Genomic DNA, 63,947 nt, shown 5'->3' with positions numbered 1-63,947 from the left:
GTTAGCTGGGCATGGTGGTGGGCACTTGTAATCCCAGCTACTCAGGAGGCTGAGGCAGGAGAATCGCTTGAACCTGAGAGGCAGAGGTTGCAATGAGCCAAGATCGTGCCATTGCACTCCAGCCTGGGGGACAGAGCAAGACTCTCTCAAAATAAAAAAAAAAAATAAAAGTAATTTCCAAAACCTCATCTCATGGAAAGATCACAGGATGAAGGAAAGCTAGACTCAACTCTGTGAATAGAAGTTGCTATACTGTAAGTAAAGCAACAATTCAGAATACTGAATGAGTTTACATTGTTTTATATAGCACCCTTTTGGGCTAGGGTTAATTACTAGATCTGACTTGGATAATTTGACATTTTGGGAAATGAACTCTGTCCTTGAGACTTATTCAGTGTATTTTAAACATCCGAGGAAGAAAACTTAATTATGCACCTATTTATACCTATTCTTTCTTTAGGTCAACATTTAACACCCATTGCACACAGTAACTTGTCCTTGTCTGCTCACTGCAGCAATTTAGACCTTAACAGTCACAAGAGATGTTCTTCTGTTAGAAAGCCTTAGTAAATTAAGGCAGTTTTGATTATATTCTAGGTCCACCTATGTCTGAAGCTAAATTCAGTACCCAACTGAAATTCTAACGGCTAATGAACAAGTTTCCAAAATACTGTAAACAATTAGTCAATTTAAGTAAATACAAACATGATGAGAAATTAATTTGCTATTTGGCCTGGCAAATGGAACAGTAAAATTCTGCTTTACTCTTCTCTAGTCTCCTTGGCAGTTTTGAGGTATGATTTTCAAGGAATTTTTTAGTATTAATATCTCCCTCTGAGAACTATGTATCTAAGGTTATGCATACAACTAGTCAATTCTGCTTTTATTACTGTAACTATGTATAAACAGTAAGTCATTTAAAAGAATCACTTGGCTGGGTTTTTTCCCCTTTGTGCCACATTGATTCACCCTGACCCAAGAACTCCACGGAAAATTCTTTAATGTCAACTGGGCAACTCATTAACCTCTGTAACACATCAAGGTCTTAAAAAAAAAAAATGGTCAGCCACAGGAATAACAAAAACCTGGAATTTATCTTTCAGGTTTTGCTTTCTCTCTCACTTTGTTTAAAAGTATCTCTCACTTTGTTTAAAAGTATCTCGTACTCACAGTTCACAAATCTATTAACCTTCACTATGTCTTTTTCACATTAAGAGCTTACGCTTAAAGCATGTCCCCCTTTTCTAACTTGCTGGTTCACCATAAACTCCCCTAAATAATAAAATTCCTAACCCAGTACTGAGTCCTCCTTCTCTGCCACTTGGGCATTATTTTACTAGTTTTTAAGCCATCATTGCACAAGAATCCAAAAACCCTTAAATTTTTTAACCACTGGCAAATATGTACAGCAAATTAGGTTAAGCATTTAATCTGGCTCATGCTCTATCATACTAAATATTCAGATTTATCATAAACTCCTTAAAAACCATCAATGGTCGGCCGGGTGCGGTGGCTCACGCCTGTAATCCCAGCACTTTGGGAGGCCAAGGTGGGCACATCACGAGGTCATGAGATCGAGACCATCCTGGCTAACACGGTGAAACCCCATCTTTACTCAAAAATATAAAAAATTAGCTGGGCGTGGTGGTGGATGCCTGTAATCCCAGCTACTCGGGAGGCTGAGGCAGAAGAATGGCGTGAACCCGGGAGGCGGAGCTTGCAGTGAGCCAAGATTGCACCACTGCACTCCAACCTGGGCGACAAAGTGAGACTCCATCTCAAAAAAAAAAACAAAAAAAAACAAAAAAAACCCATCAAAGGTCAACCAGAAACTGATAGCTTTTGAAAGGAGCAAGCAGGTAAGATCTTTGGAGTTTAAGCTTTTCTGAGATGTGTTGTGAAAAATCTAACTTGTGTTTATTGTATATTCAATGTAACAACCTGGAAAATCACAACTATATTTAAAGAGCCTCTGGAAAATGAGGCCAGTACAGTGTGACTACATGTTTAATTTTCAATGTAATTTATTCCAAATAAACTGGTTCATGCTGACCACTTGTATTCAACTAACAACCTGGTCAATTTTAAGAACTGTTGAATGTGAATGGGTTTGGCATTGTAAATGGGCTCTGCCCCGACTGCCTCCCCGAATCCCTTTCTGCCTAGTTGTGCACCAACTTGGTACGTTACTTCTGGGTATATTTTCTCAAAAAATGTGGCTCAGGTGTGGTGGCTCACACCTGTAACCCCAGCACTTCAGGAGGCCAAGGCAGGCGGATTGCTTGATTCCAGGAGTTTGAGACCAGCTTGGGCAACATGGCAAAACCCTCTCTACAAAAAATTAGCCAGGCGTGGTGGCACGTATTTGTGGTCCCAGCTACACAGAAGGCTGAGGTGGGAGGACTGCTTGAGCCTGGGAGACAGAGGTTGCAGTGAACCAAGATCACGCCACTGCACTCCAACCTGGGTGACAGAGACCCCGTCTCAAAAATATGTGGACGCCTACATCTAAAAATTGCAAAAATAGCGCACAAGTGCTTATCCATAGCAGACAAAGAAGACAAGAATTAAGTTTTCCCTGGAGAACTAGGCTCATTTATTATACCCAAGTTATTAAAAAAAAAATCACTGTTTAGCTACAACCAGTCTCTTATCTTATGAAGGTCAGACCCAGCATGCCAGTCCATTTCATGCTCAAAGAAATCTTATTTACTCCCACAGCAGCTACTACCCATAAGCTGATCCTCTCATGAGCATCTCCACCCCACTAGAGTATTGCCACTTGGAAATTTCTCCCACAAGCCTCACACTGTTTTGAAATCCTGTCAATACCTTCCCAAAATCTCTCTCTTCCAGTTCCACTGCTATTACTGAGTTCCTTGGCAATCCAGGAAACAGCTATATGCCATTGTTCTGGTAGTTTGAATACACTAGAGTACAAAAATTACATCCTTGTGAAGGTTACATCCTAGCAGAAAAAAGCACATCATCAATTCACAACAAATTGTAAATATTAAAATTACAAACGCTATGGACAAAAACAAGTGGAGAAGGGTAAAAAGACAGTAGGACAAGCTTAAGGAGCGGGTCTACTATTTTTAATAGGGTGGTCAAGGCAGGATTCACTGAAAAGACCTGAAGGTAAGTGAATTAGCCACACAGCTCAGCTGAGAGGATTCTAAAGGGAAAAAGACAACTTAAATGCTTAATGGCAGAGTGCTTGGCATCGAGGAATAGCCAGGTCAATTCCGCTATAGTGCAGAAGTCAGAAAAATTGAGTTAAAAACGGCTGCAGGTACAATGGGGAAGCTATTTTAAAAAGAAAAAAGGGAAAAAGAACCTGTTGCAGGATTTGAAGCAGTGCTATAATCCATTTCAAAATCAGTACTCCGGCTGATGCTGAAAATTGACAGGAGAGGAAGATGACCAGTTAAGACTGTCACAGTAATCCAGGTGAAATACACAGGTTTTTGTTTCATTTTCTACATTGTAAGAAATTTGTATCTAATGGACCCATATTTCCCAACCTTTCGGGGATGTGATCTTACTTCATGTTGATCCCATTCATCGCCTACAACCCCATCCCAGGTATTTCTGAGCAAATCCTAGATTTATGATTTCCTCCAAATTTCTTAAAAACCTAACCACATAGTCATCAAACAGCAAGACTCCTTAATGTATGTTCAATTAGTGTACTTGAATCCAGATCTAAGATGTATAGGGCATGGTGACCCATGCCTGTAGTTCCAGCCCTCTGGGAGGCCAGAGGAACACTTAAGGCCAGGAGTTCAAGACCAGCCTGGGAAATATGAGACCCCATCCATACTTTAAAAAAAAAAAAAAAAAAAAAGACATGATGGTTCCTGCCTGTAGTCCTAGCTACTAAGGAGGCTGAGGCAGGTAGGAGTATCGCTTGAGTCCAGGAGTTTGAAGTTACAGAGCTATGACTATGGCACTGTATTCCAGCCTGGGCAACTGAGTAAGACATTGTAAGATCCAAGATAACATATATGCCAACTGATTGCTATCTCTGTCCTTATATTTAATCTTTCTGATAAAGTACCGGACCATACCTTACAATGAAGGTCCTTAGCACGTTTTCCTGATGCATTTGATCAAGGATGAGTGTTAAATTTTGCCTTAGAAATCGTAGTTTCCATCAAATGAGATGTAGAATTCACGATGGTTTGGGGGTCACCATGTTGACCTAAGTTTAGTTATGGTGGCCTGGTACCGTATTTAAAGTATAATACATGGAATTAAGAGATTATGGAAGGGTTATCAATTTTTAAAAACAAGTTCTAGGGTATGGAAGTAAATGGCTGAGGTAAAGGACAAGATTATTGAGACCATGAACCAAACCAACTACACCTTCTAATTCTAACTGATGCTGTATCACTTTGTTCTACTCCGCAGCTGTTTTTCCAGGGGTGACTAAGACAACATTTGCCTTACCAAATATTCAAATTCATGCCTCAGCAAATTTAGACACTTTCAGGGTATTCCTAAAGTTCTATATGCAATGATGAACAGCCTCATGTTTGCCTGTCACTGGTACAATATTCCTCTTGCCTAAAATATATCCTTGCTATTCCTTCAAGAACCAGATTAAAGCTCCTTGTTCCACGAGGGAGAAAAACTAGCTAAAAAGGATAACCGGTTTAAGAAGAAGGTCCAAATTAATAGGTCTTTTATTGTATCATTTAAATATCACAAGTAGGTCTTTAGTGTCATCTGGCATCTTCTTTCTGTAGCCAGGTAACTGTAAAAAAAAAAAAAATCTGAAAATCCCCATCAATACACTTGCCCAGAAAAGTACTAATCTTTTTTCTGTACTATTCTAAATAATCTAAAACATACCTCAAGACTATGACTTACTGATTCATAGTGAACTATACATAGTAAAATGCATGCCAATTCCATCTTTTATTCTGTCAAATTTACTGTGTTCCAGAATGCTTAACTCTCCATTTTCTATTACTACAACTTCAGTTTAAGTCTTTTAGTAAATTAAGAGCTTCATTCAACGAAAGCAGTAATAAAACTTGTAAGAACTTACCTCTTAGATCTTATTCATCAGCCTGCTGAACAGTTCCTTTTTCAGAGACATAGATACCATCCAAAAATTTCCTGATATCCTTGTTTTTAACTGTTGTGGCTTGCTGAATCAAAGCCGCTAAGGAGTGAAGATAAAGCAATTAATATATCAGCCTAACCCATCTTAAAAAGAAAGTACTTCATTATATGCTCTACATAAAATTTCAGAATGTGACCTTTTTATTTTCACAATTTAAAAAGCTAACCAAATAAAAATTAGCAAAATACTGTATTTTAAACAACAAGATTTAGACAAAATCTTGTAGGCATTAGACATAGTAAACATACAAACCTGAATTTGAAACAAGCTCAATGTCATTTCCTTCAAGGATTAATTCATCTTTCTGGGCTTGAGATACTGAACAAGCAACACCTAAAAAGGGAGAGGGTATTTGCATAGCATTAACACAAAACCAGATCTGTGTAAAAAATATTTAAATTGCAGAGGCACTAATTTATTCCATGTAAAACTCCACGCACCAAAAGAACCTTTTCTTAAGATTTTGAGGTCGGGCGCAGTGGCTCATGCCTGTAATCCCAGCACTTTGGGAGGCTGAGGCGGGCTGATCATGAGTTCAAGAGATCGAGACCATCCTGGCTATCACTGTGAAACCCATCTCTAGTAAAAATACAAAAAATTAGGTGGGCGTGGTGATACATGCCTATACTCCCAGCTACTCAGGAGGCTGAGGCAGGAGAAGTGCTTGAAGCCAGGAGGCAGAGGTTTATTTTTTACATATGGGTTCTCATTAAATGTTGCTGACCATAGCTAGTATCAGAGTATTTTTGGAGAGCCATTATTTTGATACTAAGAATCTCCCTTCTTCCCACCCCTCCCCACCCCAATGGAATCAAAATGCATCAAGAGGCCGAGCCAGGTATGTTTTAAGAGGTCGAGGTGGAAGAACTGCTTGAGCCTGCAAGTTCAAGACCAGCCTGGACAACACAGCAAGACCTTGCCTCTACAAAAAATGTAAAGATTAGCTGGGGCCAGGCACCATAGCATTCCTTGAAATCAGCCTGGGCAACGTGGTGAAACAGTCTCTACAAAAAAATCAAAAATCAGCTGGATGTGGTGGCAGGCACCTGTAGTGCCAGCTAGTGGGGAGGCTGAGGTGGGAGAAACACCTGAGCACAAAGGTGGAGGCTGCAATGAGCTGAGATCATGCCACTGTACTCCAGCCTGGGCAGCAGAGCAAGACCCTACCTCAAATAAAAAGCACTAAGCTTTAAATTTTTTTAAAGCTACCGTGTTTACTATGTATTATGCATGCACTGTTGTTTTTCAACTTTAACTCATTTAATCAAAGACGTTTGCAATTTTAAGCTGCAGAGAGATGATATGCCCAAGGTGGACAGTGAGAGCTGAAACTTAAGCTAGGCTATTAACCACTACTCATGTAGTTTTCTCTTTAGATTTTAAAGGTTCTTACCACGAAGAAATAAATGGAGCGATGGATGTGTTTATTAGCCTGATCTGGTCATTCCACAGAATATGCATGTGTTGAAACATCACATTGTGCTCCATAAATACACACCATTATATACACCTTTTGTAAATTTAAAGTCTTTTTAAAAGATATCATTTGCCAAGTTAAATACAACCACCACTGCAACCTACTCCAATGTAACAACTTTCTGAAATTGTAATCAATATAATGATATAAACCCTTAAGTAGCACCAACAGTTGTAAGTGTAATCAAGAGATAATTCTAAAACAAATCTGGTTTTACTCAGCACAAACACAAAACAACAGCTAACTAAAGTATGGAAGTTGGGAGTGGAAAAGGAGGAAAAAAATATGAAGGAAAAATTTCTTAATTCTGTCTGAGGGTACGCACATACCTGGTCTCATCCGAACCCTGCGGATGTATTTTTCACCCAAGAAATTTCGGATTTCAACAAGAGACCCATTCTCCTGGATAACAACGTTGATGGGGAAGTGAGCATACACAGACCTCATCTTGTAACGGAAGCCCTATGTTAAATAAATAAGCAAGCTATTAGCAATGCTGAGGAATATTTTTAATAGTCTTAAAATTTTCTAAGATGCTTATACTTATTTTAAAATGTAACACTCACTGTCAAGATTTTCTAATAACTGTCACCTGAACCAAGCCTTATAAACATTGTTCTGTCTATTCAGTGGACTGTAAAGGCTCCTTGTGGAGGCTTTATTTCACTCTCTTATGCCCTCAATGAACAATGCTGCCTTCTTTTAATGAGAACTCCAAAGCCTTGATCTTAGACATTAGACTAACATTTACTGAGTTACTAAAGTACAGCACATGGCAGAATTGAGACCACCAAGCCAAAGGCAGGCCCCCTGCCTTCAAGGAACCTTATTAAGGCTAAGAGCAAGGGTAGATGGGGGAATCTTAACAGATTTATAATAGATGTACAGGGTGCCATTATCAGGTGCATTCTAGAAGGTATAATACAAAGAAAACCATTTCAGCATGAACTTTTTATCTTGAGGGGAGAGATGGTGGGTTGGAAAGAATACATACATTACGGCAGCAGACAGAAAACTCAGAAACTACATCTTTTTCTATCCCAACAAGGGGTCCTGATGGTGAGATTTGATTGGCAACTAGTACTGCAACTGTAGATTTCCTATCTTAAAAAAAGAAAATTCGGAAGGTGTGAAAATTCATCATTAGCCTACTTTTTAAAAGTTGCACCCATCTAGCCATGCATGGTGGCTCATGCCTGCAATCCCAGTACTATGGGAGGCCAATGTGGGAGGACTGCTTGAGCTCAGCCTGGACAAAATAGTGAGACCCCAGTCTTGATTAAAAAAAAAAAAAAAAAAAACCCAACAACAGAAAAAACAAACATGTTGTATCCATCTGGTCTTTACTCTCAGCTCTATCTCTTAAAGACCCAGAGATGCCTATTTTTACCAAGTTCTTGTGTATTACACCAAATAAAATACATAACCCATTCTCTGACAGAGACACTTATGCTGTATAAAGCACAGGTTTGAGAAACCTTCCTTTCCAAAACAAGGAAGTCTAATCCATCTGCTTACCAATGTAACACCCTTGATCATGTTCTGTACATGACTACAAATGGTCCGAACGGTAGCCAGTTCCTTTCTGTTACCCCACCATTTGTCAACCCGGAGCTGTAACAGAACAAAAAAATGTATTCTTTCCAGAAATATGCAGACTTAAAAGACAACAGACCACTTACCGAATTACTTTAAGACTCTAGAATTAACCCTAATCAAAGCACATGGTTTTCAACCGGAAAAATCCAACCACCTATAAAATCTCCCAATAGTTAAGCTTTGTACAAGTTGCAACAAACTTCCCTTCTGGAAAATTAAACCATCAGGTTTAAATGACCTACTGCCGGGTCCTAAGATTTTTACAAAGCGATCACTAGGAAAATAAACCAAACTTCTAACACCATTAAGACGTGTCACTAATGACCACTACTACATTTGAGCTTTATATATAATTGGCTGTGTTCAGAATCTGGTTTTTCAATTTCACCAAACAGGCTGGTATTCTGGACAGCAACATTTAAAGTTAAGCACTGAACCTCAATTCGAAAATTGTTAAAGCAACCAAATGTGATGCTGCTATAAACCACCTTCCAACGAGCAACTGAATTATCAGAAGAAAAACCCTCACCCTCTTTTTTTTCTTTCCAAGAAGACTGAGTTCTACATTGATGTGATTGAAGTCCCTCCGCAGGGTTCCTCTGGGACCCTTCACGATAACTGTGCGTCCCTTCAGAGTAATGTCGACTAGAAGAGAGAACACACTCGTCAGGCCACACAACGCTTGGAACGTGCAGTAAAGATGTAAGTAAAAGTGAAGTCTCATACCATTTTCTGGAATGTCGACAGTCTGATTGCTGAGAATGGTCTTCATTCTGAAACACAAACACTGGGGGTGAGGCCGACGCAAGGCCTGTTTTTCCACCAAACTACGCCGCACAGAACTCCACTTCTACCGGAGACTGCCAGGCGTAAGTTCCAGACAGGATGTCGGAGGACGGGAGACCGACAGCGGGCCCCAGTGTGTCCCAGGCTGGAAGGAGCAGCCCCAAAGCGAGAATTACGAGGCCCAGCAGTGGAACTCCCGCTCAGCCCAACCCTGGACGTCCTATGCGGGCGGTGCCATCCCGGCAAGACTGAGGGGCGGGAATAGGCCAAAAAGCCCAGAACACGATTCGCATCCGGCGCCGCCAGGCTCATATGGCGCTTGCCGAGCTGGGGGACAAACAGGAGAAGGTTCCGAGAGTAGGAGCCGCGCCGCAGCCTTTCCCAGAGCAGATGGCTTTAGATTCCCAGTACCCCCACGAGCACAGAAACATCCTTACCTCGCAGTAGACGCAGCAAAGAAAGAACGTCTGTCGTCATTACGCACTTGTATCTCGTAAGGGGGGGGCCTGCGTATTGCGTCATGAGTGCGCGACGCACGTAAGGCTAAAGCAGCCAATCGTGGAGCAGCTTGGCTGCTTTGTCATAAACGGAGCTACGTATTTTCCACCTGTCCTTTACCGGGAGTTAGCGATCCCTCAACCCCTGCCCTGCGCTAGTGCTAAAGAGAAAATGTCTCTACGCTGCGGGGATGCAGCCCGCACCCTGGGGCCCCGGGTGAGCGGCGGGGCGAACGGGTTTGGGCGTGGGGTGGGGGGATTCTATTCCTTCAGAGCGCCCACGCCCAATAATAAAGGCCAGTGCATTTTCTGAACATTTACTTCTAGCCAACGGCAGTTTTAAACGTTTTTCGTGTAATCTCATGTAATTATCCCGCCAGCCCCATGATAAAGAGTCTCTGGCATCAGTTTGTTTGAAAGTCTCTCTGGGCCAGCACTGAGGACTTATTTTCTGCTTAGAGTGGTTTGTACCCTATATTTATGGAGCACTGCAGTGAGCACCCTACATAGCTATTCTGTCTTGGATTCTTACTGTGTGTGAGACACCACTCTAGCCGCAGAGAACACAAACCTGTCCTCTAGGCTTTAGCTGCAGACATTGAGAAGTGCAGTAGCAATCGTGCAGCACCCTAACAGGCACTCTGAGTTGTCGAAGGTTTTGAGTTACATGTGCAGACTCGTGGATTTTGTAGTATTTTGGCTATCTCATGCACGTTTGTGTTCAGATATAAAAGCCGAATACCATGATTTCTTATGTTCTTGACTGCCATGTTCAAACACAGAAACAGTGTAACCTAGAAAGTAAAAACGTTCATCCTGCACGGTGAAACCCCGTCTCTATTAAAAATAGAAAAATTAGCTGAGCGTGGTGGCGCGCGCCTGTAGTCCCAGCTACTCGGGAGGCTGAGGCAGGAGAATCGCTTGAATCCGCGAGGCGGAGGTTGCAGTGAGCCGAGATCGCGCAACTGCACTCCAACCTGGGCGACAGAGCGAGACTCCATCTCAAAAAAAAAAGAAAAAAAAAAGAAAGTGAAAACGTTAGGCTTGGTTTTCCCCCTTCCAGTTGTCTGAAACCAACTGGGCATTAATAACCTACGTTTCAACAATTATGCTTATTCAAAGCTCGAGAGATTTATTGCACACTTCACTTTAAACGCCCCTGATTCAAGTCAGGACCAGAACAGTTTTAAGCTGTGGCACCTTCTTCAGTTATTGCAGTTCAATCTTCTTGAAAGACAAACATCTAGTTCCTGGTAGGTGGAGTACATGAAAGTGTGATATATGTTAGATAGTTCCAGAGATTTTCGGGCCGGGCGCGGTGGCTCGCGCCGTAATCCCAGCACTTTGGGAGGCCAAGGCAGGTGGATCACCTGAGGTCAGGAGATAGAGACCATCCTGGCTCATATGGTGAAACCCTGTCTCTACTAAAAATACAAAGAAATCAGCCGGCCGTGGTGGCGGGTGCCTGTAGTCCCAGCTACTCAGGAGGCTGAGGCAGGAGAATGGCGTGAACCCGGGAGGTGGAGCTTGCAGTGAGCCAAGATTGCGCCACTGCACTCCAGCCGGGGCAACAGAGCAAGACTCTGTCTCAAAAAAAAAAAAAAAAAACAGATTTCCAAATCTGTTCTAAACTCAGTAGTAAACAGTCAACTCTTATTCTCTTTTAGGTTTGGTTCCTTCAGTCATCTTTTATATTATATTCTAATGCCTTAGAATACTAGAGCTCCTAGTTTGACATAATTTCTGAATCACTTTTTTGGCTTTACCCTTCCGTTTAGGTGTTATGATGGGTTAAAACTAAATTATTACGGACTCCACTAAATAAATGTCATAATTAACTCTTTCTTTAGGTATTTGGGAGATATTTTTGCCACCCAGTCAGACCGTTAAGTTCCTTGCCAGATAAAAAAAAGGAACTCTTACAGAATGGACCAGACCTTCAAGATTTTGTATCTGGTGATCTTGCAGACAGGAGCACCTGGGATGAATATAAAGGAAACCTAAAACGCCAGAAAGGAGAAAGGTAATTGAAAATTTGAGATAATTTTAACGTCCCATTCCTTTATTGTGCATTATTTTCAGATATAAACAAGCCCTAGAATCTGTTTTTAATATCAGACTTGTTAAATTTAGCTAAAAATCATTAGAAAGCTGTGATAACAGAACTAGATAGAACAAGTAAGCTGATGAAATTTTTGGAATCTTTCTATTTTCTCTTGCCCTTACTATGTTACACTGCCATCTCCCCATTTTCTACCCAGCATCCAGCTTCTTCAGAGTAAAGATTACTGCCTTGCTACTAGTCTGTTAGATCTGGGTTAGTAGGTGTTGATGATCTAACTTGTGCTTCTCCTAGTCAATTTACATGTGACCTATGGATACCTTGCCTTACTTTAAAAGAATGATGGAATTTTATGTAGAAGGTAGATTGAGTTGAGATATCACAAGTGGATGGAAGTCATGGAGAACCAAGGATACACAGTCTCCACTCCAAATTTGAGATCCTTTTTCCATTTAGTAACCACTATAAAATCTAGAATGTAGAGCAGACAGTGCACAGTTGTGATCTTTCCTCAGTCTAAACAAGTAGAGTACTTTTTGGCAGTATCATTCATGAGGGATGAGATATTCGAAAACTTACTCATTCTCTTATTAGAATAGTGTAACTCTGCCTTTGCAAAAAAGGTAGACGTGAGTATAGCACCCTGTTACACTCCATTATTGGTGTTTTCTTTTTTGTTGTTCGTTTTTGAGACAGTCTTGCTCTGTCGCCCAGGTTGGAGTGCAGTGGCGCGATCTTGGCTCACCGCAACCCCCGCCTCCCGGGTTCAAGGGATTCTTCTGCCTCAGCCTCCCAAGTAGCTGGGACTACAGGCGCCTGCCACCATGCCCGGCTAATTTTTGTATTTTTAGTAGAGACAGGGCTTCACGATATTGGCCAAGCTAGTCTCGAACTCCTGACCTTGTGATCCGCCCACCTCAGCCTCCCAAAGTGCTGGGATTACAGGCGTGAGCCACCACACCCAGCCATTATTGGTGTTTTCTAAAGTGGTTTGAGCAAGGCTAAATTTGATTCTGTGTTCTTACTCCTATGACAGAAATTATAAGAGTTATTCTAAGGTTATAGAAAAAAATTATTAACTAGGAATTGTAATAGAAGAAATTAACTTCAAAGCTGTGTAATTATTGGCAGCGTATTTGTTAATAGATAGTTATGTTTGGCTTTCCTTAGGTTAAGACTACCTCCATGGCTAAAGACAGAGATTCCCATGGGGAAGAATTACAATAAACTGAAAAGTACTTTGCGGAATTTAAATCTCCATACAGTAAGTTGTCAAAGTGTAAACTATCCCTCTTAACCAAAAGCCGTGTTTCTACATTTATATAACTTAAAGATTATTGATAAATATATAAATAATAGCAAAGAAAGTAAACATGTTAAGTGATACATTACTACCAGAAATGGAAATATATTTAGAATCATTTTTCCGGCAAACAGAGATTTTTTGCCCTACAAGTTTGGAAACAAGGCTTTGTTTGTTTTATATTGCAGATTAGATACGTGATTCGTTGGAAAGAATATAAAATTAAATGTGAAGCTATGTCACATATGCAATGCCATATATAAACCATACTCCTTTAACTCTTCAGTATATATTCTTTCAGACTTTTTTATTTGCACATATGAAGTATATACATTCGTAAAGTTTTTAATTTAAAAATTGGATTTTGGCCGGGTGCGGTGGCTCACACCTATAATTCCAGTACTTCGGAAGCCGAGGCAGGAGGATCACCTGAGGTCAGGAGTTCAAGACCAGCCTGGCCAACATGGTGAAACCCCGTCTCTACTAAAAATACAAAAAAAATTAGCTGGGCGTGGTGGCGTGAGCCTGTAGTCCCAGCTACTCGGAAGGCTGAGGCTGGAGAATCACTTGAGCTTGAGAGGTGGAGACTGCAGTGAGCTGAGATGGCACCACTGCACTCCAGCCTGGATTACAGAGTGAGACTCCATCTTAAAAAAAATAAAAATTCAAGTCTGTCCATTCTTACATAATTATGTAAGGGAGTACACGTCTATAGGACATGCTCACTGCACTCTAATCTTAATATAGAGTTTGGCAGTTTAACAGCCCTTTTTTTTTTTTTTTTTTTTTTTTGAAGACAGGGCATTGCTCTGTTGTCCATGCTGGAGTGCTATGGCATAATTGCCTTGACCTCCCAGGCTCAAGTGATCCTCCCTCCTCAGCCTTCTGAGTAGCTGGGAGTATAGGTGCACATTACCACGCCTGACTAACTTTTTGATTTTTTGTAGAGGCGGGATTTCACTATGTTGCCCAGACTGGTTCCAGGTTCCTGAGCTCAAGCAGTCCTCCTGCCTCAGCTTCCCAAAGTGCTGGAATTACAGGCATGAGCCAGCGCATGGTCTTAACAGCATTTTTGAATAGTGAATGTCTTCAAAAATATGTTGTAAACAATGAGCAGTTTAAAATGTCTAATCACAGTCACCAATTGTTTAGGTGGTGGATATTGTCAACCTAATGGTGTTCCATTTCATTTTGCATACAGGTATGTGAGGAAGCTCGATGTCCCAATATTGGAGAGTGTTGGGGAGGTGGAGAATATGCCACTGCCACAGCCACAATCATGGTAGGGCCAGCCTCAACCTCTACGGCTTTAGTCTAGAAACTGAAAGGGACTGTTTTGTGTCTTCCTCCTAAAAATGTGCATTATGACTCTCTGGTCAGATTTTTCATTACATTTGCATTTATGAAAAATATTAAGAAAAAACCTGATGGAATAATCCAACCTGTTGTGATCTCACCCTTCTCTGAATAAATCTATTATTGGTTCTTTCATTTATGTGATAGTTAATCACATGCTGCCTTGAGATACCTCTCCTATCAATGTTTGAAAACATTATTCATGATTGCTTAGCTTTTTGTGTTTTTCTGTTTAATATATTCAACAAGAAGGAGCTGTGCTTTCTGTTTTCACATCCATAGAGACCTGCACATTGATCTGTCACATATTTTATGTCTTTTAAAATCATCTTTTTTTATTATTGAGTAGATATAAAAGTATCTTCATAGGCCGGGTGCAGTGGCTCATGCCTGTAATCTCAGAATTTTGGGAGGCCGAGGCAGGCAGATCATTTGAACCCAGGAGTTCGAGACCAGCGGGGCAACATGGTAAAACTTTGTCCATACAAAAAAAAAGTTTTTAAAAATTAGCTGGGCATGGTGGCACTTGTCTGTATACCCAACTTCTGAGGAGGCTGAGGTGGGAGGATCACTTGAGCCCAACAGGTCGAGGCTGCAGTAAGACATGATCATGCCACTGCATCCCAGCTTAGACTACAGAGCAAGACCCTGTTTCGAAAAAAATAAAAAACTATCTTACAAACTGTGTAAGTTATAAAGAATAACACAACAGACACCCTCATACCTCCAGTTTGAGATTAAAACGTTAGCATTATCTTTGAATACCCCTCTGTATCCCCTAAACTGTATATTAGAATCCCATTTTTCAGTTGTGTTTCTATTTTGTTTTAAGAAATGGGGGTCTCACTCTGTCACCCAGGCTGAAGTGCAGTGACACAGTCATAGCTCACTGCAGCCTCGAACTCCTAGGCTCAAGTACTCCTCCTATCTCAGCCTCCCTAAATACCTGAGGCTACAGGTACATGCCACTGCACCCAGCTAATTTTTAGAGACAGGGTCACACTGTGTTGCCCATGCTGGTCTCACTCTTAACAATCCTCTCACCTCAGCCTCCAGAGTAGCTGGGATTATAGGAGCAAACCACTGCACCCTGCTTTGTTTTTAAATTTAAATTTTGTGTCCTTTCCTGATCCCATCCCATTTTCCCTGAACACTATTCTTATTGCTGAGTTTATTATTTCCCTTTCTTTTTAGTTTTATCACATATATTTGTGCTGCTTGACTATCATTTAGTTTTGAATGTTTCAAATTTCTTATAAACAGAACCAAACTGTATGCATTCTTTGCAACTTGCTTTATTCTCTCAACATTATGTCCTTAAGGGTCATCTATTTCATTTAAATTGTAACATTTCTATTCTAGTTGATGGGTGACACATGTACAAGAGGTTGCAGATTTTGTTCTGTTAAGACTGCAAGAAAACCTCCTCCACTGGATGCCAGTGAGCCCTACAATACTGCAAAGGCAATTGCAGAATGGGGTCTGGATTATGTCGTCCTGACATCTGTGGATCGAGATGGTTAGTGTGTCATCATGGCCTCTACCAGAAATTGGCTCTAAGTGGTGACATCATCTTGAGCAGTGGATTCTTTTGTTTCTAGATATGCCTGATGGGGGAGCTGAACACATTGCAAAGACTGTATCATATTTAAAGGAAAGGTACTTATTTTTGTTTGTGTAATTTAAGGACCTTTTTGGACCCATATGAGTTCAGTTTAAGTTCATTACCTTGAAGCAGGGATTATTCACTATTTGGAGAGTTTCATAGTTTTCTGATAATTCACTGGAACTTATGTATACATTTCTTTGGAAAAAGCATATTTGTATGTACAGATACATATTTGCAGAGAATTTTAGGGGCTCAGTGACATGAACTTACCCATAGACCTTTAGCCCATAGAATCTCTCCCTCATATTAGAGCATTAGTCTAAACTTTGAATGATTTTCTTTAAAAAGTATAAACCTGGTTTTCTTAGTAATGATTTTTTTTTTTTTTTTTGAGACGGAGTCTTGCTCTTTTGCCCAGGCTAGAGTGCATGGCACCATCTCACTGCAACCTCTGCCTCCCAGTTCAAGCATTTATCCTGCCTCAGCCTCCTGAGTAGCTGGGATTACAGGCCTGCGCCACCACACTCAGCTAATTTTTGTACTTTTAGTAGAGATAGGGTTTGACCATGTTGGCCAGGATGGTCTCAAACTCCTGACCTCAATTGATCCACCCACCTGAGCCTACCAAAGTACGGGATTACAGGCCTGAGCCATCGCGCCCAGCCTGTTTTTTTTGTTTTGTTTTGTTTTTTTGTTTTTTCTTTTAAGAGACAGTCTTGCTTTGTCATCTAGGCTGGAGTGCAGTGGCCTGATGATCATAGCTCACTGCAGCCTCAAACTTCTGGGCTCAAGCAATCCTTCTGCCTCAGCCTCCCAAGTAGCTGGAACTACAGGTACACACTACCACGCTTGGCTAATGTTTTTACATTTTTTTTTAGAGACAGAATCTTGCTACGTTCCCCGGGCTGGTCTCAAACTCCTGACCTCAACCAATACTCTTGCCTTGCCCTCCCAAAGTGCTGGGATTATTCTAATTTTCTACAACTCAGTACTAGTTTGGCACCTAAGCACACTTAGTAAATTTTTTAAATGATTCCCTAGTATTTTCTATTTACTATAGTTCATTTTTGAAAAATCTGTTTGCAACCCACTAGGTTTATTTTACCAGCTTCAATGGGTCTCAGCTTGCAGTTTTAAAAAGCAATAGAACCAAGCACAGTGGTTCACGCCTGTAGTTCTAGCACTTTGGGAGGCCAAAGCAGGAAGATTGCTTGAGGCCAGGTGTTCAAGACCAGCCTGGGCAACATAGGGAGATGCTGTCTCTACAAAAAATAAATTAAAAAATAGCTGGATGTGGTAGCATGCACCCATAGCCCTACCTGCTTGGGAGGCTGAGGCAGAAGGACTGCGTGAGCCCAGGAGTTCAAAGTTACAGTGAGCTATGATGCACTGGGCAACAGAGCAAGACCCACAAATAATGAACGTCTTTTTTTCTTTTGTTTTAAAATAATATCATACTGCAAATTTCATACTGTTTTTATTTAAAAAAAAAACAATTATAGGATATGTTCTTTGAACATCTCTTATATTCATGATAAGGGTGTACATGTGGTCTTTTCTACATCTGTTCTTTCAGGGAACAACTCCAGACACTTTGCCAGTGAGTTTGTGAAAAAATTTGTCAGCTCTTTCAGTCATTTTTGCTGGTGTCAAAGGGAACAGCTCTGTGACCCAGTTCACATTATAGTGCTTGGATGAATAGATATAGCCGCAATATAAATAGGAAGATTAATGTTTAGCTCGTACTTCGTTTAACAAAGCTCATGACTCAGCAACCCAGAAAATAGTTTTTAAAACCCATAGCACTTGTGAAATATTTGCCTAGAGGAAGGGAGGAGAGCATGATTTGATGACTTTTTAAAGAAATCAAAATTAAAGCAATCAAATAATACTCACATTTATATAAGAAATATTTCAATTTACTTTCCAATGAGTAAAGTTTTATATTTAATGTTTTAATATTTCATATTTTAGTTTCTTACAATCATTTATGTTTTCTAAAACCTACTCAAATTAGGTTTAAAAGTCTACTATATATAATTTGAAATTTTATTCAATTTGCCTGCAGGTGTGTTTTAACCACTGTGTACATAGTATTTAATGGTCTGCTTTTTTTTTTTTTATAATGGTTCATGTATGAACATCTGTATGTTCATACTTTTCTTGACAAAGTTCTAAAGGTTACTGTGTTGAAAGATACTGAATGATTACTGATAATTTCTATTTTGAGGAACAGGTATATCAGTTCTTTCTCTCTGTTTGATAATTCTCTCTTTTCCCCTTAGGAATCCAAAAATCCTTGTGGAATGTCTTACTCCTGATTTTCGAGGTGATCTCAAAGCAATAGAAAAAGTTGCTCTTTCAGGATTAGATGTGTATGCACATAATGTAGAAACAGTCCCGGAATTACAGAGGTGAATACATGTACAAAGTAATGTTGGGAAGTTAGGCGGGTCAAAATATGCCATATATTCTTACCTTTTCCAGGGGTGAACTTTGCCATTGACTTTTACAAAGTGAACTCTATTCTTTTTTGTTTTTTAGGCAAACTCAATCTATGTCTGTTACATAAAAATCAGAAAATATCACCAACAAAAACAGCATAAATATCACCCAAAATAGTATTTCCACCCAGCAATATCAGTTACTAACACCTTAGTGTTTACATTATAAACACTATATTTATACTACATAGTTGTATTTTTATATTTATAATATACTTAATTTTTATATTATAAACATTAAGATGTTAGTAACTCATATTAGTAACAGTTACTGTGTGTGTTTTAATACCCACAAATAATGAACATCTTTTTTTCTTTTGTTTTAAAATAATATCGTACTGCAAATTTCAGTGAGTTGTTTGTTTCCCCCTCCCCACAAAAAAGTTTTCAAAGGAGGGAAAAAATTACACTAGAGCAATTGCTTTGGTTGTAATTCTAAAGAAAAGACTTCAAAAATATATTTGGCTGGACGCTGTGGCTCACGCCTGTAATCCCAACACTTTGGGAGGCAGAGGCAGGCAGATCACCTGAGGTTGGGAGTTCGAGACCAGCCTGACCAACATGGAGAAACCCCGTCTCTACTAAAAATACAAGATAGCCAGGCGTGGTGGCACATGCCTGTAATCCCAGCTACTCGGTAGGCTGAAGCAGGAGAAGAATCACTTGAACTCGGGAGGCGGAGGTTGCAGTGATCCACTTGGCAAAAACTAAATCACTAGAAAAAAAAAGAAAGGAAAAAAAAATATATATATATATATATATATACATATATTTATATATAGCACTTTGGGAGGCCGAGGCAGGCGGATTACCTGAGTTCGGGAGTTCAAGACCAGTCTGGCCAACATGATGAAACCCCATCTCTACTAAATATACAAAAAATTAGCCAGGTGCAGACCTGTAATTCCAGCTACTCTGGAGGCTGAGGCAGGAGAATTGCTTGAACCCAGGAGGCGAAGTTTGCGGTGAGCCGAGATAGCGCCACTGCACTCCAGCCTGGGTGACAGAGCGAAACTTTGTCTCAAAAAAAAAAAAAAACTCATTCAGATGTACTTTTTAAAAAAAGTAGACACTGTGCTTTCTTACTCCTAATAATTTCAGTAATTAAGAATAATTATTGGCAAGTAACACTGATGTAAGAAAAAAGTAAGGATTGTTATCCACATCCATTCAAATTTTAGAAAAATGAACATTTTAAGCTTCGGGCAAGAGTAATACAATTTTTTTCTTTAATTTTAGCATTTAGCAGTGATTTTATTAGCTTCTACATATGATCTGTGTTATAGAGCCTGAAAGAAGTTACAGTAAACCACCGTTTTCACTAAATCATAAACAGTAGAGACCATAACTTAATTTCAGTGGAGAAATTCTGTTAAAAAGTGATTTCTATAATGTCAGCTTCACAGTTATTTTAAAATTAATAAATTTGTTTCTTCTCTTTCCTGTTAACTAGTCTCTAATGAAAAACAATTACAGAAAATAAAGCTGCATTAGAATTGAAATGAAATCCAGTTTAACATCAGAAGCTTTCTGGCCTTTTGGCTTAAAGGATAAGTCATTTAAGCCATGGTGGTTTGGCCATTGTTGAAGTCTAGGACACAGCCTGTTCCAACCTCATCATGATACCACCACCAGTGGGTGCCAGTTTCCCTGGTTTCACTTAAAAACATGATCCTTTCCAGTGAAAATTCCAGAATCATGCATTTCTTTACCTAAGAGGTGGCAGTGTTGTATACTCACCAGCAGAGGGCAGCTTAGTCTTCAGAAAAGAAATGAACATGAAAGTTTCAACCCTCTGACGTGGGTTCGGCTTATTTTTTTCTTTGTTCAGTATGGAGACTCTCTTCTGCTTTTTTTCCTTTCTCTTCTGATTTTTCGCTTCAGAATTCTGGTTTCTCAGTGCATAAAGTGAAATAATTTCTTCCATTCTACTTTTCTTTGCCCCAGGCTTGAGACAGAACTAGGGAGCCCAGTGAGGCCTTTTCTTTCCTAAATTAACAGTTAGGCATTTGTGCATAAATGCTACCTTTGAACTATGTGATTTAAGATAATGTGCAGAATGTACTTCTCTGGTCTTTCAGGTTGCTTGCATAACTATGTACTTGGTTGAACTTGTAATTCTTGTTGACAACAGTCCTGCTGTTTTCCAGTAAGGTTCGTGATCCTCGGGCCAATTTTGATCAGTCCCTACGTGTATTGAAACATGCCAAGAAGGTTCAGCCCGATGTTATTTCTAAAACATCTATAATGTTGGGTTTAGGCGAGAATGATGAGCAAGTATATGCAACAATGAAAGGTAAAGAAATTGAAAAATGAAAAATCTTTCCCATGTAATTTGAGTAATAGCAGGAACCTACTCACTTTGAAGGCCCTTCTAAGAACAAAGAAAAGTATATGGTTATAAATGGCAGCATAAAAAGGAAACCAACTTGCACATGCACCCTTAAATCTAAAATACAAGTTAAAAAAAAAAAAGCGAAGGAAATAAATTTTCTTGGAATTTCATAGAGTGATATGCATGACGCTCAGGATACAAAATTTATATCCCATTTTATTCCGCATCCTTGCATCCACTGAAAGCATGATTTCATCCACTTTTCTCATTCTATCATTGAACACTTTTGGAGAGGCAGCCAGGTACCAGGCACTGACAGTTCACAGATCAATGAGACTAATCCAGGCCTCTGAGAAAGAGCTTACTTGTAGCATTGTCACATAACATGGTGTGCTTTGGACTTTGCTGAACCTTAGTCCCGTAAGTCCGTTTGCTTTGTGATTCTTGGGCTTTTTAAACTTTGGAATTTAAAAGTTTTAATTTTAGCTGAGGACCCTTGGACTACTTGTAGTTATTTAGTGGTTCAAAGAGTAATAAGTTCATATAGTAATCAAGACCTGCTGTTTACCACATTGCACACAGTTTATTAGAAAGATTCTGATATGTCATAGTTTAAATCACAGCCCCCATAGCATATCTTGTGCATTTAGTAAAAGCCTAATGCAACATATTTGCACTATAATATAGGTGCATTAAGGTTTTTGCATATACCATTTCCCATACCTTTTCTGCCAAACAGACTCCTACTCTAAAACACCCTCCACTACTATTTTAGCATTGATTCCGTAGTATTAGAAGTATTTATCCTTGTATCTATCAGCCCTACATGACTGTCTTAATTATTATTGTTTTCAGTCCTTACCACAGTCCCTGGCACATAATACTTTTGAATGAATAGATGTTGTCTTATTTTCCAACATGAAGATTATGGACTGTCATAAAGTTCACACCGCTTTTAAATATTCCTTAGGAAAATTACGCTTAGAACTACAATTAAAGTATTTGCTAATGTAATTTGTGATTTTCTTCCTACAGCACTTCGTGAGGCAGACGTAGACTGCTTGACTTTAGGACAATATATGCAGCCAACAAGGCGTCACCTTAAGGTACACGTATCTTGATTTGCTGGGTTTTTTTTTTTTTTTTTTTTTTAAGATGGAGTTTTGCCCTTCTCGCTCAAGCTGGAGTGTAGTGGCACGATCTCAGCTCACTGTAATCTCTGCCTCCTGGGTTCAGGTGATTCTCCTGCCTCACCCTCCTGAGTAGCTGCGACTACAGGCGGGTGCCACTACATCCGGCTAAAATATATATATATATATATAATTTTTTTTTTTTCTTGACACAGAGTCTCACTCTGTCACCCAGGCTAGAGTGCAGCGGTGCAATCTCGGCTCACTACAACCTCCACCTCCCGGGTTCAAACGATTTTCATGCCTCAGCCTCCTGAGTAGCTGGGATTACAGGCACACACTACCACACCCGACTAATTTTTTTGTATTTTTAGAGACAAGATTTTGCCGTGTTGCCCAGGCTGGTCTCGAACTCCTGAGCTCAGGCAATCCACCTGCTTCGGCCTCCCAAAGTGCTAGGATTACAGGCGTGAGCCACTGCACCCGGCCAATTTTTTATATTTTTAATAGAGTTGGGGTTTCATCATTTTGGCCAGGCTAGTCTCGAATTCCTGACCTTAGGTGATCCGCCCGCCTCAGCCTTCCAAAGTGCTGGGATTACAGGTGTGAGCCACTGCTCCCAGCCCATGTATAGCTTTTGACTCCCAAAAAAACATAACTACTAATAGCCTTCTGTTGACCGGAAGCCTTACCAATAACAACAGTTAATTAACACACATTTTGTATGTTACATGTACTTTTATATATATGTATGTGTGTGTGTATATCTGTATATATACACACATATATACACACACACACATATATATACACATCTTATTCTTACAGTAAAGTCAGCTAGAGAAAAAATCTTTTTAAGAAAATCATAAGGAAAATATATTTACTAGTCATTAAGTGGAAGTGGACCATCATAAAGGTCTTCATCCTCATCATCTTCATGTAGATGAGGAGGAGGGAGAAGAAGAGGAGTTAGTCATGCTGTCTCAGGGGTGGCAGAAATGGAAGAAAATCTTTGTTACCATGTTGTTCAAGGCTCAGCTGTATACTTACAAGTCCCAGTTTTCATTTTATTATCTACATAAATCAGCTACATTTGCACATATTTGCTGCCTCCCCCATTCTCTCCACAAATTTCACAACTCAAGTGAACCTAGAGAAAAATAATTTAAAAGTTGGGAAATGGCACTCATTTACACTTGGTTATTGTGTAACTTGTTTTTGTTATGTTAGAGCCAGAGGCGAAGTAAGAATGGGAAACCATTCTTTCTATTTCTATCATGGACATCTATCCATTCATTCAAGAAGCTTGTGTTGAGCAGTGACCATGTGCCAGTCACAGTGCTAAGCAGAAGATACAAGTTGAGTAAGACAGTCTTGTCCTCAAGAATTGGATAGGCATGAGTAATTCTTGAATTTAGCTGTTAACGAAGGAAAAATATAGATAAATAATATCTGTAGATATTATCTCTTCTTTCTCTGTCCTTTGGAATAGCCAGTGTAGCACAAAATTGATATGCTTCCCTGTCTCTGTAATTCCCTGTATTTACATCCCAATAGAGTGGCCAGAAAGTAACCAGTAAACACGTAGTCAGGGAGGAGGGAGAGGACAAAAGCCTGGGGGTGGGGGCAAGATAAATTATGCAGTGAAGAGCATTCTGCACACATGGGTATAGACTTTCTGCAGAATCAAAGTGGAATTCTAAAATCTGATCAGAAGTAATTATTTAAATCTAGGTTGAAGAATATATTACTCCTGAAAAATTCAAATACTGGGAAAAAGTAGGAAATGAACTTGGATTTCATTATACTGCAAGTGGCCCTTTGGTGCGTTCTTCATATAAAGCAGGTAAGTTAGATTGTGGGGCATGGTTTTATTTAGGCCATTAACTTTCCACATTAAGTTCTACCACCAATCACTAAAACTCCTGACAAATTCTGATACCTTTGGTGGTCTTGGTAGAGGGCGTAGTTTTTTTTCTGGAACATTCTTAGGAGCTTTGCTCCATGGGGATCATATTAAGAAAAGTTTCTCTTAATCTTTTGTTTCTTAAACAAATTCAGCCCCCTGCTTTGTAACTCAGCTACTATAGTAAAAGCAGAAACAATTAGTTTATTAATTTTTTCCATGTGTAGATTTCAGTAGTAGGTTATTCAGAAATGATAGAGCATGTCGAGCATCTAATAGGGTTTTCTGAGAAATACATATTTATTTGGAAATGATACCAGCTGCATCTCCAGACTACCAGTTTCAATCAGTTTAAGCACTGAAAAGTATCTATTTGATAGCATTGCTTGCATCATTAAATTTCTTTGTATTTTTCCCCCAGAGGCAACAGAAAAATATCCATAAGATTATTTTTCTCTGTAGAAACGTTTAGTGGTTTTACTAGCTACAAGGCAAATTTTTTTTACCTTTGGAATTTCAGCTCTTAATCAATAGCTTGAATTGATTTATGAAAATAAAATAATTTTCCAAGGGATAAAAAGTCATGTGATAATGATTGTCAGAGGATCCATAAAAACATATCTGAAGACTGAATTTAATCTAGAAAGTGTTTATGATGTCCCTGTCAGTTGGACTTAACAATTATAATGATTAAGAATAAATAGGCTGGCCAGGTGGGGTGGCTCACACCTGTAATCCCAGCACTTTGGGAGTCCGAGGCGGGCAGATCACGAGGTCAGGAGATCGAGACCATCCTGGCTAACACAGTGAAACCCTCTCCACTAAAAATACAAAAAAATTAGTTGGGCATGGTGGCGGGCGCCTATAGTCCCAGCTACTCGGGAGGCTGAGGCAGGAGAATAGCATGAACCCGGGAGGTGGAGCTTGCAGTGAGCCGAGATTGTGCCACTGCACTCCAGCCTGGGCAACAGAGCAAGACTCTGTCTCCAAAAAAAAAAAAAAGAATAAATAGGCCAGGCAAGGTGGCTCATGCCTATATTCCCAGCACTTTGGAAGGCAAGAGGATTACTTGAGCCCAGGAGTTCAAGGATGCAGTGAGCTATGATCGTGTCACTACAACTCCAGCCTGGGCGACAGAGCAAGACACTATGTCTCAAAAATAAAATAAAAAAAGAAACAGGCCAGGTGTGGTGGTGTGTGCCTATAGTCCCAACTTCTTGGGAGACTGAGGCAGGAGGATCGCATGGACCTAGGAGTTCAAATACAGCCTGAGCAACATTGTGAGATCTCATCTCTTTATTTTTTATTTTATTATTATTATTTTTTTTAGATTCAGTCTCTCTCCATCGCCTAGGCTGGAGTGCAGTGGCACAATCTTGACTCACTGTAACCTCTGCCTCTCAGGTTCATGCCATTCTCCTGCCTTAGCCTCCTGAGTAGCTGGGACTACAGGTGCCTGCCACCACGCCTGGCTAATTTTTTGTATTTTTAGTAGAGACGGGGTTTCACCGTGTTAGCCAGGATGGCCTCAATCTCCTGACCTAGTGATCCGCCCACCTCAGCCTCCCAAAGTGCTGGGATTACAGATGTGAGCCACCGCACCCGGCCGACCCTGTCTCTAAAAATAAACTAGGTATTAGCCAGGCATGGTGGCTAATGCCTGAAATCCCAACACTTTGGGAGGCCAAGGTGGGCGGATCACGAGGTCAAGAGATTGAGATCATCCTGGCCAACATGGTGAAACCCCATCTCTACTAAAAATACAAAAATTAGCTGGGCATGGTGGTGCACACCTGTAGTCCCAGCTACTCGGGAGGCTGAGGCAAGAGAATAGCTTGAACCTGGGAGGCGGAGGTTGCAGTGAGCCAAGATCCTGCCACTCCACTCCAGCTTGGCGAAAGAGCAAGACTCTGTCTCCAAAAGAAAAAATATATATACAAAAATTAGCCAGGCATGGTGGCGTGTGCTTGTAGTCCCAGCTACTTGGGAGGCTGAGGCAGGAGAATTGCTTGAACCTGAGAGACAGAGGTTGTGGTGAGCCGAGATCATGCCACTGCACTCCAGCCTGGGCAACAGAGCAAGACTCTGTCTCAAAAATAAATAAATAAATAAATAAACTAGGTAATTCTTTTTTAATCTAAAGGAATGATGTTTTAAATGAGTGCTTTATATACTGGGGTCTAAATCTTAAATATGTTTAAATTAGACAAATTCTATTTGAAAAAATTAATGCTCCAGTATTAGTAATATTCAGTATGTTCCTAGTTCCTATAAAGACATTTAAGGGGTGCAGTGGCTCACGCCTGTAATCCTAGCACTTTGGGAGGCCGAGGCGGATGGATCACTTGAGCCCAGGAGTTCAAGACCAGCCTGGGCAACATGGCAAAACCCCATCTCTACAAAAATACAAAGATTAGCTGGGTGGCTGATTTGCTGGGTGGTGGTGGGCACCTTTGGTTCTAGCTACCCAGGAGGCTGAGGTGGGAGGATCACCTGAGCCCAGGAGGTTGAGGCTGCAGTGAGCTGTGATCGTGCCACTGCACTCCAGCCTGGGTGACGGAATGAGACCCTGTCTCAAAAATAAATAAATAAATAAATAAAAATAGTAATTTAAAACATTTTAATGAACTAATGGCTCATCAAGTTTGAAAACCCAAGAATTTGATTCAGCACTGACTGACAGAATGTGGGGACTTTGAAAACCAGTAATTGTAAGTGATTTAGTCTTCAAGCAGCACTGCTGGCAAGCTAAAAATACATGTGAAGGATAGAACCATTATCAGCTTCTAGAATGGTTAGAGTAACATCCTTTGAAAGGAGTTTTTCTTTTGCTAAAGAAAAATTTCTAACATAAAAGGAAGTAAATTATGAACTTTCTGGCTTTCTAAATTACCAGGAAAAGATCAGATTCTGGTACATGATGAGCATTAGACTAAAATGAGGGATTAGGGTCTGGTAAAGTTGGTGCTACTCCCACGACATTTGGAGGAGGTATGGAGGAGCATGGATTACTTGGCTGAGTTATGAGCCTTGGGATTTGCAGAGACTATATGTAGATACACTCATCACAGTTCTACTCATATGTAAGATGGCAAAGAGAAGTTAATCAGACTCATAAAATCAGGCCTCTAGTGCTGCACTCTACCAATAAGCATTGAGTCATGCTGTAAGAGTGATAGACTAAATGGAACACTAATGGCCTAAAAAGAGAATGTGCCCTCTAAGCTGCTAACTTATTGCATAGGCACAACTCAGGCGGTGGGGAGAAAGCCCATTACAAATGAAGAGCTCTTGCTTCCCTAGAGGGGAATAAGCTAAAGAAATTCCATCAGATGTGTCTGCTCAACTGCAACGAGGTCTGTTTTATAAACATCAGATCCAGCCTAATAATGTAGCAAAATTGCTCTTGGAAATGAATTTTGCCAAGAGCAATACTTTGACAGTGATGAGGGAGAGATAGTGCACATAAAGTAGAATAAATGTGCAGACCCATGTATACAGTAGGGTCACCCTTTGTAATATTGGGTTGCTAGAAAGAATAATAGTAGGAGACTCTAGTCATTATTGCTGGGGAGAAGGGCCAAAGACATAGGGGATATTTAGGTTAGAAAAATATTGCCATTGAGGTTTGAGAAGAGAGAAGTGCCAATAAATACAAAAGTCTTCTTTAAAGGGGAAATACCAAAAATATAATTCTGAAACAGTTGTCTCACTGTTATTTACTTTAAATTGATATTAATGTGTTTTCCTTTTTCCTAAATAGGTGAATTTTTCCTGAAAAATCTAGTGGCTAAAAGAAAAACAAAAGCCCTCTAAAACTTCAACAAGACCTTCAAGATCAAAGAAATTTTTAAAATTGGATTCCAGTTAATAACAGAGGTGGTGCCAGAATGCCTGGACTGCAGTGGATGTACCCCACCTCTTTGCTTAAAAAAAAAAAAAAATGTCAATAGCCAGGCGTAGTGGCTCACGCCTGTAATCCCAGCACTTTAGGAGGCCAAGGCGGGTGGATCACCTGAGGTCAGGAGTTTGAGACCAGCCTGGCCAACATGGTGAAACCCTGTCTCCACTAAAAACACAAAAATTAGTCAGGTGTGATGGTGGGCCCCTGTAATCCCAGCTACTCGGGAGGCTAAAGCAGGAGAATTGCTTGAACCTGGGAGGGGGAGGTTGCAGTGAGCCAAGATCGCTCCATTGCCCTCCAGCCTGGGTGACAAGAGCAAAACTCCATCTCAGATAAAAAGGAAAAAAAAGTCAATAAACTGTACAAATTTAATTACAGTAATTCATTTGGCTTTTAGTGTATCTTCTTTGTCCCAATTAAACAGTTGCTTGCTGTGATGTAATCTTAAAATATCTTCGTAAGAATTTTCTTTTAACATAATTTTAAAATGCATTAAAAACTTCCAGAGAAGAGGCATGGTGGCTCACACCTATAATCCCAACATTTTGGGAGGCCAAGGCGGGCAGATCACTTGAACCCAGGAGTTCGAGACCAGCCTGGGCAACATGGTGAGACCCTATCTCTACAAAAAATTAGCCAGATGTGGTGGCACGTACCCGTAGTCCCAGCTACTCAGGCTGAGGTGAGAGGATCTCTTGAACCTGGAAAGCAGAGGTTGCAATGAGCTGAAGTGGTGCCACTGCTCTCCAGCCTGGGCACTACAACTGCTCTCCAGACCTGTCTCAAAAAAAAACCCAAAAACTTCAGAAGATTTTCCAATCCACTGTTAACATCATCATTACATTTCATTTATGAAAAATAAAAACTTCATTTATGTTACTGTGATGAAACAGTCAACATAGATTGAAACTCATCAGTTTACTTATGATTAGATTAGCATTTGTCCTTATAACATTGGAATAATTTAGAAAGGCTTAAGAGTGAATGTTGGCCAGATGTGGTGGCTCATGCCTGTAATTCCAGCACTCTGAGAGGCCGAGGTGGGCAGATCACCTGAGGTCGGGAGTTTGAGACCAGTCTGGCCAACCTGGTGAAACTCCATTGCTACTAAAAATTTAAAAATTAGCTAGGTGTGTTGGCAGGTGCCTGTAATCCCAGCTACTCGGGAGGCTGAGGCACGAGAATTACTTGAGCCTGTGAAGCAGAGACTGCAGTGAGGCGATATTGTGCCACTGCGCTCCAGCCTGGGCGACAGAGTGAGACTGTCTCCAAAAAAAAAAAAAAGTAAATGTTAATTTTTTACATTGGTGTAACTACTTCAGAACCTGCAAAATAGTTTTATGCTGATTACATTTAGTCCCTCTGAAAAAACCAAGGCCATAATGCTGCCTAAGACATGGAAATAGAACCTAGAAATATTAACCCTTATTTGTATGGTAGCTTGCTACATCCACATGCCCTATTCCTTTCATTTCTCACATTGTTGTATTATATGATGGTAAAGACCTGAGAAAGGAATTTCCTTCCAAAATACTAATAACTCAGATTCATCTTTTGACTGAATCCTGCCTTTCTACTTTTTCTGCATATCTAAAAGGACACTTTTAGATGGCCATGTTGTAAAATATGTAAAGTGGATAGCCAATTCCGTTTTGAATTCTTATAACCAGCCAGTATTATAAAAGTAATGCACGTCCTTGCCAGGCGTGGTGGCTCACGCCTGTAATCTCAGCACCTTGGGAGGCTGAGGCGGGTGAATCAGTTGAGCTCAGGAGTTTGAGACTAGCCTGGGCAACACAGTGAGACCCCCATCTCTACCAAAAATACAAAAAATTAGCTGGGTGTGGTGGCACATGCCTGTAATCTCAGCTACTTGGGAGGCTGAGGCAGGAGAATCACTTGAACCTGACAGGCAAAGGTTGCAGTGAGCCAAGATCACATCACTGTACTCCAGCCTGGGTGATGGAGACCGTGTTTTTTAAAAAAAATTTTTTTAAAGTAATGCATGGGCTGGGCATGGTGGCTTAACACCTGTAATCCCAACATTTTGGGAGGCCGAGGCAGGTGGATCACCTGAGGTCAGGAGTTCAAGACCAGCCTGAACAACATGGTGAAACACTGTCTCTACTAAAAATAAAAAAATTAGCCAAGTGTAGTGGCACATGTCTGTAATCCCAGCTACTCAGGAGGCTGAGACAGGAGAATCCTTGAACCTGGGAGGCAGAGGTTGCAGTGAGCTGAGATCACACCATTGCACTCCAGCCTGGGCAACGAGTGAAACTATATATAGTGAGGAACAGATGAGAAATGCATCTAAAGGACTTTGCATAGTGCCTGTCCAAAATGTTCAGTGTTAATTACTGTCCTTCTAGTGATTCCAGAGCCTACATGTGGTTCTGGTGCAGTGGGACCAGCTTGTTATGGTGCTAATAGGACTGCTCATTGCCTGCCAGTCACTGTGCCAATAAGATCTTTGTGTAAACATTCATCTCATGTAATCTTTATAACAATTCTTCGAGTTAGAGATGGATTATCTGTTTTACAGATGGGAAAAATAAGGCTTTCAGGTAGCTTAACCAAGAAGTCTTAAGTGGAATTGTAGGAGAGAAAATTGTAGGAGAGAGATTTTGTTTATATACCCTTTTGTATCTATGTGAATGTCTTTTTACCATGTCCATATATTATTTTCAATTTTTTTTTTTTTTCTTTGAGAAGGAGTTTCACTCTTGTTGCCCAGGCTGGAGTGCAATGGCATGATCTCGGCTCACCGTAACCTCCACCTCCCGGGTTCAAGCGATTTTCCTGCCTCAGCCCCCTGAGTAGCTGGGATTACAGGCGTGCACCACTATGCCCGGCTAATTTTGTATTTTTAGTAGAGATGAGGTTTCTCCATGTTGGTCAGGCTGGTCTCGAACTCCTGACCTCAGGTGATCCGCCCACCTCGGCCTCCCAAAGTGCTGAGATTACAGGCGTGAGCCACAGCGCCCGGCCTATTATTTTCAATTTTAAGTACAGTTAATAATCTTACCAATATTCCTCTGCCCTACCAAAAATATATTAGCTAATAAAAAATTGAAACTTTTCCTGGTGGTAGGGATCAGGTATAAAAATTTAAATATATATAGTTTTAAAAACTGAAAGTTTGTATCATTAAAAAAACAACAACAATTGTCTTTAACTGGTTGAGGAGAGAAAAAAAGACTAACCACCTTCTTTCAACTTTTCACATGAAGGTCTCAAATTGCTGTTAAGTTACATGCCTAATTACTGAGTTTTTCCTCACATTTCCAACAGCAAGTTTATCTGGCTCTATGAGCCCTCTTTTGCCCATTTTCCTCCATTTACCAGTAACTTCTTTTTCTTTTTTTTTTTTTAGACAGGGTCTCACTCTGTCATCCAGACTAGAGTGCAGTGGTACAATCTCGGCTCACTGCAGCCTTGACATCCTGGGCTCAAGTGATCCTCCCGCCTCAGCCTCCCAATTAGCTTGGACTACTGGCACGCATCACCACTCCTGGCTAATTTTTTGTATTTTTTAGAGACAAGGTTTCACCATGTTGCCCAGGCTGGTCTTGAACTCTTGAGCTCAAGCGATCCACCCACCTTGACCTCTCAAAGTGCTGGGATTACAGGCATGAGCCACTACGCCTGGCCAGTAACTATATCTTACAATAATTGTTTACTTATCAGTTCCAAGCATTGAAACATCTTGCAATTTAAAACAAGTGCCTATTTCTTTCTTTTCTTTTTCTTTTTTTTTTTTTTTGAGACAGAGTTTCGCTTTTATTGCCCAGGCTGGAGTGCAATGGCTCCATCTTGGCTCACTGCAACCTCTGCTCCCAGGTTCAAGTGATTCTCCTGCCTCAGCCTCCGGAGTAGCTCGGATTACAGGCACGTGCCACTACGCCTGGCTAGTTTTTTTGTATTTTTAGTAGAGATGGGGTTTCCCCATGTTGGCCAGGCTGGTCTCGAACTCCTAACCTCAGGTGATCCCCCACCTCAGCCTCCCAAAGTGTTGGGATTACAAGCATGAGCCACTGCACCTGGCACAAGTAACTATTTCTTTTTTTCTTCTTTTTGGAGCTCTTTCAAAGGATTTATTTGCTACAGAATTGCTTCAGTCCACCAATGAGATAACTCAGGACTTCTTTGTTTAAAAGGATTTTGCTTATTGCTGTGTTTTTACAAATTCGGCAACATCCAAATAGCAATTCTTAGGCTGGGCATGGTGGCTTGAACCCCAGGAGGCAGAGGTTGCAGTGAGCCGAGATCATGCCACTGCACTCCAGCCTGGCCAATAAAACAAGACTCTGTCTCAAAAAAAAGACCAAAAAAAAAAAAAAAAGCAATTTTTTGCCAGCATTTGGCATGTCTAGACAAGAGCAGAAAAAGTCTGAATCAATAGCATTACATGTCTAAAAATAGAAAAAAAAAACATTTAAAAATTTAAAAATTCCTCATTTGGACAGGACAAGTGCCTAATTCTATCTGCTTTAGCATACATCTTCATACATCTTTGGACTTACAATACCTTTACTTGAATATAAAATTACTAAGCAGAATACAAGAATATTTTCAAGCAGAAATGTAAAGCAAATTCTAATTAATAAACTCATCCTCACTTCAAAGTCTTATGAGTAAAGGCTCACCTGATGTTCGAACTCTAGTATTTGTCTCTTTCAGAGGTATGCAGACTTTCTTAAACGACCAGGTAGGAAATATTTTAGGCTTTGCCAGCCAAGAGGTAAAGTTGAGGATATTATGTAGGGATTTGTATAACCACTTAAAATGTTTGTGCTTTATTTGTTTGTAGAAACGGGGTCTTACTTATTGCCTAGGCAGTAAGTTGCCCAGGCTGGTCTCAAACTAGCCTTAAGTGATCCTCCCTCTTTGGCCTCCCAAAGTGCTGGGATTACATGCATAAGCCACCATGCCTGGTCAAACCATTTAACATGTGACCATGTAAAAATGTAACAACCATTCTTAGCTCACTCGCGGCTGGCCAGATTTGACCCATGGGCTACAGTTTGCCAATGTTTATTTGCTAAATTCCCTCCCTTTGTTGCATCATTTGGGAAAATGATATAATACCATTTTCTCTAAAAAGTGAGGTGTCATTTTTTTCCCATCTAATGTCAGGCTGTCATGACTCAGTTACTTGTGCATTGACAAAAATTACACCCATATAGTTGTTGATGGAGAATGTTTTATTTATGTAATTTTCATCTGTACAGATGCTTCTGTCCTCGTCTTTATATTTGTCTCCCTCTTCTCATTGAACTGCAAAATTCCTGAAGGATGAGACCTGGGCTGTTTAATGCAAACTGTACATTCTCAGCAGAGCACAAGTTATCAAAGGGACATTGGATATATTTTAATAATGATCTAACACAAGCAAAAATAACCACTGAAAATGTAAAACTCAGTAAGAGACATAAGAAAAAAAGACAGAAAACAAAAAAAAATTCTTATTTTAGAATGATGCTATATGTAACTTGTAAAATATTTAAGTTTTTATACATGAGATTATATTGGTTTCCTTATTTAAAGAAAAAAATTACAATTAAGAATGGAAATTAAAATGTAAAACCAAGATAAATATTTTTGGCTTTTGGACTAAAAAAAAAAAAGATTAGTGAGGAAAACCAAGAAATAATGGGGAGAGAAAGAAACACTACTACTAATTTTCTCTTCATGATTAAAAAAAAAATCTTTTAACCATATTTGGGGTGACTGGAAATTAACAGTGATGATTTTGAGCTGAAAAATCAGTGATGCATTTTATTAAAACAAAAAGAACAAACGAACTTTAACCAGACCATACATGTAAAGGCTATTTAGCATAGCAATTTCATGGATTCAAAATACATATTTAATGACAAACAAACCAATAACCAGGAAAAATGAAGACTGTCCTTCCCTTTATAATGTGATATTAAAGTGCGGCCTATGGACAATTTAAAAAGTAAAGTGTTTGAAGTTTAATTTTTATTTTACAAAAATTGACACTATTAAAACCAACATGATTATCTTTCACTCATCCAATAACTGAGTTAACAGTATTATAAAAATATGTAAAAAAATTCTAGATTCATAATTACCAGATATGCTAATATCCATATAGCTAGTATAAATCTGATGATTAAAAAAATAGTTTTGTTTCCTTAAAAACACTTGGTTTATGGGCAAGGCGCGGTGGCTCACGCCTGTAATCCCAGCACTTTGGGAGGGCGGGACAGGTGGTTCACGAGGTCAGGAGATTGAGACCATCCTGGCTAACACGGTGAAACCCTGTCTCTACTAAAAATACAAAAAAAATTAGCTGGGCATTGTGGCAGGCGCCTGTAGTCCCAGCTACTTGGGAGGCTGAGCCAGGAGAATGGCGTGAACCTGGGAAGCAGAGCTTGCAGTGAGCCGAGATCGTGCCACTGCACTCCAGCCTGGGCAACAGTGAGACTCTAACAAAACAAAACAAACAAAAAAATTGTTCTTTATCTTTAATATCAGTAGTTTTGTATCCTGAAGTACCAAATCACAAATAAAAATGGCAATCTCTACACTTTAGGTTTCTTGTTAGGTGGATCTTGAAGACTAAACTTCGGAATTTCACCAGAAGGAGCATATGGAATTCTCTTTGAAGACACCTTTTTGCCAATTGTTTCAATCTGAAAAAAAAAATTTTAAGAGAACCATTAACTATATAAGGGTAAGAATTTATAATGTACTGAAATAGGGGCAGGGGGAATCTAGATTTTATTCTTAGAAAAGGATTCTCAAGTTGACTGGGTTGCTATGAGAGATCTTTGGTTTCTTCCCTATTTTTTGTTTCTAGAATTAATCTACACTCCATTTTAATATTCATATCTAGACTTTCTCACTCCTGCCATTCCCCACACCTGACTCCCTCAAAGTAGTCAATTATGTGCCACCACTGTCTTTAGAAACATGTATGAAATTAACCGACCAGATTCCAGTGAGTTCATTTTTTATTTCAAACTCCATTCTCATTTCAATTTCCCTTGTACTAAAAAACCTGCAAAAGCTAACAGCATAATTCTTTTTTTTTTTTTTTTTTTTTTGAGATGGAGTCTTGCTCTATCGCCTAGGCTGGAGTGCAGTGGCGTGATCCTGGCTCACTGCAACCTCCGTCTCCTAGGTTCAAGCAATTCTCCTGTCTGCCTCCTGAGTAGCTGCGATTACAGACGTGCACCACCACGCCTGGCTAATTTTTGTATTTTTAGTAGAGATGAGGTTTTACATGTTGGCCAGGCTGGTCTCAAACTCCTGACCTCAAGTGATCTGCCTGCCTCAGCCTCCCAAAGTGCTGGGATTACTGGCGTGAGCCACTGCGCCCGGTTTGTAACAGCATAATTCTTTTTATTTATTTTATTTTATTTTTTTTTTTTTTGAGACAGAGTCTTGCTCCATCGCCCAGGCTGGAGTGCAGTGGTGCGATCTTGGCTCACTGCAACCTCTGACTCCCAGGTTCAAGCAATTCTCCTCGCCTCAGCCTCCCAAGTAGCTGGGATTACAAGTGCCTGCCACCACACTAGGCTAATGTTTTTGTATTTTTAGTAGAGATGGGGTTTCACTATGTTGGCCAAGCTGGTCTCGAACTCCTGACTTCGTGATCCACCCCCTCCTTGGCCTCCCAAAGTGCTGGTATTACAGGCATGAGCCACTGTGCCCTGCCAACAGCATAATTCTTTTTTTTTTTTTTTTTTGAGATGGAGTCTCGCTCTGTTGCCCAGGCTGGAGTGCAGTGGTGTGATCTCGGCTCACTGCAAGCTCCGCCTCCCAGTTCACACTATTCTGCTGCCTCAGCCTCTAGAGCAGCTGGGATCACAGGTGCCCGCCACCACGCCTAATTTTTTTGTATTTTTAGTAGAGATAGGGTTTCACTGTGTTAGCCAGGATGGTCTCGATCTCCTGACCTCATCATCCGCCCGCCTCGGCCTCCCAAAGTGCTGGGATTACAGGCGTGAGCCACTGCACCCGGCCAGCATAATTCTTAAGAATTCAGACTTCAGAGTCTGAAAGACGCCAGCTGGAATCCTGACTGGCACTTGCTGCATTACCTAAACTCTCCAGGTCTTTCCTCCTCACTTGTAAATTGTGTTACCACCACTTAACTCAAAGGGTTGTGGTAAGTATTAAATTAGGTAAAGTGCTTAGCATATAGCAAGCCAGCCTTCACTAAATGATAATCAATTTTGATTTTGCCTATTACATTTTTCATTTATTCCATATATTCAAAATCATCATCTTATCATTAAAAACACTACTACTTCAACAGTCATGAATTTATCTCCCCTCCACAGCAGAGATAAACATACTACTCACTTTTCATGTCTTTTGAATTAAAAATTAATATTTAATTCTGACTCATACCACAAAGAAAGGCCTTCTGCTTTATATTAACCAGTTGTCTCAGTGACTTACAAATTCTCCTTATTCAGTGATTCCATTCCTAATTTTTTTTTTTTTAATTCCTCACTAGGAAAGTTAACTTTTACAATAACTTAAAATCATTTAAAATATGTATTTCTCTACATATCTTTTCCCTTAGATGAATAAAACAGGAATGAGTGAAAATGTGTCTATGCCTTGCAAATAACCTTTTAAAAATAACATTCCTGAGTTTAGTCATGACTGGGAAAAACAGTCATGTTGTTACTCACTAGGGAGGGGTGGAATAGAAGAGTCCCCAAGGTCTTGGATGGAAGAGTTCACAGACAAGGATGCCATTTGACTCTTTCCACAAGCAAATCTCTCATGAATGAGAAATGGGCACTGAGTTCTAAATAAGGACCTTCAACAAGTTGGTGAGAGGTTAAGAGAACCAGATCAGATACTTTTGAATAGCAGATTAGGCCTTACTGGTACCTTTCCAAGATAGCTGGTGCTGAGATGTGCATAGCAAGCTATCAAACACTGCTGCTTTTCTGCTGACAGCAACCCCCTGGCATATTTTTTTATTCTCCCTAACTTACTCCACCTCCCCATCCTCCTATCCCCATACTGCTCTGAGGAAATGGAAAGTAGCTCCTTATTAATACTTTTGGGACTCCCTGGAGAACTGAAATAGATGTAACATACAAATACACTGTTCTGAGTGGAGGCTTCTGTCAGCTTTCCAAATGTTCCATAATTAACAAGCTGTTTTTTTTTTTTTGAGGCAGGGTCTTGCTCTGTGACCCAGGCTGGCATGCAATGGCATGATCTCAGCTCATTACAACCTCTGCCTGCTGGGCTCAAGCAATCCTCCCACGTCAGCCTCCCATGTGGCTGGGATTACAGGCACAGGCCACCACGCCTAATTATTATTATTTTTTTTTCCGAGGTGGAGTCTTGCTCTGTCACCCAGGCTGGAGTGCAGTGGTGTGATCTTGGCTCACTGCAACCTCCACCTCCCAGGTTTAAGCGATTCTCCTGCCTCAGCCTCCAAAGTAGCTGGGATTACAGGTGTGTGCCACCACACCCAGCTAATTTTTGTATTTTTAGTAGAGATGGAGTTTCACAATATTGTCCAGGCTGGTCTCAAACTCCTGACCTTGTGATTCACCTGCCTCAGCCTCCCAAAGTGCTGGGATTACAGGCATGAGCCACCGCGCCCGGCAATTTTTGTATTTTTTTAGAGATGGAGTTTCGTCATGTTGGCTAGGCTGGTCTTAAACTCCTGGCCTTAAGTGATCCACCTCCACAGACTCCCAAAGTGCTCGGATTACAGGTGTGAACCACCATGCCTGGCCAGTTGATAAACTTTGAATCAGAAGAGGGCCAGTACCATTGAAACTCCCATATGTTTCATTCAGACCCCTCACAGCACTGGCACAGTGCTGAGTACTCAGAAGGTATAGGATGAACACCTGCTGATTGACCAAGACCTCTTTCTTTCTCTACCTTTAGATCACCAATTTAGGGAGGAAGTAGAGAAGTAGTCAGAATAATCCCATAGGGACTTCCTAAAGAACTGACATGTTGCCCCAGAGTTACGTTACTGCTAAAGAAAATAAGAAAATTCTAAAACCCACACCATGGGTTTTAGCACTTTCCTAATTGTTGAAATACACTTCTGATATTGATTTGGTTCCCCAAAAGAATTTCCCTAGAAAGAAGGTATCATCTTAATTAGCCAAACATATTCTGACCTGCTGTAATGGTCTTTTGATGTCAACTTGACTAGATTATAGTCCCCAGTTGTTGAATCAAACACTAAAGACCAAAGAAAAAGAAAAAAAACAATCCAGGATCATGATTACCTGGAAGCCAATGGTTTGTAGTTCATTGTGGAGCCCATCCAGGACACGCCGTCCATCGAAGATAAAGGCTGGCTTTAGCATTTTTTTATGAATGCGTTCATAATCCAATTCCTGTAAAGACAAACCACAGGAACAATTAAAACACATACATGGGCCGGGCGCAGTGGCTCACGCCTGTAATCCCAGCACTTTGGGAGGCCGAGATGGGCGGATCACGAGGTCAGAAGATCGAGACCATCCTGGCCAACATGGTGAAACCCCGTCTCTACTAAAAATACAAAAAATTAGCCAGGCGTGGTGGCAGGAGCTTGTAGTCCCAGCTACTCAAGAAGCTGAGGCAGGAGAATGGCATGAACCCGGGAGGCAGAGCTTGCAGTGAGCCGAGACTGCACCACTGCACTCCAGCCAGGGTGACAGAGCGAGACTCCATCTCAAAAAAAAAAACAAAAAACAAAAAACAGATACATGAACACATACTCAACCCCAGCTGATAGTGGAACACCTCTAGAATTTTCCTTAGTATCATTTCTGTTACCTTACCTTAAACATGTCCCACTCAGTGCAAATAACAACAGCATGGGCACCATCACATGCTTCATATGGATCCTTGGAAATGGTCACGAGCCGGGACACTGTAACAACAGCAACGACAAAAAAACAGAAATAAGAAAGGAGTTATATGACATTACAGTAGTTCCCCCCTTATCTGCAGGGATGCATTCCAAGACCCCCAGCAGATGTCTGAAACTGTGGAGAGTACTGAACCCTATATATACTTACACACATATTTGTTTTTTGAATCTGATTGCCAAAAGTTACTAAGTGACTAAGTAGCATATGGAATGTGGATATGCTGGACAAAGGAATGATAAATGTCCCAGGCAGGATGAAGCAGCACACAATTTAAAACTTATGAATTATTTCTGGAATTTTCCTTCTAGTACTTTCAGACTGCAATTGACCGCAGATAACTGAACCCATGGAAAGCAAAACCACACATAAGGGGGATAGCACTATAGGTATTCTAACACTAGGACTGCAGAAAGAGTTGGGAATAATCTGATGGTAGTATTAATGGGAGTGATGGTGGGAGGCCCCAAACCCTGCCTTGGAAGCATCTCTTTGGAATTTTGGGGCTTTGTGGAATATACTGGAAAAATCAATGGCCCAATCTACAGCTGATCACTTCAAATCAATGTTGATGACATTATGCCTAAGACTTTAATTTCGGAGAAATGAGGTTTAAAAGAGGGCCTACCAATGATATACATGATAAAACTGAACAACCTAAGGTTTCCAAAAGATAAAAAGTTTTAAGGTCTGTACTCCAAATGATTCATGAGACTCAAAGCCTTACCTTGGTCATCCTCTGAAACACCTGGATGAGAAAGATCCACAACTATTTGTTCCCTAGGTACTTTTGGATCATATATATGGAGATGTGCGCCTTCATCCATCAAATATTTGCTAATATATATACTAGAAGATTCTCTATAGGAAAAAAAAATCAGTATTGCTAAGCTTTATATGGCATTATATTCTAATACCAGGGAGTTTAAGATACAGGTAAAATTACATTTCTTAAGCTGGTGGAGTGGTAAAGATATGGATATTTATTTTTATTCTTTATATTATATATATACACGTATTTTATGTACACCTCCACCAATCAAAAAATTAAGATGAGAAGTTAACACAATCTCAAAGGGGTTGAAATATTTTTAAAAACTGGTACCTTGTATCACCAGTGTCCTTTTTGAATGCAAATCCCAAAATAGCTATCTTCTTATCAGTTACTGTATTAAACAGACTATCTATGATCCGGGAAGCAAATCTCCTCCTCTGGTAGTCATTCATGTCTATGACCTGAAATTACATGTACAATTGTGCAATGATTAGTTAAAAGAGGCACAGCCTATGACAAACATTACTCAGAATTTTATGGTGAGTGCTATTGTACAAATACAATGCTTAACATATTAACGAGGCAAAAATTAACCAAACTCTAGTGCCTATGGATTTAAAAAATAAAAATAAAAAAAAATAACTCATCCCCTTCCTTAAAGCCATCCTAGGCCAGCAGCGGTAGCTCATACCTGTAATCCCAGCACTTTGGGAGGCCAAGGTGGGCGATTGCTTGAGCTCAGGAGTTCAAAACCAGCCTGGGCACCATGGCGAGACCCTGTCTCTACAAAAAATACAAAAATTAGCCAGGCAAGGTGGCGTGTGCCTGTAGTCCCAGCTACTTGGGAGGGTGAGGTGGGATGGCTTGAGCACAGGAGGCAGAGGTGGCAGTGAGCCGAGATCATGCCACTGCACTCCAGCCTGGGCGACAGAGCCAGACCCTGTCTTAAATTTAGAAAAAAAAAAAAAAAAAAAAAAAAGCCATTCTAAAAATTTCTAATTTCATTTGGCTTGATTTTCCATGCATAAGTCTAGGATGGATGCAAAAAGTGGAGTGCACAACCAAGTTTTAATTCTAAGCGCATCTGAGGTTCAGCTATGAGACCAACCTAAATAAGGCACATAGGAAACAATATTCTCCTTAGCCCGTCTCCAAACTCTGTGGAAACAAGCTATAAGCAATGAAACCCCAAAGTATTCCTTCATTTGCTTGTGCCCCACTATTCACAAAAATTCAGTTTCAGCAGAAAGTGGACAGGCAACAAACAATGTGCAGAGTTCTAACTGCCTCTGGATGAACCATAACACCACCACTATTTGACAAGGTTTTTTAACTAAATGTTGTAAGAGTCTCTGATCACTTAATCTGTTAAATTTAGGTTGGTAATCAGGTGGGCAAAGCAAAAGAAACTTTTTTAAGGCTTTAAGCTTCCAGGGACCATCTCAATCAAACCTTGAGAGCTTAAGCAGTTAGCCCAAAGTGTTGGAAAATCAAGAGTTTATCTGCATTTTTCACACAATGAACAGTGAGATAAAGCCATCATGATGGATTGACTGGAATGACACTAAGTATATCTGTTTTCACTTAAAAATGTGCATTTCCAGCTAGGCAGGGTGGTGTGCCTATAGTCCCGGCTACTCAGGAGGCTCAGGTGGAAGGATCACTTGAGCCCAAAAGTTGGAATCTAGGCTGGACAACACAGTGAGACCCTGTCTCTAAAAAGTAAAACATTTTTAAAAAAGAAATGTGCATTTCTTTAGATTCCCTCCCATATCTACTGCTGAAACCTGAAAAATTATAAACTCAGGGGGAAAATATTTGGGAAAGGCACATATACTGACTAGTAATTGGGGCAAATTACTTAATATCTCCATGTCAGTTCCCTCATCAAATAAAGGGGATAATGTTAGTGATGAGGATTAAATGAGATACTGTATGCAAAGTGCCCAAAAGAGTACCCAGTACAGGGTAAGCATTCAATAAACATCAACTCTACTTCCCAGAGCTCACTTAATGCTTCCAATTTGGAAAGGGTTTCTAATTTTAGCTCTGTGAGTCTGAAAGGTCCAAAACAAATATCAACAGATACAAAACCACTTGAAAGCATGACAATATAGGTTCTGTTTTTTTTGAGACGAAGTCTCGCTCTGTCATCTAGGCTGGAGTGCAGTGACACAATCCTGGCTCACTACAACCTCCGCCTCCTGGGTTCAAGCAATTCTCAGGCCTCAGCCTCGCTAGGCCAGTCTCGAACTCCTGACCCTCAAGTGATCTGTCCACCTCAGCCTCCCGAAGTGCAGGGATTACAGGTGTGAGCCACCACGCCCGACCAATGTTACAATGTAGGTTCTTACTTTATTTTGATTTTATGCCTTTCAAGATAAAGAAGAATTAGGCCGGGCGCGGTGGCTCACGCTTATAATCCCAGCACTTTGGGAGGCCGAGGCGGGCGAATCACGAGGTCAGGAGATCGAGACCACGGTGAAACCCCGTCTCTACTAAAAATACAAAAAATTAGCCGGGCGTGGTGGCGGGCGCCTGTAGTCCCAGCTACTCGGAGAGGCTGAGGCAGGAGAATGGCGTGAACCCGGGAGGCGGAGCTTGCAGTGAGCCGAGATTGCGCCACTGCACTCCAGCCTGGGGGACAGAGTGAGACTCCGTCTCAAAAAAACAAAACAAAACAAAACAAAACAAAACAAAAAGATAAAGAAGAATTAGGCTAGGTTCACTGGCTAACACTTATATTCCCAGCACTTTGGGAGGCAAAGATGGGAGGACTGCTGGGCCCAGGAATTTGAGACCAGCCTGTCAATATAGTGAGACCTTGTCTCTACAAAAAAATTTTTTTAAATAAAAAAATTAGCCAATGTGGTGGTGCGTTCCTGAAGTCCCAGCTACTTCGGAGGTTGAAGTGGGAGGATTGCTTGAGCACAGGAGGTCACTGCAGTGAGCAGCAATGGTACCACTGCATTCTAGCCTGGGTGACAGAGTGAGATCTTGTATCAAAAAAAAAAAAAAAAGAGAAGAATTATACTTAAGGATAATTGTTTTTGTTTTACTCTGGGAGCAAATTTAGCTATCAAATTAGAATACTGGCTTATCACAAACTTCCATCAACATTGATTAGCAGGAAAGATAAATTAAAAACACAGATACCCAATAAATAAACATAAAATAAGCAAATTGAATATACCAATGTTTGACTTCCTGGAATAAATAAATTCCATCAAAAACATTTCATGGACAAAAAGTGACATGCTTAATGAGAAGCTAAACAGAAACTGCTATTATTATTGCTATGACTATTATTATGTTAGAGACAGGGTCTCACTCTGTTGTCCAGGCTACAGTGCAGTGGAGAGATCATAAGTCAGTCACTGGAGCCTCCAACTCCTAGGCTCAAGTGATCCTCCCACCTCAGCCTCCCAAGTAGCTAGGACTACAGGTGTGCAACACCATGCCTGGCTAATTTTTAAAATTTTTGTAGAGATGGGGTCTCACTATGTTGCCCAGGCCAGTCCCAAATTCCTGGCCTCAAATGATGCTCCTGCCTTGGCTTCCTAAAGTGCTGCGATTACAGGTGTGAACCACTATGCTTGGCTAAACAGAAATTATTACCTATAAAGATTAATACCTGCTGCCAATAACGAGCCACTTCTGGCAAATTCAGAGCCTCACAGAGATAAACCAAATTCAGAACATCCTTTTGGAAGCAGCTCCCACCAAACCCTGCAGAAAGAAATAAATGAATATTTTCATGTAAGAATGAGAAAACTCAATCATGTGACAAATTTCTTTATACTCAAATCAGAAAGTTTACACTAAGATTTTTTAATAATAAAATTCAGATGGATAAATAATGGGCTTATAAATTATGTAAAATTTGCAGGCAACTAAACAACTCCACAAGTAACTTCCAAATAATTTTCTAACTAAAGTTTCATTATGGCTACGTTTAACTTTTTATATTGTTTCCTTTTATCTCCTATTTTTTTCTCATTCATCTAGTATGACTGCCCTACCTTCTTTAGCACAGGGTCAGAAAACTTTTTCTCTTTTTGAGACAGTCTCCCTATGTCGCCCAGGCTGAAGTGTAGGGGTATGAACATGGCTCACTTGACTTCCTGGGCTCAGGTGATCCTCCTACCTTAGCCTCCCAGGTAGCTGGGGCTACAGGTGTGCACCACCATGCCTGACTAATTTTTTGGTTTTTTTGTAGAGCTGGGGCTTTCACCATGCGGCCCAGGCTGGTCTCAAACTCCTGGGCTCAAGCAATTTGCCCGCCTTGACCTCAGCCTCCCAAAGTGCTGGGATTATACGCATGAGCTACTGTGCCTGGCCTGGGTCAGCAAACTTTCATGGTAAAGGGCCGGACAGTAAATATTTCAGCCTTTGTGGACCATTCAGTTTCTGAGGAGACTATTAAACTGCCATTGTAGCTCAAAAGCAGCCATAGACAATATGTAGTCTAACGGTCATGGCTGTGTTCCAATAAAATTTATTTACAAAAACAAGTTGTGGGCTGGATTTGACCCAAAGGCCATAGTTTGCCCACCCTTGCTCTAGTGCAATGCAGTATGCAGTAAGGAATAATATGGCTTTGGCGTTAGAAACATCTGGTCACTCAGTTGCATGACTTTGAGCAATTGCACAAATTTCCCTGAGTCTGAATCATCTCTAAAAAAGAAAATAACAGCATCTACCTAACAGGTTATAAGGATTCAATGAGATATATAAAGCGCTGGTACCAGCAAATAATATGCCTTCAGTAAATAAACACTAGCTCATTTTACTAGAGAAAAATTTGAATTTACCAACACTGGCTTTTAGAAACTTGTTTCCAATTCTCTGGTCCATTCCAATCGCTGTTGCTACCTCTTCTACATCAGCTCCTGTTGCTTCACACAGAGCACTTATGGAGTTAATGCTGCTTATTCTCTGGGCAAGAAAAGCATTTGCTGCCTTAAAAAAAAAAACAGAGAAGAGTAAGATAAGCTAAAACAGCAATTTTATGCACCTAGTTTATATTTCATTGCGTTGATGCAAATTACTGAGGGAGATATATAAGATACTGATGAGCTCAATTTGAGGAGACAATGGATGGGTTAGAAAGGGAAAATGTTTTAAGTTAGAGAGGACAGATGATTAAGAAAAAGGGTAAAGACAGGGAAAGAGTGATAAAAACCAAATTACTATTTTAAGATTTCAGTATTTTTCAGAATATTTTATACCCTGATATATGATCTCCCTTGTGAAAATTATTTCATAATTTGAATGTGCAAGAATATGATCTTCAAAAGCATAACCTCTTACTACTATTAAAAAAGTATTGTGTAGTTTATCAGGCTTGAAATAAATAAATATTTGGCTTTAATTTAATGAAGAGTTGAATGCTATAAACTAACCAGTTTGGAAAGCTCTGAAGACCAAGTATTAGTGGTGAGGATCTTTTTTCTGGGAACCCAGTGCTCATATACAGCACACAGGGCCTGCACAGCTCTCTGGCCCTCTGGAGTTTCATCCCCTCCAATCAGTACTCTGTCTGGGTTCTTTAGGTCCTTGATGGCTGTTCCCTCTGCCAGAAACTCAGGGTTGGACAGCACCTAGAATCCCAATGCAAAGGAAAGTTTTAAGCTAGAATTAATTATGGGCAACTTTAACACATCAGTATTTACATAAGAATAACCAGATTCTAATGCTTCATTTTTTATACCTGTAAATTCAAGTTGGGTTTTGTGTTTGCATCAAATATGCGACGGATACTTTCTGCTGCCCGCACTGGAACTGTGCTTTTCTCAGTCACAATTTTGTACCCATCTGAGTTTTGCACAATGCGTCTAGCACAAGCTTCAATATACTTCAGATCTGCTGCCCGGCCTTTCCCCATTCCATAGGTTTTTGTTGGAGTATTCACCTGATGTAAGTATATGGGATAAAGAACAGAGTGCCTGTGAGATAGGGATTTCAAGATATATCCTGAACTACTGGTTAAAGTGTGGAGTTAACAATCATCAGTAGCTCTGATTTAATCCTCTGTTAGTTCCACAGAAATAATACATTTTATAAATATAATAATCAGAAGAAATAGCTTGAAGCATCTAGAGAACTCATTCAATAAATTTTTGTTAGGAAGCTACTATCTATATGCCAGATAACTAGGGCAGGCAGATTCCAGCTAAGCTCTGAAGATACACAAATGAATGAGACGGTTATCCTAAAGGACTTCACAATCTGAAATGAAACGTAAGCCTTTTCTTATTCCCTTTCTTTATTGTACGTAATATATTATTATAGTCCTTAAAAATAAGTTTTAAAGTCTTTTTTTTTTTTTTGAGATGGAGTCTTGCTCTGTTGCCCAGGCTGGAGTGCAGTAGTGCAATCTCGGCTCACTGCAACCTCTGCCTCCCAGGTTCAAGCGATTCTCCTGCCTCAGCCTCCCAAGTAGCTGGGACTACAGGCATGTGCCACCACACCCCACCGCTTTTTTTATATTTTTAGTAGAGACAGGGTTTCATCATGTTGTCTAGGCTGGTCTCGAACTCCTGACCTCAGGTGATCTGTCCACTTCAGCATCCCAAAGTGCTGAGATTACAGGCGTGAGCCACTGCACCTGGCCTCCTTTCTTATTCCGCTATTTTTATAGTCCTATATCAACAGTCTTTTAAAATATTGCAATATCATTTACAAATGTTTTCTGAGCTCATTAAAGCTAGATATTACCTATCATCTTCAGGATACAGAATACTATGTGGACAAAGACTTCTTTTTTTTTGAGACAGAATCTCGCTCTTTTGCCCAGGCCGGAGTGCAGTGGCACTATCTCGGCTCACTGCAAGCTCCGCCTCCCGGGTTCACGCCATTTTCCTGCCTCAGCCTCCCGAGTAGCTGGGACTACAGGCGCCCACCACCGCGCCCGGCTAATTTTTTGTATTTTTTTTAGTAGAGACGGGGTTTCACCGTGTTAGCCAGGATGGGCTCGATCTCCTGACCTCGTGATCCACCCGCCTCGGCCTCCCAAAGTGCTGGGATTACAGGCGTGAGCCACTGCGCCCGGCTTTTTTTTTTTTTTTTTTAAGACAGAGTCTTGCTCTGTCACCCAGGCTGGAGTGCAGTGGCACAGTCTCAGCTCACTGCAATCTCTACTTCCTGGGTTCAGCGATTCTCCTGCCTCAGCCTTCTGAGTAGCTGGGATTACAGGTGCACCACGCCTGCCTAATTTTTGTATTTTTAGACGGGGTTTCACCATGTTGGCCAGGGTGGTCTCAAACTCCTGACCTCAAGTGATCTGCCTGCCTCAGCCTCCCAAAGTACTAGGATTACAGGCATGAACCACCGCACCTGGCCAATGGATGAAGACTTTCATTTAGAAAAAAAAAAAAATCATGGGCCCAGAGTCTAGGCATTTAGTTTTGGATTACATGTAACCTTAGAGAAGTGTGGCTGCCTCTGCCTCAATGACCTCATTGGAAAATGAGGATAGTGGGCTCTCTAAAAACTAACACATGAATGTTATAATGCTCTGACAAAAATGAAAGTGCTCTGAAAAGTCTAAAACTTAAAGGGAATAGGAATTATTTTTGAACTAATAGTAAGTAGTACTAACTCTCTTCTCTTGATGAGATTATAACTCAGTGGGAGACTAAATAAAGGAACCAAGTGAAAATAAATCAAAATTTGAAGATTGAGTTGAGGTGTGAAAAGCAGGAGGAAAAAGTTGTTTATATGCATGGAACAACTTATGGCAAGACTTAGATGTAATGGTGTACAGAAAGGCAAAGACAGCTCATGATGTAGGGTGAAACTGGCTAGAGATGGGAGATGATCAGACAGCTTCCCCTGGTAAAGGAGCTTTGAAAACGACAGTTGAAAACTGATTACTACAAAATAATTCCTGTCTGGCATTCAAAAACAGATTATTTTTAAATGTCCTTTCTGCAGAAAACTATTCTATTACCATTCCAGGCTCTGGTCACCTAAAAATTAGACTAAGCAACTCATTGATTTTTTTCCAGGTACCTAGCTACTCCAAAATATTTTCCTATTTTTTTATGCCTCTACTCTAACTTTCTGCAAGTTTAAATAGGGGATGGGTAGGTAAGTCATAGAAGCTGCATCAATTTCTCTGAAGTGATTAAGGAGGTCAAAAAGAAGAGACTGAATTTTTTTTTTTTTTTTTTTTTTGAGACAGGGTCTCCTTCTTTCACCTAGGCTGGAGTGCAAGGTACAATAATGGCTCATTGCAGCCTCAACTTCCAGGGTTCAATCAATCCTCCCACCTCAGTCTCCCAAGTAGTCACGACTACAGACACATAGCACCACGGCCAGCTAAGTAGAGACAGGGTTTCACCACGTTGCCCACACTGGTCTCAAATTCCTACACTCAAGCGATCCACCTGCCTTGGCCTCCCAAAGTGCTGGGATTACAAGCATGAGCCATCATGCCCAGCTCATAAAGATCTTAAGTCATATAACACCCTCACTCAGCTTCCAACTGGTGATAGCTGTATCATTACATACAGAATATTTGAGTAGATGGTTACTAGGACAGCAAGATGTAAGTTGCTTTGGTTCAAATAGTGGTTTACTAGAGTTTAATCTCAAGTGTTGGTTCTGTTTTTTTCATTATAAAGATAGGACACTTCAGCCACATTATGAGGTAAAGGTGTCTGTTAGTTAGCCTGATAATCTAACCAACATATGCCAAGTTACAAACAATTAATGTAAAATTCATTTAGAGAGGAGATGCCTGTAAGTTTGCAAACTGATTTTCTTCATCTCACCTCTGCCAACCACTGGAAACAAGAAATAATGAAACAAATATGAAATAAACTATCATCACATGTGCTCTCATGTTACTAGCATTTCCTAGTATTTTTTTTTTTCTGGGGATTTGGTCAATGCAACCTCTGCCTCCTTGTTCAAGTTTTCCTGCCTCACCTTTGTAATGGGATGCAGGACACTTAGTAGAGATGGGGTTTCACCATGTTGGCCAGGATGGTCTCGATCTCTTGACTTTGTGATCTGCCCACCTTGGCCTCCCAAAATGCTGGGATTACAGGCGTGAGCCACCGCACCCACCCATTTCCTAGTTCTAAATCTCAGATTAGAACTTTGAGTTTACTTGTTCAATGACTTGTAATGACATATTTGACTAGATGATTATGAGGTTTTGTGAACTGTTAAACAAAGTGACAACCAAAATTCACTGGACAACTCTATACTAAGCAATGTTGAGGCTTAATACCAATGGATTTACTATTAAAGTATGATGAAACTTTTATATAGACAAGAATACATTAAAATTCACACAACAAAGGAAAATACTTACAGAAATAAATACAAGATCAGCTTCTTTGATGGCATCATCAATATTGGTAGAAAAAAAAAGATTTTTTCCTCGACAGGATTCTACTACTTCTTTTAGTCCTGGCTAAAAAGAAAAAAGAAAAGGAATTGTACATATAGCTTGCCAGTGATATGAGATAACCTAATAGTATAGAATTACATTTGTTAAAGGGGATGGTGATATTGTAATTTAAAGGTCTAGGTTGTGCTCAAATTACCTTTGTAGAAAAGTTAAGGATCATATACCAAAGGCCATAAGTGCACATCTCATTTTTTAAATAGGGACAGGGTCTCACTCTGTCACCCAGGCTGGAGTGCAGTGGTGCAATCTCAGCTCACTGCAGCCTCCGCCTCCTGGGCTCAAATGATCCTCCCATCTCAGCCTCCCAAGTAGCTAGGACCACAGGAGCCACGAGGCCTGGCTAATTTTTGTATCTTTTTTTGGTAGAGATGGGGTTTTGGGGTTTCACTGGGTTGTCCAGGCTGGTCTCAAATTCCTGGGCTCAAACAATCCTCCCATTTCAGCTTCCCAAAGTGCTGGGATTATAGGAGTGAGCCACCATGCCTAGCCCATTTATTTTATTTTATTTATTTTTTTTGAAACAGAGTCTCTTTCTGTCACCCAGGCTGGAGTGCAGTGGTATGATCTCGGCTCACTGCAACTTCCATCTCCTGGGTTCAAGCAATTCTCCTGCCTCAGCCTCCCAAGTAGCTGGGATTACAGGCATGCACCACCACACTGGGCTAGTTTTGTATTTTTAGTAGAGATGGGGTTTCACCATGTTGGCTAGGATGGTCTTGAACTCCTGACCTCAGGTGATCCACCTGCCTTGGCCTCCCAAAGTTCTGGGATTATACGCACAAGCCACCACACCTGGCCTATTTTATTTTTTGATACAGGGTTTCGCTCTGTTCCCCAGGCTGGAGTGCAGTTGCATAACAGCTCACTGCAGCCTTGACCTCCCAGGCTCAGGCAATCCTCCCTGCTCCTCCTCCTAAAGTGCTGGGATTATAGGAGTAAGTTACCACGCCCTGCTTCATAAGCACACCTTAGTAAATAAAGTAAAATGGAAATTGCCATTAAACTTGCTACAATCAGAAGAGCAGCTCATTTAATGCTTTGTCATTGTTTACCATGTGACTCACTCATGAGAGTTAACTATTAACTATGAGTATCAACACAATTTTCAGAAAATTCAAGGTCCTCTCTGATTTCAAGCAAATACATGATTTTGCATTGTCATTATGAATGCACATTTTTACTCCTAATAATTCAGGCCATACAACTGGCTGTGAAAGTCAATTTACTCCATATATACTTAAATAAATATACGTTTTTCTAAGTCCTATTGCAAGGAACCCTTTTATTTAAAAAAAATTCCCAGTTTAACAGGAGATATATTTATGTTAAGAATATGGAGGGCTATAAAACCACTTAACAAATATTCTTATAAAAAAAATCAAGCCTAAATCTGATTGGACCTGTACCTTTAGATCTAACTACCAATTTACATTAAATAAAGAATAAGTTGAAAAACTCCAAGGAACTGAACCAGCAAAATCTAGACTGAAAAATTTCTTTTTTTTGAGACAGAGTCTTGCTGTCACCCTGGCTGGAGTGCAGTGGCACCATCTCGTCTCACTGCAACGTCCACCTCCCAGGTTCAAGTGATTCTTGTGCTGCAAACTCCCAAGCAGCTGGAATTACAGGCGCACACCACCATACCTGGCTAATTTTTGTATTTTTGGTAGAGACGGGGTTTTTCCATGTTGGCCAGGCTAGTCTCGAACTCCTGGCCTTAAGCGACCCACCCGCCTCAGCCTCTGAAAGTGCTGGGATTATAGGCATGAGCCACTGTGCCTGGTCTAGACTGTGATAATTTCTAGCCAATAAACGAACTGGTTTCTTCAACCAATAGATATTGGTTGAAGCCCAACTATTGTGGGCTACCAGCCTGGGCAACATGGCGAAACCCCATTTCTACTAAAAAAAATTTAAAAAATAGCTGGGCATGGTGGCGCTTGCCTGTAGTCCCAACTATTCAGGAGGCTGAGGTGGGAGGATCACTTGAGCCCAGGAGGCGGAAGTTGCAGTGAGCCAAGATCCGGCCACTGCACTCCAGCCTAGGCCACAGAGCAAGGCCCTGTCTCAAAGAAAAACAAAATTATCTTTTAGAGATACAGGATAAAGTATTTATGGATGAAATTATAAATAATCAGCATGGTGGTAGTTGGGAAGGAGGACTGGCCACGTAGATAACTGTTGAAACAAGATGATGGGCACATAGAGATTCATTGTACTATTATCTTTAATTACATGCTTGAAATCTTCCATAATAAAAAGCAAAAAGAAAACAAACCTAAATCACTGAAGCTCACTCTTAGGGGAGAAACTCAAACAATATCCATCCATAATACTATGGATGTTTAGAAAACTATGTCTATAGCAAAGTGAAAGCCCCTTCAGGGGCCATAGGTCTGGCATTACATATAGAGGCAACTCCCTTTTCTTCAATGGTTCCGAGGTCTCTTAACATAAGTAATTGGAGGATGTGAAAAATGTACATTTGAATTTCCATTAGTTTGATTAAAATAACAGGACAAGCAAGATATATGAACCACTACAACCATGAATATGATGTCACCAATCACAGTAACGGGTTTCCTTGGTTATTTTGGCTAGATTCTAGAAAATGAGGGAAAAGTTTTATAGAGTCAGGATTTGCAGAGAATAAAATTTAATTCAGTCCTGTGTATAATCTCCTAATATTTAAAGTTACTAAAATCAGAGCAATGCAGAATTCATATACATATAATAAAACCTCAAAATGAAGACTTACATAATTATATTAAAGCCAAAACTGATACAGAAGCAGTTAGTAATATAGGTTCTGTTATTAGGTTCATTATGTAATTATCATAATTGGTATTTAGAATTTATATAGTACTTTTAATAGAAGAACTCAAATCCTTTTATAGGGTAAAATTATCCTCAGTAAAACGAAAATTTTACCCAGAAAAAAAGCAAAGCAAATTATCCTTTTTTTTTAAAAGTAGTTACTACTAATTTTGTTTGTTTGTTTGTTTGTTTGAGACGGAGTCTCGCTCTGTTGCTAAGCTAGAGTGCAGTGGCGCAATCTCAGCTCACTGCAACCTTCGCCTCCTGGGTTCAAGCGATTCTCCTGCCTCAGCCTCCCAAGTAGCTGGGATTACAGGCGCGAGCCACTACACCCATCTAATTTTTTTTTGTATTTCTTTAAATACAGACGGGGTTTCACCATGTTAGCCAGGATGGTCTCGAACTTCTGGCCTCAGGTGATCCACCCACCTTGGCCTCCAAAGTGCTGGGATTACAGGCGTGAGCTACCACACCCAGCCTAAACTGTATTTTTTAATGAACAAAGTTTTAAAAAGCAATGTCTATTCAATAAATACGGCAACACAAAAGGAAGTGTTTTAACTGTTAAATATTAACAGAATCTACTATTTTCTCAGTAATTCACGTAATGAGAGAAGAAAGAACATTAAGTCAGAGCCCACTGTATGCCCTCTCCTAGTCACTACTATTCCCAAATTACCATCATGCTGAATCCTATAATCATAGATTAGTTTGCCTATTTTTGAACCTTACGCAAATGGAATTATATAGTATGTACTCCTTTGCGTCTAGCAACACTACTTTTGTAAGATTTTAACCATATTCTTAAGTGCAGGAGTAGTTTCATTGATTTTCAACACAGTACAGTATTTTGTTGCAGTATTATGAAATAATTCATGTAGCCATTCTTTTTGTTTGTTTGTTTTTTAAGACGGAGTCTCACTCTGTTACCAAGACTGGAGTGCAGTGGTGCAATCTCGGCTCACTGCAACCTCCCCCTCCCAGGTTCAAGTGATTCTCCTGCCTCAGCCTCCCGAGTAGCTGGGGCTACAGGCATATGCTACTACACCTGGCTAATTTTTGTATTATTTTAGTAGAGATGGGATTTCACCATGTTGTCAAGGCTGGTTTAGAACCCCTGACCTCAGGTGATCTGCCCACCTCAGCCTCCCAAAGTGCTGGGATTACAGGCGTAAACCACCACACCCAGCCTCATGTATCCATTCTATTGCTGATTAATATTTAGGGTGTTCCTTCTGTCTTTTAGTGCACATATGTATGCATCTCTGTTGGATATACACTTGGAATTGCTGGGTCACAGACTAATAGTTTTTTTTTATTTTTTCAAGAGAGAGGGTCTCACTTTGTTGCCCAGGCTAGAGTGCAGTGGCGCCAACAGGGCTCACTGCAGCCTCAGCCTCCTGGGCTCAAGTGATTCTCTTGCCTCAACTCCTCAAGTAGCTGGGACCACAGGCACATGCCACAATGCCCAGTTAATTTTGAAATATTTTGTAGAGACAAAGTTTCACTATATTGACCAGGATGGCGTCGGCCTCCAAAAGTGCTGGGATTACAGGTGTGAGCCACCACGGTTGGCCTTTAAAAAAAAAAAAAAAGAAAAGGAACAGGGGTCTTGCAATGTTGCCCAGGCTGGGCTTGAACTCCTGGGCTCAAGCAATCCTCTCGCCCAGCCTCCCAAACTGTTGGGATTACAAGCGTGAGCCACTGTGTCTGGCCTATATTTTCAGCTTTAGTAGATACTGTCAAACAGTTCTGCCAAGTGACTGTACCAATTTATATTCTTACCAAGCAGTGCATAAAATTCTAATTGCTAAACACTTGGTATTGTCAGTAATATCATTTTAACCATTCTGATGGGTGCCATTATTCTAACTTCTTTATTTACTTATTTGGACACAGAGTTTCATTCTGTCAACCAGGCTGGAATACAGTGCTGCGATCTCAGCTCACTGCAACCTCTGCCTCCCAGGTTCAAGCAATTCTCTTGCCTCAGCCCCCTGAGTAGCTGGGATTACAGGGGTGCACCACCACACTTGGCTAATTTTTGTATTTTTGGTAGAGACGAGGTTTTGCCATATTGGCCAGGCTGGTTTCGAACTCATGACCTCAAGTGAACTGCTCACCTCGGCTTCCCAAAGTGCAGGGATTACAGGTGTGAGCCACTGTGCCCAGCCGTATTCTTTTTTTTTTTAATTTGGAGATGGGGGCTCACTATGTTGCCCAGGCTAGACTTGAACCCCTCAGCTCAAGTGATCCTTCTGTTTCAGCCTCCTGAGTAGCCAGAACTACAAGGCCATGCCACCATGCCTGGCTTATTTGTGAAGACTAGAATACACTGCTGGCAGAATTCATTACTGAATGTTTGGATATAAGTATGGTTTATGGGGTTTCAAATGACTTGAAACCCTTTTATCAATATCAGCATTATAGAACTCTCCATCAAGTTATCTTTCTAAAACATTTTTAAAAATTACCCTAAACCAAATATAGTGGTAATATTTCTTTCTTTTTTTTTTTTTTTTGAGACGAAGTCTTGCTCTGTAGCCCAGGCTGGAGTGCAATGGCGTGATCTCGGCTCACTGCAACCTCCACCTCCTGGGTACAAGTGATTCTCCTGCCTCAGCCTCCCAAGTAGCTGGGATTATAGGTGCACGCCACTGCACCCAGCTAATTTTTTGTATTTTTAGTAGAGACGGGCTTTCACCATGTTGGCCAGGCTGGTCTTAAACTCCCAACCTCAGGTAATCCGCCCGCCTTGGTCTTCCAAAGTGCTAGGATTACAGGTGTGAGCCACTGCGCCACCAATATTTCAATCCTAAATCTGATTCAGATATAATAAGTAAATCTGTGTTTTTGAGTGACTACTACTCTATAGGTGCTTTTTCATAGATTTCCATATCTTATATTCCTATAGATAGCAGGCAGACCTATCTTAGAGATAAAACTGGATTGAGACTTTCCTTCTAAAAGTCTAAGGCAACTAAAGTCTATGGTTGATAATAGTCATAAATAAATAAGCTTTAGCCAGGCATGGTGGCTCACACCTGTAATCCCAGCACTTTGGGAGGCCGAGGAGGGGCGATCACCTGAGATCAGGAGTTCAAGACCCCCTGGCCACCATGGTGAAACCTCGTCTCTACTAAAAATACAAAAATTAGCTGGGAGTGGTGGTGGGCACCTATAATTCCAGCTACTAAGGAGGTTGAGGCAAGAGAATTGCTTGAACCTGGAAGGCAGGTGTTGCAGTGAGCTAAGATCGGGCCATTGCACTCCAGCCTGGGCAACAAGAGTGAAACTCCGTCTCAAAAAACAAATAAAAAATAACCAAGCTTTTCTTGGGGAAAAATATAAACATATTAATGTTAGCTAGAAAATGCTACCATCAAATTTTCAAATGCTTTTCTGTTGAGTTTCAAAAGCATAATATGATGAACTCATTTTACAGTGAAATAACAAAAAAAAGGAAACCAGATAGCTCAGTAAAATAGTTAGAAGCATATTTTTCTAAATTCACAAAATTTTGTAATTCCAGTTAACAATATTTGTGGCACCAAACTCTAAATATGAAAGATGCCATTTATCCATCTAAGGTTTATGTGATGTTAGTAAAATAATCTAAAAATATATTAAATTTATATTAATATTATTAAAAGTTGTATTTATTTTATTTTTACAGGATACCACTTTTTAATTTTATTATAATATGGTAATGATACTAACAGACAAAATTAGAAAATAGGGAAGAAGGCCAGGTGCAGTGATTCACGCCTGTAATCCCAGCACTTTGGGAGGCTGGGGCAGGCGGATCACCTGAGTTCAGGAGCTCAAGACCAGCCTGGCCAACATGGTGAAACCCCATCTCTACTAAAAATACAAAAATTAGCTGGGTGTGGTGGTGGGCGCCTGTAATCCCAGCTACTCAGGAGGCTGAGGCAGAATTGTTTGAACCCGTGAGGCGAGTGTTGCTGTGAGCTGAGCTCGCGTCATTGCACTCCAGCCTGGGCAACAGAGGAAGACTCTGTCTCAAAAAAAAAAAAAAAATGAAATCAGGGAAGAGAAAAAATTATCCATAATTTCACTGCACTAATACAACCATTCTGATAGACCTTCTGGTCATTTTTCCTACCCACGTTACCCGAAGTAATGCGTTTTAATGTCCATATGTTTTGTATCCAGATTTTTTCATTTAATTTCTTATCAGTTGCAATTATAGATTTTTATATTAATAGTGCATATAAATGATTTACTAAAGACAGTAAAAAAACAAAGAGCATAAAAACAAAGAGTTGTTTAATATATTTACCTCATAAATAGGAAGTGTAGGAGAATTCCACGCATTGATTCTTGATTCATTGACATCAACAACCGTTACCCTGATTTCAGGACACATATGAGCAATGACACTACATGTGGGTCCTCCAACATAGCCTGCACCGATGCAACAGATCTTCTTAATTTCAAACATGATTGTACTAGAAGGAAAACAGTAAGACTGTTCTAGTATTGAAAACAGAAAATTTAAAGAAATCATATTGTACATTCATTACACTTTATAAAAACTGTCAAAGTGACAGATATCTGGAAAGATTTCCTACATTCACTCTGAGGAATTATGGAAATAGTGATTTAAAAAAAAAAACATTCCAATTGGATGACCTAGCCTGTTCTCAGCTGCACTAGCATGAAACATATAAAAATAATTACAGTAACTGATATTACTGAAGGGGAGCCACAAAGATTATAATGACCTAATATTTAGAAAGTAAAGAATCAAAGTAAAACTTTTCTTAGGTCTATAATACACTAGGACAACTTTGATTGCTGAGAGAAAGCTCCAGAATGAACATACTTGTACAATTCTTGCTTAAATAAATGCTAGTGTACAAAGATGAGTTTATAACAGGTTTAGATTACGATGATATAGAATAAGATTAGTTCCACAGTCCAGAATTGGCCTCTGAGATTATATGCCCTACACACTACTTTGGCTTTCAAAGTTTACTTTTAGGTACTAGGCAATAATCTTAAACTCCATTTCAACTTTAATCAGAAACCATAAGGTGGTTAAAGAAAATGTAATTTCTGTAATTACCAAAGCTGTTACACAGATTTTTTTTCTTCCCAATGCCAGCAGAAAAGTGGGTTACACAGATTTTGATAGATTTTCAAAAGCATTAGGTGAACTGATTCACACTAATCAAAATGACAAGGAACTGATTTATACATAAGTATGCTCATTTATCTGTTATAATGAGAACTGTCAAACTGATCAGATTCTTAGAAGCAAAGAATGGTTTTGCCTTGCCAAGACCTCAGACATCATCTAATCTAACCCATTCACAGATTCCAAAGAGAAGGAAAATGGTAATCAGAGAGTTTAAGAATTTTTTTAGTATACTCCTGTATGGATCAGAGAACGCACTGTGGAACGCTGGCCTAATCTGAATGCCTGGCAAGAAGAATATCCCTATTATGAAAAAAGACCAATCATATAATTAAGATTATCCAATTCCTTTTAGTTTGAATCTGTATTAAACAATATTCTAAATTTTCGTTTGGTTCTCTGGATAGATTTCCCTACTAGAAGAAAATGAGCTGACTAACCCAAGTAAGTATCCTGGACTGTTTGTAGCCTGTGTTAATAAACTACCAATCTGGCTTATACATTGATCTTCAGTGGTACAGATATCAACTCATGGAGTCTGATCCCTCATGACTTTTTTTTTTTTTTTTTTTAAATGATACAGAGTCTTGCTCTGTCGCCAGGCTAGAGTACAATGATGTGATCTCGGCTCACTGCAACCTCCGTCTCCTGGGTTCAAGCGATTCTCCTGCCTCAGCCTACTAAGTAGCTGGGACTACAGGCACACACTACCATGCCCAGCTAATTTTTGTATTTTTAGTAGAGATGGGGTTTCACCATGTTGGTCAGGATGGTCTCAATTTCTTGACCTTGTGATCTGCCCGCCTCAGCCTCCAAAAGTGCTGGGATTACAGGCATGAGCCATCACGGTATTTATTTTTTTTGAGACAGAATCTCACTTTGTCACACAGGCTGGTGTGCAGTGGCACCATCTCAGCTTATTACAACCTCCGCCTCCTGGGTTTAAGTGATTCTCGTGCCTCAGCCCACCAAGTAGCTGGGACTACAGGTGCACGCCACCACACCAGGTTAATTTTTGTATTTTTAGTAGAGACAGAGTTTTGCCATGTTGCCCAGGCTGGTCTCGAACTACTGAGCTCAAGCAATCTGCCTGCCTCAGCCTCACAAAGTGCTAGGATTACAGGCACAAGCCACTGCCCCAGGCCCCTCATGACTTTTAAAAAATGATTAAAAGAAATAGAATTTTGGTAAAATAGTAAAAATTGACAGAATTTTGAATTATATGATTCAATTAAATAGAGCAGTATTCTTAGCCATATGAAATAAATTTTTAAAAATTATTTATTCTGGCCAGGCACGGTGGCTCATGCCTGTAATCCCAGCACTTTGGGAGGCCGAGGAGGGTGGATCACCTGAGGTCAGGAGTTCAAGACCAGCCTGATCAACATGACAAAACCTCGTCTCTACTAAAAGTACAAAATTAGCGAGGGATGGTGGCACATGCCTGTAATCCCAGCTACTTGGGAGGCTGAGGCAGGAGAATCGCTTGAACCCGGGAGGCGAAGGTTGCAGTGAGCTGAGATCGCGCCATGTTGCACTCCAGCCTGGGCAACAAGCACGAAACTCCATCTCAAAAAAAAAAAAAATTATTTATTCTGAATAATGTTCATATGGTTCAAAATTAAATCTGTTGTAACAAGGTACACATGAGAAATCTCACTCCAACCCCTTCCTTATCTACTTTGCTATCCCCTACTTTGCTTCCACACAAGCAATCCGTTTTCTTGTATATCCTCCCAGCTACAAGTAAATATACATATATATTCTAACAATCTTGTCTTTCTAAATTCAATAGAATACCATATATACTATTAACACCTGGCTTTTTTCACTTAATTAAACCCAGTATATCTAGAATACTTAAAGAGTAGAATCTCAAAGTAATGTCGGACCAGAGGATCTTTTAGGGTTACCATTTAATCTCCTAGCGAAAGGTTATTAGGGCAGCCTTTACTCTTAATCTCAACCAGGACAGGTTCTGCTAACACATTTATTAAATGTAGAATCAGTGTCTACTCGTTGCAGCTCCTGGGCTTAAGGAGTTCATAGTTTAATAAGGCACAGCCAGGCTAACAGTTATTTGCTGCTGCTCCCTGCTGTATCCTTGACTCCTAGAATAGCAGCCTCTCAATGATTATTAATTGAATGAATGAGTAATTCTCCACAAGGGCCTCTCTTTTTGAGATGAAGACTTCTGTATAAATAGCTTTAGTTCAGATTGCCGATCATAGTATTTTTGCAGTAATTGACCAGAATACTATCAAGTTCTTTTTTTTTTTTTCTGACACAAGGTCTCACTCTGTTGCCCAGGCTGGAGTGCAATGGCACAATCTGGGCTCACTGCAGCCTCCGCCTCCCAGGTTCAAGCAATTCTCCCACCTAGCCTCCCAAGTAGCTGGGACTACAGGTGTCTGCCACCATGCCCAGCTAATTTTTGTATTTTTTGGTAGAGACAGCATTTCACCATGTTGGCCAGGCTGGTCTCAAGCTCCTGACCTCAGTTGATCCACCTGCCTCAGCCTCCCAAAGTGTTGGGATTACAGGCGTGAGCCATCGCACCTGGCCAAGTTCTTTTCTTGAGTTACCTAAAGAACTTCAGCATGTTTCCCCAGAGTTACTTCTTATCTGCCTTGATTGTGAGACCACATTTCAACTTGCTTTACATACATCAGACTACTGATGGCAGGTGAACCTATATCACAGAACTGGATGTGTTTTACACAAGCTTTATTTTGGATATTCTCGCCTTGCTATTTCCCATGAAATATGGCTTACGGATGACAATGGGAGAATCAATGAAAAGGCTGATGTACAATCTGTGCAAGTCCAAATAAATGCTCACTTGGAAGTTTCAATAAAATCTTCAATAAGCTTTAACACGGAGTTTGACATAGTGACACACTTTGTATGACACAGATGTCTGCCAACTCCATTTTCTATTTCTTTTTTTTTTTCTTTTTGACGTGGAGTCTCACTGTCACCGAGGCTGGAGTGCAGTGGTACCATGTCGGCTCACTGCAACCTCCGTCTCCTGAGTTCAAGCAATTCTCCTGCCTCAGCCTCCCGAGTAGCTGGAATTACAGGTGCCCACCACCACGCCCAGCTAGTTTTTATACTTTTAGTGAAGACGAGGTTTCACCATATTGGCCAGGCTGGTCTCGAACTCCTGACCTCAGATGATCCACACACCTCGGCCTCCCAAAGTGCTGGGATTACAGGCGTGGGCCACTGCGCCCAGCCCCATTTTCTTTTTCTTTTTTTTGAGACGGAGTCTGGCTCAGTTGCCCAGGCTGGAGTGCAGTGGTGCGATCTCGGCTCACTGCAAGCTCCGTCTCCCGGGTTCATGCCATTCTCCTGCCTCAGCCTCCCGAGTAGCTGGGACCACAGGCGCCCGCCACTACGCCCGGCTAGTTTTTTTTGTATTTTTAGTAGAGACGGGGTTTCACCCTGTTAGCCAGGATGGTCTCGATCTCCTGACCTCGTGATCCGCCCGTCTCGGCCTCCCAAAGTGCTGGGATTACAGGTGTGAGCCACCGCGCCCAGACCCCATTTTCTATTTCTACTTTTATGTACCCTCTGGCCCTCTATTCTGCTGTCAGAGACATAGGAGTGTTTCCTTATTAAATGGGTTATTTTGAAATGAGTTTTTACCTCTGTATTTTGAGAGAGTCACAACAAACCAAACCGTTCCAAAACTACTCTTCATGCAAAATTTCATAAATTCAAATAAACATTCCAACCCAGAAGGGGTCACTAACAAATAACAAATGCCCTACTACAATCTAAACAGAATATAATCCTACTAGCCCCAGCTCTCTACAGCATAATTTGCATAGGTACCCAGGAGCTAACGATGGGCATTATAGTTGGATACATCAGCTTCACACATTTTAATCATTTCCAGAAATTAAACAGTAAAAGATGCCTGACCAGAAAAAAATATTTAATCAGTAAGAAAGCCGGTATTAATTTTACGTCTAAGGGTTATCATGTAAAGCTGTGGAAGTAAACAAGAAGGAAGATGGATTATGCTTATCCAGTTATAGATTTTGCAGCAACGGGAGAAGAAATGAGATCTTTTCAATTAGGGTTGTCTACCCCTTACCTTAAACTGGATCCTGGCCACTAATAAGCACATCTCAGAGCAGACAGTCAGCTCTTTCATTTCCAGAACCCCCCTGAAGAAAGACTACTGTTCTCCATTTCTTAAGGGATTTGAAGAAACTCAAAGGCTCACTGTGTCTTTGAGGTCTGTCGATAAGACAGCTACTGCTCTGTATGCCCATGAATAGATCCCTACCAGCGAACCCCTCTTTTCTCTATACTAGAATTCCTAACCCTACTAAGTTATCTTCCTATGTATTTACAGGACGTATAATTTTTCAAGATCTCACACGAACATGTTCTCCCCAGGCACCCAGGAAAGGCCTTCCCCGACATCAAACAGAGCAATTCTGTGGTGTGGGGGGCCAACAATGGATTCCAGGACATCCCGGACAGATATCACGATAGTCTTAGAATTTTGCTCTCGAGGGCTTTCTGGCTTCGTTTCTCTTTGGTTTCTTAAGACGAGCGGCATGAGAAAAGCAGGTGCCCCTCAGGTGAGCAGACTCTTAAACACAAACAAAAGACTACGACTCTGCGGCCAAAATGAGGTCCCCAACGAGAGAACCGCTTCCTGTGGTGGGCGTTTGGCTTTGGAGGCGGCAGGGAAATCTCATCCAAGTCAGGAAAGTGGGTAAAAGCAGAAAGAGAAGGGGCTGGAAGACTCACGAGTCTTGAATAAGAAGCCCAGACGACCACATCCCCGGGACAGCAGTTCCAAAATGCGGTTCCCGCCCTAAGCCCCAAAGAGACGAAGGTCGTGAGACGGGAAGCCCGGCACCCACGGCAGCTAGCGACCCGGAGCAGCGCGCACACCCCAGTCCCGCTCCCTCCACATCCCGCCCAGACCTGGGAGCATCCCGCCCGGGCGGCGGGGCCAGCCTGGGAGCGGCGCTTACCCACTTCCCAACAGCAAGCGCAGGGACCGCTCCTATCCCGATCGTTCGGACAGCACCTTCCTACGGGCCGCGCCGCCGCAGCTTCTCCACCCGCGCCCCGCTCCGTCTGAGCTCCCTCTCGGCGCACGCCCCTCCCTCAGGCTGCCACGCGTTACACTCTGAGTCCTGGGCCTGAGCCCGTATTTAAAGGCTTTTGCCTGAAAAGGCGGAGGCTTCATTCCCCCGCAGCCAGGCCCTCCTGGACTCTGCCCTCAGCTGCTTCCTAGCTCCCCCTCCCACTACACAAGGCCCGGGGCCGGGTCCCTATTTCCTTCAGGGCCCAGGGGCGGGGAGACTGGGGCTGGTCCTGGCTGGGAGGGTCTGCCCCGCCCCTGGCCGAGCTGGGCAAATCCGCTTTGGCCAACTCAGCGGCTCCGCCCCTGCCGCGAGCGGCGCTGGGTGGGGCTGCGTGCATGGCGTGTCCGCTGGACCAGGGGACGGGGGCGCGCCGCGGGTGTAGTCTCTGTGCTCGCCTACCTGGCGGTCGTGGGTCGATGGGGGGGTCAAGAATTGTTGTCAGGCAGCCCTCTCTTCGCCGCCCTGTCCTGGTCGAGGCAAAGGCCGCGTGCGCTCCGCGTCTGCCAGGCTTTAGGGCTGCGCGGACACTGGGTGGGTGGTGGGCCGAGGCGACCGGAAGGTCCTGGCCGCCTTTCCGGTTTCCTCAGCACCCTGGAGCGCCGCCCTCGGGTTTCGGCCCCCTGCACCCTGCAGGTCGGTCCCGGTGGGCGGATTACTCCTCGTCCACAACCTCGAGGCCCCGGGGTCAACCGCGCCCTCCGGGCCGGCAACCCAGGGTTTAGTCAGATTCCCCCTGACCCACCGCTTCTGGGAAAGAGGCGCCTCCCGTCAGGAGGATGCTGAGTTCCTCATGACTGGACCAGTGAGTGTCCACTCCCTGGTCCCTGGCGGGAGAGGCGGGACCCCCACACTCTCCCTGCGCTCTTTGCAGAGATGTTCCTCAGGCCCAATCCGGGATTTGGGATGTCTGTGCATGCTGTGGAGCAGAGAGTTTGCAACTTGTAAGTGCCGTGCGTGAGGAAGAGTAAAATTAACCTGTGGAGCGTGCTCATTTTTAATGTGGAGGGCAGTTCTGTTCCTTTCTTTCGCCGCTTCGAGGTCATTTTAACACTCAAATCTAAGATACAAGAAAAAAAGACAGGCATAGTCATGGCCTTTTATTTTCCTCATTAAGGATTACATCAGGTGACATAAGCCATTTTAACATACATCGTGAAGAAAGTGATTAGTAATTTATAAAGGCACATTAAAATACCATATAAATTACGGTTTTCTTGATAGGATCATGATGGTGACTTTAAGAAAGTTGTTGAATGTGGATGAAACAGTTTGCTGTGGATAGTAGCACGTGTGGCAGGGTATGTAGGCTTGTTTGTTTGTTGTTTTGTTTGTTTTGAGATGGAGTCTCCCTCTTGTTGCCCAGGCTAGAGTGCAGTGGTGCGATCTCGGCTCACCACAACCTCCTCCTCCCCAATTCAAGCGATTCTCCTGCCTCAGCCTCCCGAGTAGCTGGGATTACAGGTGCCCACAACCATGCCCGGCTAATTTTTATATTTTTAATAGAGACTGGGTTTTGCCATATTGACCAGTCTGGTCTCAAACTCCTGACCTCAGGTGATTCGCCCACCTCGGCCTCCCAAAGTGCTGGGATTACAGGTGTGAGCCACTGTGCCTGGCCAGTATATGTAGGCTTTCTGCATTCTATGCAGTTCAGTTCATTCATCCAACAAATATTTAATGCCTGTTGTGTGTCAGACGTTATCCTAAAGGCTGAAGATGCAAAAGGGATTAAGACTCAATTCCTTTGGCCGGGCATGGTGGTTTATGCCTGTAATCCCAGCACTTTGGGAGGCCATAGCGGGCAGATCACCTGAGGTCAGGAGTTCCAGAGCTTCCACCCTCTGAAGCAACAGCCCAAGCTATGCCTCAGCCCGTTTTAGTTACAGCTGGAGCAGCTGGGACACAAGGCACCAAGTTCCTAGACTGCACACAGCAGAGGGACCCTGGGCCAAGCCCACAAAACCATTTTTTCTTCCTAAACCTCCAGGCCTGTGATGGGAGGAGCTGACATGAAGATCTCTGACATGCCCATTTTCCCCATTGTCTTGTGATTAACATTCAGATCCTCCTTACTTATGCAAATTTCTACAGCTGGCTTGAATTTCTCCTCAGAAAATGAGATTTTCTTTTCTGTCATGTTATCAGGC

General features: G+C 41.1%; 3 protein-coding genes across 6 annotated transcripts; 1 reads left to right on the top strand and 2 right to left on the bottom strand.

Annotated features, from left to right (window-relative positions):
- Positions 1 to 4,673: 4,673 nt before the first annotated feature.
- Positions 4,674 to 9,302, bottom strand: RPL9 (ribosomal protein L9). Its single transcript, XM_032135220.2, has 7 exons — positions 8,940 to 9,302; positions 8,743 to 8,858; positions 8,133 to 8,228; positions 6,944 to 7,076; positions 5,390 to 5,470; positions 5,060 to 5,176; positions 4,674 to 4,762 (listed from the first exon to the last, which is right to left on the bottom strand). Exons 1-6 carry the CDS (start codon positions 8,983 to 8,985, stop codon positions 5,070 to 5,072), a joined length of 579 nt encoding a protein of 192 aa, XP_031991111.1. The 5' UTR covers positions 8,986 to 9,302; the 3' UTR covers positions 4,674 to 4,762; positions 5,060 to 5,069.
- A 280-nt stretch (positions 9,303 to 9,582) lies between these two features.
- On the top strand, positions 9,583 to 28,015 carry LIAS (lipoic acid synthetase). 2 transcript variants are annotated; one of them, XM_032135218.2, is made up of 11 exons: positions 9,605 to 9,713; positions 11,347 to 11,519; positions 12,729 to 12,822; positions 14,063 to 14,143; positions 15,580 to 15,736; positions 15,819 to 15,876; positions 18,112 to 18,240; positions 20,481 to 20,626; positions 21,701 to 21,771; positions 23,530 to 23,641; positions 27,465 to 28,015. In XM_032135218.2, the coding sequence occupies exons 1-11, from the start codon at positions 9,669 to 9,671 to the stop codon at positions 27,515 to 27,517; spliced, it is 1,119 nt and encodes a 372-aa protein (XP_031991109.1). In that variant the 5' UTR covers positions 9,605 to 9,668; the 3' UTR covers positions 27,518 to 28,015. The 2 variants fall into 2 exon arrangements, with proteins under 2 accessions (XP_031991110.1, XP_031991109.1); XM_032135219.2 differs by lacking the exons at positions 12,729 to 12,822; positions 15,580 to 15,736; positions 15,819 to 15,876 and having other exon boundaries at positions 9,583 to 9,713; positions 27,465 to 28,009.
- A 5,343-nt stretch (positions 28,016 to 33,358) lies between these two features.
- Positions 33,359 to 62,355, bottom strand: UGDH (UDP-glucose 6-dehydrogenase). 3 transcript variants are annotated; one of them, XM_032135243.2, is made up of 12 exons: positions 62,200 to 62,355; positions 55,820 to 55,988; positions 48,601 to 48,702; positions 44,986 to 45,186; positions 44,678 to 44,875; positions 44,087 to 44,234; positions 42,907 to 43,001; positions 39,603 to 39,733; positions 39,225 to 39,358; positions 38,408 to 38,499; positions 37,868 to 37,978; positions 33,359 to 34,270 (listed from the first exon to the last, which is right to left on the bottom strand). In XM_032135243.2, exons 2-12 carry the CDS (start codon positions 55,979 to 55,981, stop codon positions 34,160 to 34,162), a joined length of 1,485 nt encoding a protein of 494 aa, XP_031991134.1. In that variant the 5' UTR covers positions 55,982 to 55,988; positions 62,200 to 62,355; the 3' UTR covers positions 33,359 to 34,159. The 3 variants fall into 3 exon arrangements, with proteins under 3 accessions (XP_031991134.1, XP_031991132.1, XP_031991133.1); XM_032135241.2 differs by lacking the exon at positions 62,200 to 62,355 and adding an exon at positions 61,684 to 61,988; XM_032135242.2 differs by lacking the exon at positions 62,200 to 62,355 and adding an exon at positions 61,688 to 61,988.
- Positions 62,356 to 63,947: the final 1,592 nt, after the last annotated feature.

This window comes from Hylobates moloch, unplaced genomic scaffold, assembly GCF_009828535.3.
Source record: "Hylobates moloch isolate HMO894 unplaced genomic scaffold, HMol_V3 SCAFFOLD_17, whole genome shotgun sequence".
Lineage (NCBI taxonomy): Eukaryota > Metazoa > Chordata > Mammalia > Primates > Hylobatidae > Hylobates > Hylobates moloch.
Note: the sequence above shows the minus strand (reverse complement) of the source record. Positions and strands in the feature narration are given on the sequence as shown.

Excerpts from the sequence above, each read along its gene's own strand:
- RPL9 (XM_032135220.2), bottom strand. The coding sequence starts at position 8,985 with ATGAAGACCATTCTCAGCAATCAGACTGTCGACATTCCAGAAAATG. Across the intron at positions 7,077-8,132 it reads TGATCAAGGGTGTTACATTG|GGCTTCCGTTACAAGATGAG; the intron begins GTAAGCAGATGG and ends TATTTAACATAG. Across the intron at positions 5,177-5,389 it reads TGAGCTTGTTTCAAATTCAG|CGGCTTTGATTCAGCAAGCC; the intron begins GTTTGTATGTTT and ends TTCACTCCTTAG.
- UGDH (XM_032135243.2), bottom strand. The coding sequence starts at position 55,981 with ATGTTTGAAATTAAGAAGATCTGTTGCATCGGTGCAGGCTATGTTGGA. Across the intron at positions 44,876-44,985 it reads AACCCAACTTGAATTTACAG|GTGCTGTCCAACCCTGAGTT; the intron begins GTATAAAAAATG and ends TTGGGATTCTAG. Across the intron at positions 34,271-37,867 it reads TACAAACCATTGGCTTCCAG|ATTGAAACAATTGGCAAAAA; the intron begins GTAATCATGATC and ends TTTTTTTTTCAG.
- LIAS (XM_032135218.2), top strand. The coding sequence starts at position 9,669 with ATGTCTCTACGCTGCGGGGATGCAGCCCGCACCCTGGGGCCCCGG. Across the intron at positions 15,737-15,818 it reads GACATCTGTGGATCGAGATG|ATATGCCTGATGGGGGAGCT; the intron begins GTTAGTGTGTCA and ends TTTTGTTTCTAG. Across the intron at positions 18,241-20,480 it reads ACAGTCCCGGAATTACAGAG|TAAGGTTCGTGATCCTCGGG; the intron begins GTGAATACATGT and ends GCTGTTTTCCAG.